The 72,089-nt window shown below is 37.9% G+C and overlaps 1 protein-coding gene across 1 annotated transcript; it reads left to right on the top strand.

Annotated features, from left to right (window-relative positions):
- Positions 1-26,789: 26,789 nt before the first annotated feature.
- LOC114317657 (protein DETOXIFICATION 16) lies at positions 26,790-53,009 on the top strand. Its single transcript, XM_028264426.2, is given in 9 exon segments — positions 26,790-27,184; positions 46,410-46,799; positions 46,801-46,949; positions 47,059-47,145; positions 51,064-51,120; positions 51,213-51,451; positions 51,591-51,709; positions 52,369-52,455; positions 52,547-53,009. Coding segments are annotated over 9 exon segments (1,491 nt in total). The 5' UTR covers positions 26,790-26,854; the 3' UTR covers positions 52,580-53,009.
- The last annotated feature ends 19,080 nt before the right edge of the window (positions 53,010-72,089 follow it).

Here is a 72,089-nt window from a genome sequence, read left to right as displayed (position 1 = left end):
AGTTAGAGTTGAAAACACGTTAAACTTAGTCGAAAAAAGGCGTTCGGTGGGCGAAAATACAAAAAAGCCCTAAATCACTCTAGGGATGTCACAAGAAGCTTTCTCATGAAAAATATGACATATGGGGATACACGGCAGGCAATTAGCACAAGTAGGTTGGGAGTTAGAGTTGAAAATATGTTAAACTTAGTAAAAAATGGGCATTAAGAGGGAAACAATGCAAAACAACTCCCAAACCACTCTATGAATGTCACAGGAAGCTTTCTCGTGACAAATAGGACTTGTGGGGATAGACAGCATGTAGTTAGCGCACTTAGGTTGGGAGTTAGAGTCAAAAACATCTTAAATTTAGTCGAAAAAGGGCATTCGGGAGGGGGGAAAAATGCAAAACAGCCCTCGACCTACTCTATAGATGTCACGGGCAGGTTTCTCGTAACAAATAGGACCTGTGGTGATAGATGGCATGTAGTTAGCACACCTAGGTTGGCAGTTAGAGTCGAAAATCCCTTAAACTTAGTCGACAAAGGGTATTTGGGGGCCGAAAATGCAAAACAGCCCCTGAACCACTTTATGGATGTCACAGGAAGCTTTCTTATGACAAATGGGACCTATGGGCACAGAAACATGTAGTTAGCACACCTAGGTTGGAAGTTAGAGTAAAAAACGTCTTAAAAGTAGTTGAAAAATGATGTTCGAGGGGACAAAAATGCAAAACAACGCCCAAACCACTCTATGGATGTTACAAGCAGCTTCCTCGTGGTAAATCGGACCTATGGTGACAGACGACATGTAACACCTAGGTTGAGAGTTAGAGTCGAAAACACCTTAAACTAGTCGTAAAAGGGCGTTCAGGGGGCAAAAATGCAAAACAACCCCTTAACCACTCTATAGATGTCACAGGCAGCTTTCTCATAACAAATAGGACCTGTGGGAACGGACAACATGTAGTTAGCACATCTAGGTTGTGATTAGAGTCGAAAACGTCTAAAACTAAGTCGAACATATTTAGATAACTAATTATGTCACATGTATTATTAATAATAGATAACTAAGTTCTAAGTCTTCAAACATATTTTATCAGTGGTCTTCATCTTAAATGTTATGAGTGATTACTGTTATTCACATGCATTGTGGTACTTGAGTCTATTTTGAAGGCATACAAAATGTCATCTTTTCAATCAACACTTCAACCATGTCTAATGGAAAAAGCACTGAAGAAGATGAACAATTTAATTCACTCACCATAACCTCTGATCGTTTTGCCTCAGACTATCAAGTCCTGCATGCATTTCTGGTAGTATATGGGTGCAATATTTATTTTATTTTTTAGAGATGGCTTATGGCGTGGACTTGTGGATATTCTATTTTTGTGTATAGAGGACAATTTACACTTTTGTATAATCTCGCTATTTTTTCATCCTCTGCTTTTGGTGGATTAGTATTAATCGTACAACTAACTTGTGGCATCGAACGGATGATTTTTGGCATGGTATATAGATTACCTTTTGTCGATGTAAATCAAAGTATAAAAATTGCAGCGGATAAAATATTTAGATCATACCTTTAGATGATAGAACCTCGTGGGTAAATCACGTGCTTCCAGAATCTGATAAACCAACCCAGCAGTGAAGTGATATTACAGAATAAATATCACTTACACAAATCACAGTGCAAATGACTTGATCGTTGTTTTTGGGAAAGAGTCAGTATATGGGTAAAACTCAGATCATACGTTGTTTCTCTCTATTTGACCCATAACCCATATACCAGATATATAATATGTTATTATTATCTATCCATATCAGTTAATGGAGATAATATCTGTATCTTGAGTGGTTATCCTAAATAGGTTTGAATTCAATTTCAAAACCTATTTGGATAAGATTCAAATTCAAATTCAAATGGTCATGCCACATGGGCGCCCATTACTAACATCTCCCACTCGCACATGAGTTGGCATGACACTGCCACATCTCTATCTCAATCTCCCAAAAAATAAACAATCTCACACTAGCCACTGCACCGTGCGACTGCTGAGAACACCTGCATGTGGGAGCTCTATACTAGAAACTCAAAATGAGCCAACATAGAGACATCAACCCAAAAAGAACAGAAATAGTGTCTCATATACCCCAGACCCATCTAATTACACCGGTCCAAAAACATCTCTAATCCCTCAAAAAGAGCATGTTTGACCCTCTCAATTCTTGCAATATATTCACACTCAATTCGCCTCTCATACAGAGCGATGTGAGTTGCCGGCAGTGAATATACAACAGTGGTATAATACTAGATGATCTTCCCTTTGCACTCATGCCATTTAGTTTAGGATTGACCGCTTTCCCAGTGATATCCCTTAAGGCCGAATCATGCATGACCGCAGGCAACATACCAAAGTAGCAGAACATCAACCCCTTACCTTATGACATAGTCAAAAGTCACAAAAGGGTACATAAATGAAAGTCATATCAATAATGACACGTAAGACTCACACGGTGAGGAAGCAGGGATCCATTCTCTCACCTCATTACTCGGTCGCCAAGCACATATAGTATGAATACATGCTACGGTGGAGTAACTCTTCCATAAAGAGTGACGTCATACTCGATACACCGTACAGATATTAGTCTAGTTACTTTCTAGCGCCTAACTCGAATTCTCTATTTGCTCGCCTTCTAAGCGCCAAATGAGATCTCGCATCTGGCTAATCATAACAGGCACAACATGGAAAGTGGGTACTAACATCCATGTTTGGTCCTTAACACGACCTCATCTTGGTTGTAACCAAGGCGACATGCACAGTGGATTATTTAAGCCTCTCTTGGCTCCAAATAAAAATATCACTAGTCTCATCCTTGCTCGCTCCCAAGCGCCAAGGGGGATTGCTCGTGTGAGTAAGCCAATCTTGCCTGCTGACATCATCATCTGCTAATCATTATGATACAAACCATAATAGTGTCAACATCCCATCATCTCAAAATAAGTGATCGATTTTAAAAAAAATTGACCACAGCTTGCGCAATTATAGATTCCAAACATAAGCCTTATCAGTACCTCTTGCGATAAGTATATACAACGAAATCCACCATGTGCGCCTCACATGAAGTAATTTAAGATCACTACCTCTTGCGCAATAACCTCTCTAAAGATATTTTGGTGACCAATTTGCGTTCATTCTTAGTGCGCCCAACTAGCACAGATGCGCCCAACTAGCGCGTTGAATCTTACAATGAGCAAATTAATATACTACTAGTAAATCATTTTGTCCACAATCTAATGAGCAAGGTCAATGTCTAAACAACTCAGTTGACCATTTACCAAAGATAACACTTATCATGCCGAATATGCCCACATAGCGTACTTTAGGCTCCCACAACAAAAAAAAGATCAAGGAATATCAGTCATTTGTTTCTCCCAAAGACAATCCGAGGATTCACTTAATAGCTAAGGCTCTGGCTTTTACCGATAGGTAAGTCAATGGGTTTGTAATTTTGCATCTAGAATCGTTCTAGGATATTCCTTATGTAAGTCATCGAAGACAAAACATGAATTCTCCCAAAGCAATCCCTAAGGATCGTACATCCGAGCATATAAATTACATCACCCATGTCCATCATATCTAAAATAGAGGACTGCCGACCCTAGGTGGCGACAACCTTATAAATTCCTGGCTCATAATGACTAAGTAAGGAAAAACTTCTTTTGGACCATTGATCATGCCTCAGTGGTCTTCATCGATCATCGTTGGCCTATCATGGCTTGACGAAATCTAAGAACCACTATCTGGATAACTGTTTTAGGCTGTAAAAGATTTATTGGAACTAGCAACCTTTTTGCGCTCCTAACTTTTCACCTAAAAACAGAAGGTAAATCCCTACGGATCTACTTATCCAATTCTCTAACGATAAGTTGGGTCACAATGTCCACAAATCAATGTTCCGAACTTATGTCAATCATAGCCTAAGTCAAAATAACCTCACTCCCCAGGAGGAAGTCAAGGAGGAAGTCAAAATAACCTCACTCCCCAGGAGGGAGTCTTCTCATGGTCTACACTTTCCTCAATGGTGCGACTTTTCGGTATCTAGCGAGCCTTATGCCTCAACAATGACTATCCAAATTACGCATAACTTTTTGTGTCATAATGGAAAGTCAACCAAATTATAAAAAGGTTAATCCTCAAAGACTTTGTCTTAAACTGCGCAACATTGATCCACTTTCTAAAAATAGGGGACTAAAGCCTTAGGCATTATCCTAGGCTCTTTATCATCTTGCGGAGCAATCATGAATATTTCCCTCTTAATCACCTAGTGATGATGTGGAAAATTTTCATATTCGCTACCACACAACTAAGAATGTAGAGTATTCTTCTCTAATGGAGTAATCCATTAGTAGGCACATCGCTCCCACTGTCCCTAGGATATTGGAAATTTCTTTCCATTCTCAACTAGGCTACATAGAGTGCTATGCTTAGAATTCTCTATCTTATAGAGTTCCAAAAACTCTATTCACGTCACTTTTACTAATAAAACTTTATGTGACTTAGTTACACTACCACAAAGCTACTTACCTATATGCACATGACCCGGAGGGTTTGCATGACCGCATACAATAATGCGCCACACGACCCTTTGTGTTTACAAGACAGCATACAATAATGCGCTATAGAACCCTAGGTCTGAACTTCACAATCTTATGAGAAGTAAAATAAAGATAAGCTGCTTAACGGTTACAGATCGCCTATAGATGGCTCTCCGCTAACCCATTATTCAAATGGAGTGTAAAATCTGATATGGAGGGCACTTAGTTAGGGATATAGGCAACAAACTAGTGCAATTCCCAATTGGGAAACATTTTGCGCCATTATCCACCTAACATTAACAATATTTAATTCCTTATCTCTACTACACCATTGTGTTGTTGAGTACTAGGAATAATCAATTTTCTAAGCATCCATCTCTCTTCACAGAGTTTTCTAAAAATAACTCAAATAGATACTCGCCACCTTGGTCAAAACTAAAAGTATGAAAGCTGTTATCTAATTGATCTCAACCTCATATGTGCAATGTTAAAAATCATCTCAAAACTTTTGACTTATGGGAGATCAAATAGTCTTGACTCAGATGCGTATCGTAATCTATAAATGTGTTGAGATTGAGGCTTAGCTATCATACCCTTACACATATCTGGTCACAAATATCATAGTGGACTAAATGCGCCAAAACAAATGACCTTCTACGGCTTTCCTACTTACTTGTGCACACCCATTGCGAACAAAGTTACACATTCACATGAGAGCAGGATATCATAAGCGAGTGGGCCCGAGAAGGCCTACTCAAACCATCGTGTCATCATCTCATTAATGTGATTAAGTATAATAAGCCACTGGTTCATGACCAATGTCATAAACTAATTCCCAACCATCTTAATGTGTGAGTTCTTGAAGACAAGTTTTAATGGTTTAGGCCCAACTAGGTAATGACTCACGACTAAGTCATATTCACTAGATCATAAAAGGGATGTCATGGAGATATCAAGTGTGCCTAAGTCGCAAATTTAACTAGTAAGTGCTAATCCCCTGCACCTTCAAGTCAATTTTACTCTCCATACACTTTACTGCATCTAGTTGAAAGATAACGATACTTCTCTTGCCATCTCTGTTTCTCGCTTCATAGTTACTTGCAATTAATTCTACTATCCACAAGAATGAGAGAATAAGCTATCAACTATGACAGCTCTTGATGTAACTTAAGCGCGAATTAGGCCAAAGAGTCTAATTCAACACAATGCTTTTACAAGCGATGCGTCAAATTCTTAGAGTCATAACAACCTTGTCAGCCTTGATCTTTTCATCACTATGCCGCAACGGTTGCGCTTAGTGCTAAACGTTATTAAAAAAAAAAAATTTAGCCTAGCTAAGGAATCATACAAAGAAGCCCCTCATTATGTCTCACACTCAAGTGTGGAAACAGTAAGTGTTTAGACAAGTTGGCAATGCTAATAGATTTTGCAGCTTCTAAGCGCTAATCTTTTCACTTAGTGTTAATAGATTTTGCAGCTTCTAAGCGCTAATCTTTTAACTTCACATGATATTTCAACGCACACTATTATAGTGCATGAAATTTTGCTCCATCCACTCCCAATAATTGGGTAGAGAGCAAAACACTGCTTAAACTGGCTACTCGTCTTACACTTAATGACTAATTTATTTAAGCTCGTATTTCTTGGATGACGTAACTCATGAATGTTACTTCATCCAATGATGTAACATTATTTACAAGTCAAATTACAAAGTCAATCCGCACAGTTCAATAGTCAAGATCATATACAGATCTATTGAGGGCTTACTAATTTCATAACTCCAAAACTCGCCAACCAAAACTACGTAGCGTGCCGCTAACCATAGCGCACACATTAGTTTTTATTATGCCAAACAAAGCAACAAAACCACAGCGACTTTGAGTCATGTTTCCTTACTTTGGCTCAATTAAGACTTGACCTAAAGTCTTCAAGACTTTTGCTCATCTAAAGAATGGGATTAGATTGTTCACATTTGAACATCTTTACTAAGTCTAGGTCAACCAATTGACTTCCATAAGCTAAGTCAATTTAGAGAGAAATTCGCATTGGGATTAATTTGATTAGCATAATATAATTTTGCCACAAAAATCTAAATTAAATAGTGACAATATTACACAAGTCGCAAGATCAAAAATCCGTTATGCTCGTAATCATCTCTTGCGCCACAGGTGACAATTATCCAAAATTTAATTTAATTTATGCGCAAAATATTGGTTTTCAGGAGTAAATCTACAAAGATTTCTCTCAACCGAACAACCTCCCACTGACTATGGCATGTCAAAGCATGATAAATTCCATACAATAGCATCTTAATATAAATTTACAAATAACTCATGCTATATTCATTTAATAATGGAATTCTAATAAATAAATAAATAAATAATCATGCTCCTCTAATTACAACATATTACAAACTCAAAAAAAAATAATATGCTGTATTAAATATTCAAATTATGCCATAACAAAAAGTACATCATCCTGAACTTTTCTGAAATTTTTCTGGAATTTTTTGGATTTTTAAATAACTAATAAACACACATAAAATTAGAAATAAATATTCTAGAATCTGGTAAAATGCTACAATTAAACCATAACAGTAGTCTACAATAAAAAATTCAGCCCCAGAAACTTAATCATGCAACACCAGATGCATTTTAAACTAGAAATACTGAATTATTATTTTAGGAAAAATATTTTTTATTTTTATAAAATTTTCAAAATTTTACAGAAGATAAAAAATTTAATTCTGAGTCTAACGGTACCAACCATACTTAAAACAAAGATATAACGAATAAATTATGGCCAATTAACGCAATTCAGAATTAAAAACAAACAAACAGAGCCTTAGAGCCAAGCCAGCGCGGAAAAACGGCTCGGCTCGGCTCGCCGCCGCTCAGCGCAACTCGGCGCGAGTCAGCTCAACGCGGCGCATGGCGCACGCGTGGCTGCGCACGTGGCGCGGCTTGAAACGGCACGGCTAACACGCGCGCGTGGAAGGGAGGGGACAGATCGCGCGTGGGAAGCACGCCTAGCGCGTCTCAGCGCGTGAAAGCGCGTGGTGGCGCGTGGCGCTGCTGGGCGGCGTCATACAGCGCGTGAATCACACGCGCCACCTTCCCGGGTGTTTTTTGGTCCGATTTTTTTACTGTCGGACTCCATTTTTCACAATAAAAACATTTATGGCATTAAAAATGACATTTAAACAACATAAAAATGAGGTATATCACTCTCTCAATCTAATGGAGTTAAAATGGAAAAAAACCGTGCACTTCATCTTCCTCTTCCATTAATATTCATGCATATATCATGTATATATATTTATATAAAAAATATACACATATTTTAATGCATAAAAATAAGCACGAAAATACCCATATCTCGGGCTCTGATACCAATTGTAACGCCCCGACCCTTTACACATCATCGATATTGTCCGCTTTGGGTCATGCCCGCACGGATTTGTTCTTCCCAGTGGGTCACCCATCCTAGAACTACTCCAGCCTAAGCACGCTTAACTGGGGAGTTCTAATAGGGATTTCACCACTTGGGAAAAGGTCTCAATGCTATATAAGGGTCCAGGTTTTTACTTTTATAGCCTAGGAACTCCCCCTCCACTCCCGATGTGGGACACCGGGGCCTTACAATCCACCCCCTATAAGGCTGCACGTCCTCGTGCAGTAGCCTGCCAGCTCGCAAGCCCGCCTACATGCACCGAGAGACGCCAGGGGCCCACACTCGGTACCCCGGAGAGTCGGCTCTGATACCAATGTAAATCAAAGTATAAAAATTGCAGCGGATAAAATATTTAGATCATACCTTTAGATGATAGAACCTCGTGGGTAAATCACGTGCTTCCAGAATCTGATAAACCAACCCAGCAGTGAAGTGATATTACAGAATGAATATCACCCACACAAATCACAGTGCAAATGACTTGATCGTTGTTTTTGGGAGAGAGTCAGTATATGGGTAAAACTCAGATCATACGTTGTTTCTCTCTATTTGACCCATAACCCATATACCAGATATATAATATGTTATTATTATCTATCCATATCAGTTAATGGAGATAATATCTGTATCCTGAGTGGTTATCCTAAATAGGTTTGAATTCAATTTCAAAACCTATTTGGATAAGATTCAAATTCAAATTCAAATGGTCATGCCACATGGGCGCCCATTACTAACAGTCGTGGTACAGATTACCATAGTAATTTATACTACACCAACTGGCCATTTAGCATGGTAGTGAATATATTTTTTTGTGTACGGAGGACATGGTTTTCATATGATTATCTGTTTTGTATGGAATTATTATTTTAGGTTAGAATATACTTAGTTTGTATGGAATTTGATATTAAAAATTATTTATTTTTGGATGGTTGGAAGTGAAATGGATGTAAATTGTGGACATAATACATATATGTATTTTTGGATGGTTGGTTAATAATATATGTATTATTTTGTTTATATACGTAGTACAGGTTGCACAGAATACATATAGGTTGTGGAAAAATTAATAAATAAATATATATATATATATAATCATGTTTTTGGCGATTACACAATTGGTAGCTAAAAATGAAGTAAATATTTTTAGTGACTAGATAATTAGTAGCTAAAAAAAAATAAAATGAAAAAAACAATTTGGCTACTAAATATTTAGTAGCCATAAAAAAAATAAATGTAAACTTTAGATGACTAAGACTATAATAGTTGAAAAAATAATAAAACGAAAAAAAAAAAAATTGACAACTAAAATTTTAGTAGTCAAAAAAAATAATCAGACTTTAGGCGACTTAATGTTTAGTAGCTAAAAAAATCAGATTTTAGGCGACAAAAACATTTAGTAGCTAAAAAAAATAAGATGGACAAAAAAAACTTTTTGCCAACTGTCACGACCCAAACCCGGCCCTATGGGTTTAGCACCGTAACCGGCCAGTAATCCGAGATTACCGAAGGCCTGCTGAACAGTAATACAGTGAAACAGAGTACAGGGCCTGGCGGAAGCCAATACAGTAAATAAATAGTGTCCATTGAGCTGTGACAGTCTGCATGCAAAAAGGCTTTTCATACATTATACAAAAACAGTACAGAACAATATACACAATATACAAAATTAACAGTCACACAGTACAGGGACCTAATCCCTGTATAACAGTACAGTAAACAGTCAGTCTATACAAAACAGTGAAACAGTACAAAAAGGGGGAAATTCTAAAACACCCCTAAGCCTTAACAGTAGGCTCGGAACCTCGCAGTGAGGCACAAAGGCTGGCTTGACAAAACTGGAGTAACCCTGACGCCTCTAGCTGCGGTCTGGTGCCTGTACACCTACATATATATATGAGCAGTGAGCTAAAGCCCAGTGAATAACATAAAGCGTAAAGAGGTTTAGAATGAATGTCCTTACAATAATGAAACCAATTCAATTCAATCAGTATTTCAGTCGTTCAGTACAGTAAACAGTCATATGTGGTACATCCATTAGCATAACAGTAACAGTAGGTCTTGAAAGACCGAACAGTAATGATGGCCATCAGTCAGTAAACAGTAGTGGTTCCGCGAGGGAACCGACAGAGATCTCTGTAATAGTAACAGTAACAGTAAACCGTAGATACTAAGGATGCCACAGTATAGTTCAGAAATAAAGGACATACATTCATTCAGTAATACCAGTTCAGTAAACAGTTCAGTTCAGTATTCAAAAGATATCAGTTGAACATATCTTTACACAATTGTTACTCACAGAGTTCTGGGCTACAGTATGCTAGAGCGTGTCTCCCCAGTTGCCAACCCTACACAGTTCACAGGTTGAACACACTAAGCTACACAGTTGGGAAATCTCATAACTTAATCCCTAATTTGCCTTGGTGTGTTCTACAATGATATCCTCATCAAGGTGCCTTAAACTAGGCCTAAGAATGCCTAGGATGGGATGAGGATGCAAAAATACACTTAGAAAACATTTCGCAAAGTTTGCTGAAAATAGGAGCCTCGCTCGAGCGAGACTTTCTACGCTCGAGCGTAAGTCCAAAATCAAAGGCTTCGCTCGAGCGAGGAATCCTTCGCTCGAGCGGTCTGCAAAACAGTAAAAGTACTGGATGCTGAAATTTTACGCGCGATGGTCGCTCGATGGTCGCTCGAGCGGAGCCCTGGACAAAGGTTCTCGCTCGAGCGGGGAATCCTTCGCTCGAGCGAGGAAGCCAAATCTGGAATTTCCAGATTTGCCTCCCAAGCTCAAACCAAGCATTCAACCACTCCAAACTCGACCTCTTGGGCCCAAATTCTGGAAAACATCATTAAATTCAATGTATAACAAGTTTCAAAGCTCAATTTATGAATTCAAGCCCCAAAGGTGAGTCAATTAGAACCATATTCAAACCCATTTTCAAGAACAATCATTCAAACATGCATGAATGAGTTTTAAACCAAATTGAAGCTCCAAAGCTTGCTCAAATGAGCTCATTTCTTTCCAAAACCAGATGAAAACATAGTCTATAACAACAATATGAGCATGCATGCACTAATGTCCATCTAATCAACCTCAAAATGCAACAATACCAACATGCATGCAAGAAATGATCTTCAATCCATCATTAATGAACCAAATCATGGCTTAGCTCCACAAATTAACATGAATCATGCAAGAATGAACTCAAGAACAGCAACAAGAAGATGAATGTCCTACCTTAGTCTTGTATTCAAGGTCTAGGAGCTCAAAGTAGCAATCACACCTCAATTCTCAAACAATGCCAAGCAAGATCAAGCAAATCTCTCAAGAACAACTCAACTCACTCTCACTCTCTAGCTTGGGTCGGTTGAGGCAAGAAGAGGAGAAGAAAATGTTTGGTTTGATCACATACGTGGAGTGTTCAAAGGCTCAAGTGTGTGTATATGAGATAGTGGCAAAATGGTAAATATGGCAAACTCTTTAATTGGCCTATTTTAATCTAATTTAATCATACCTAATCAATTTTCAGATACTTATACCATAAAATCACATTAAATATGAGGGTCACGTAACATCAATCGGTTTCAGATTCGGCCGCCGATAAGGCCTTCAAATAGCAGTTTAAACATATAAACATGAACAGATAATCAGACAATCAAACAGATAGAATGCAATTGACTAACATATACTCAGTTAATTCAGATTCCGATTTCAGTCAGTCAGTTCAGTATTTCTTTCAGTTCGATTATCAGTCAGCTATCAGTCATTATCCGTTTCGTTTAACAGTAATCGGTGATTATCGGTAATCGATCAGTCATTAATCAGTGAACAGTATGAGGGTTGTTACAGTCTCCCCTCCTTATAAAGAGTTTAGTCCTCTAAACTCGAGTTACCTTCATTCTGGAAGAAAACAGGATTCAGTGGAAACAGTTCAGGATATCTTTTAGCCATGTCCTCTTCCCTTTCCCACGTGGCATACATGCCACCGTGGTTCTGCCAGTCAACTTTCACTAGTGGGATCTCTTTGTTCCTCAGTTTCTTGATTCGTCGGTTTACAATCTGTATGGGCCGTTCCTCGTAAGTGTAGTCATCACTCAACACTACGTGGGTAGGCTCTATTACATGGAAGGGATCCCGGAGATAGTCTCTCAACATAGAAATGTGGAAGACGTTATGCATGTGTTCCATTTCAGGAGGGAGCGCAACTTGATACGCCACCGGATTAATTTTCTCAATAATCTCATAAGGTCCGACGTATCTCGGTGCTAACTTGCCTTTGACTCCAAAACGAGTCTGGCCTTTCATTGGTGTCACTTTCACAAAAACGTGATCACCCACTTCATACTCTCTGTCCCGTCTTCTGACATCTGCATAACTTTTCTGTCTACTCTGTGCAGTTTTCAATCTTTGCTGTATCAGTTTCACTTTTTCAGTTGTTTCATATACAATCTCGGGCCCAAGCAAAGGCCCATCTCCAACTTCTGCCCAGCAAATTGGAGATCTACATTTTCTGCCATACAATGCCTCAAAAGGCGCCATACCAATACTCGAATGGTAGCTGTTGTTGTAGGCGAATTCAGCTAAGGGCAAATGGCTTTCCCAGTCTCCCTGAAAATCAAGGACACACATTCTCAGTAGATCCTCCAGAGTTTGGATGGTCCTTTCAGATTGGCCATCTGTCTGAGGATGATAGGCACTACTCAGCCCCAATTCAGTACCCAATGCAGTCTGTAGGCTTTGCCAAAACCTCGATGTAAACTTCGAATCCCTGTCAGAAACAATAGACACAGGCACTCCATGCAGTCTAACGATTTCATCAATATAGATAACAGCCAATTTGTCCGCATTATAAATCGTCTTGACAGGTAAGAAGTGAGCAGATTTGGTTAGTCTATCAACAATAACCCAAATTGAATCCATACCTTTTCTGGAGCGAGGTAACCCAACGATAAAATCCATCGTGATGTGCTCCCATTTCCATTCCGGTATGGGTAAGGGTTGCAGTAATCCGACAGGTCGTTGATGTTCAGCTTTGACCTGTTGGCAATGAAGACATTTGGATACAAAATCAGCAATTTCTTTCTTCATTCCCGGCCACCAGAAATTCTGTTTCAGATCTTGGTACATTTTCGTATTCCCCGGGTGGATAGACAATTTTGAATTGTGGCCCTCTTGCAGAACTCTTCTTTTCAGTTCAGTGTCATTCGGTACACACAGTCTTTCATGAAATTTCAGTACATTATTCTCAAATTTGAATCCCGGTCTCGGTTTAGATTCTCTTTCCTCGATGATCTTCTTCAAGAAATCATCCAGTTGCTGTTTCTCTTTAATCTCTTCAATCAGTGCCGGTTGAGCAGAAATAGCAGCTAAGGTTCCACCTTGTTCTCGTAAAACAATTTCAATTTCAGATTTTTCAAGGTCACAAAGCAACTCTTTCTGTTCGGTGAGCAAACATGCTAGATTTCCAATCGATTTCCGGCTCAATGCATCGGCAACGGTATTGGCTTTTCCCGGATGGTACAATATCTGTAGGTCATAGTCTTTAATCAGTTCCAGCCATCTCCGCTGTCTCATATTCAGTTCTTTCTGTGTGAAGAAATACTTTAAACTCTTGTGGTCGGTGTAAACTTCACATGTCACCCCATACAGATAGTGACGCCAGATTTTTAGTGCAAACACCACTGCAGCAAGTTCCAGGTCATGGGTCGGGTAGTTCTTTTCATGTGGTCTCAGTTGACGGGAAGCATAAGCAATAACTTTCCCATTCTGCATTAAAACACATCCCAAACCCTTATGAGAAGCATCACTAAATACAGTGTAACCATCCGTACCTGAAGGTAAAGTCAAAACTGGTGCAGTCACAAGTCGAGTTTTCAACTCCTGGAAAGCAGATTCTCTTTGGTCGGTCCAGTCAAATGATGTCCCCTTTTGAGTTAACTGAGTCAATGGTAGGGCAATTTTGGAGAAATCTTTGACAAATCTTCTGTAATATCCAGCCAATCCCAAAAAGCTTCGGACTTCAGTCACATTTGTTGGTCTAGGCCAGTTCACCACAGCTTCAATTTTCTGCGGATCAACAGAAATTCCATCTTTGCTAACAACATGCCCCAAAAACATAACATGGTCAAGCCAAAATTCACATTTAGACAGTTTAGCATACAGTTTCTGTTCCCTTAAGGTTTGTAGGGCAAGTCTCAGATGATGTTTATGCTGTTCTATACTTTTGGAGTAAATCAATATGTCATCGATAAATACAACAATAAAGTCATCAAGGTACGGTTTAAAAACTCTGTTCATGAGGTCCATAAAAGCAGCTGGTGCGTTCGTGACTCCAAAAGGCATAACTAGAAATTCATAATGTCCATACCTTGTTCTAAAAGCAGTTTTATCAATGTCTTCCGGTTTAACCTTCAGTTGATGATACCCCGATCTGAGATCAATCTTAGAAAACACTTGTGCACCCTGTAACTGATCAAATAAGTCATCAATACGTGGCAAAGGGTATTTATTTTTCACAGTTACCTTGTTCAGTTCACGGTAGTCTATACACAACCTCAACGAGCCATCTTTCTTCTTGACAAACAAAACTGGTGCACCCCATGGTGAGGTACTGGGTCTGATGAACTTTTTGTCTAACAGTTCTTGCAGTTGCACTTTCAGTTCTTTCAGTTCAGCTGGGGCCATTCGGTAAGGAGCTTTCGAAACTGGCTGTGTTCCGGGAATCACATCAACAGTAAATTCAATCTCCCTATCAGTCAAATCTCCTGGAAGATTATCTGGAAAAACATCTGGAAATTCCCTGACTATAGGAATACAACTCACATCAGTATTATCATCAATAGGCACAGTCAGTACAGAACACAGATACCCTTTACATCCCTTTCTAATCAGTTTAACAGCCTTCACAGATGAAATCAAATACGGAGGAGGTACTACTCCACTCCCATTAAACACAAATGCAGGCAGACCAGGTGGACGGAAAACAACTTGCTTGGTCACACAGTCAATAGTGGCATGATATTTTTGTAACCAATCCATCCCCAATATTACGTCGAAATGATCAATGTTCAATGGCAGTAAATCAATAAACAGATGCATATCCCCAACAATAATTTCACATGCGGGGTACATATAAGCACATGTCATGGATCCCCCTACGGGTGATGATACGGCTAGCAGATAGTTCATGGGTTCTAAGGGTCTATCCAATTTCCGTGAAAAAGCATATGATACATAAGAATGCGTAGACCCCGAATCAATCAGTACATATGCATTTTGAGTACAGATAGAGAGAATACCTGACACAACGGTCTCGGTATTCTGCACATCTCCCGGTACTAGTGCGAACACTCGGCCTTGCCTCATAGGCTCTTTCCCGGTAGCTTTAGGGTTAGGCTTTGGTGGAGCATTTGATACTGCTGCGCTTGGTGCAGCTTTACCACTGGCTTGTGGAGCAGAGGGGCAGTCTTTAACCATGTGGCCCACCTTGCCACACCTGTAACAGGCTCCAGATATTCTGTAGCAAACCCCTTTGTGCTTCTTGCCACATTCAGAACAGGGTGGTATGAATCCACTCTCTTGGCTGGGGCTAATCATCGTCCCCGTATTCTGTTTCTTGTTGGCTGGGTTGTGCTTGCCTTTCTTAAATTTGAAACCCTGCCTTTTTCCATGCCATTCAGTTGTTGGTGTTTCAGATTGTTTCACTGCTGCAATGTTCGACTCGGCCATCAATGCCCGGTCGAGAACACCCACAAAAGTCGGTAATTTCAAAACATTTATCCGGTCAAGTATTGCCACATTAAGGCCGCTTTCAAATTTTCTGGCCTTCTTATATTCAGTATCCACCATGTGCGGTGCATAACGGGCAAGTTCAGTAAATTTCGTTTCATATTCGGCAACCGACGTGGTGCCCTGTTTCAGTTGCTCAAATTCAGTCACTTTCCTATCCCTGACACACTGAGGGAAGTACTTTTCAAAGAAGGACTCCTTGAACTGAGCCCAAGTCATAACAGTATTTGTTTCGCGAATCAACATCCACCACCTTCTAGCTTCTTCTTGAAGGGTGAAGGTAGCTAACAATACCTTGTTCGCTTCCGAGCACGGAAACACTTCAAATAATTTCTCTGTTTCCAGAACCCAAGCTTCAGCTTTTAGCGGTTCAAGGCCTCCCTGAAAGGATGGCGGTTTCATTTTGCTGAACTTCTGGGTCAAAGCAATTATGTCCCCATCATTCGCATTCGCATTAAGTTCCGGCTGTACCGGAGGAGGAGGAGGTTGTTGGTTCTGTTGTTGTTCAAGTCTAGCAGTTATCAGTTCTATCATTCTTTCCATTCTTTCCATTCTTGCCTCAGTAGATGAGGACTCAGGTTCATTTGCATTGTCCATTTCACTATACGCAGTTATAACAGTTTTAAACATAAGCAGTCATTTGTTTAACAGTTTACCACGTCAGTATGTATTCAGTCATAACATAACCACACACTTATCATGCTCATGAGATGCCCTAATAACTTTTCTAGGACACCCTATAGCTCATTTGGACACGTGTGTGCGGTATAACTCGTGGTCAAGTATCGCTCTGATACCACTCTGTCACGACCCAAACCCGGCCCTATGGGTTTAGCACCGTAACCGGCCAGTAATCCGAGATTACCGAAGGCCTGCTGAACAGTAATACAGTGAAACAGAGTACAGGGCCTGGCGGAAGCCAATACAGTAAATAAATAGTGTCCATTGAGCTGTGACAGTCTGCATGCAAAAAGGCTTTTCATACATTATACAAAAACAGTACAGAACAGTATACACAATATACAAAATTAACAGTCACACAGTACAGGGACCTAATCCCTGTATAACAGTACAGTAAACAGTCAGTCTATACAAAACAGTGAAACAGTACAAAAAGGGGGAAATTCTAAAACACCCCTAAGCCTTAACAGTAGGCTCGGAACCTCGCAGTGAGGCACAAAGGCTGGCTTGACAAAACTGGAGTAACCCTGACGCCTCTAGCTGCGGTCTGGTGCCTGTACACCTACATATATATATGAGCAGTGAGCTAAAGCCCAGTGAATAACATAAAGCGTAAAGAGGTTTAGAATGAATGTCCTTACAGTAATGAAACCAATTCAATTCAATCAGTATTTCAGTCGTTCAGTACAGTAAACAGTCATATGTGGTACATCCATTAGCATAACAGTAACAGTAGGTCTTGAAAGACCGAACAGTAATGATGGCCATCAGTCAGTAAACAGTAGTGGTTCCGCGAGGGAACCGACAGAGATCTCTGTAACAGTAACAGTAACAGTAAACCGTAGATACTAAGGATGCCACAGTATAGTTCAGAAATAAAGGACATACATTCATTCAGTAATACCAGTTCAGTAAACAGTTCAGTTCAGTATTCAAAAGATATCAGTTGAACATATCTTTACACAATTGTTACTCACAGAGTTCTGGGCTACAGTATGCTAGAGCGTGTCTCCCCAGTTGCCAACCCTACACAGTTCACAGGTTGAACACACTAAGCTACACAGTTGGGAAATCTCATAACTTAATCCCTAATTTGCCTTGGTGTGTTCTACAATGATATCCTCATCAAGGTGCCTTAAACTAGGCCTAAGAATGCCTAGGATGGGATGAGGATGCAAAAATACACTTAGAAAACATTTCGCAAAGTTTGCTGAAAATAGGAGCCTCGCTCGAGCGAGACTTTCTACGCTCGAGCGTAAGTCCAAAATCAAAGGCTTCGCTCGAGCGAGGAATCCTTCGCTCGAGCGGTCTGCAAAACAGTAAAAGTACTGGATGCTGAAATTTTACGCGCGATGGTCGCTCGATGGTCGCTCGAGCGGAGCCCTGGACAAAGGTTCTCGCTCGAGCGGGGAATCCTTCGCTCGAGCGAGGAAGCCAAATCTGGAATTTCCAGATTTGCCTCCCAAGCTCAAACCAAGCATTCAACCACTCCAAACTCGACCTCTTGGGCCCAAATTCTGGAAAACATCATTAAATTCAATGTATAACAAGTTTCAAAGCTCAATTTATGAATTCAAGCCCCAAAGGTGAGTCAATTAGAACCATATTCAAACCCATTTTCAAGAACAATCATTCAAACATGCATGAATGAGTTTTAAACCAAATTGAAGCTCCAAAGCTTGCTCAAATGAGCTCATTTCTTTCCAAAACCAGATGAAAACATAGTCTATAACAACAATATGAGCATGCATGCACTAATGTCCATCTAATCAACCTCAAAATGCAACAATACCAACATGCATGCAAGAAATGATCTTCAATCCATCATTAATGAACCAAATCATGGCTTAGCTCCACAAATTAACATGAATCATGCAAGAATGAACTCAAGAACAGCAACAAGAAGATGAATGTCCTACCTTAGTCTTGTATTCAAGGTCTAGGAGCTCAAAGTAGCAATCACACCTCAATTCTCAAACAATGCCAAGCAAGATCAAGCAAATCTCTCAAGAACAACTCAACTCACTCTCACTCTCTAGCTTGGGTCGGTTGAGGCAAGAAGAGGAGAAGAAAATGTTTGGTTTGATCACATACGTGGAGTGTTCAAAGGCTCAAGTGTGTGTATATGAGATAGTGGCAAAATGGTAAATATGGCAAACTCTTTAATTGGCCTATTTTAATCTAATTTAATCATACCTAATCAATTTTCAGATACTTATACCATAAAATCACATTAAATATGAGGGTCACGTAACATCAATCGGTTTCAGATTCGGCCGCCGATAAGGCCTTCAAATAGCAGTTTAAACATATAAACATGAACAGATAATCAGACAATCAAACAGATAGAATGCAATTGACTAACATATACTCAGTTAATTCAGATTCCGATTTCAGTCAGTCAGTTCAGTATTTCTTTCAGTTCGATTATCAGTCAGCTATCAGTCATTATCCGTTTCGTTTAACAGTAATCGGTGATTATCGGTAATCGATCAGTCATTAATCAGTGAACAGTATGAGGGTTGTTACACCAACTAAAACTTTAATCGTCCTAAATAATTTCAGTTTTTTGCGGCTAAATTTTTTAGTTGCTGAAAATACAATATTAATTTTTTTGAAAGTTTTTAGGGAATAAAAAATTAGTCGGCAATTGAGATCTTTCGGCAACTAAATGTTTTAGTTGCTGAAAATGCAATATTAAATTTTTTTTTTTAAAGCTTTTGGCACTAAAAAATTAGTCTGCAATTGAGGATTTTCGGCGACTAAACCTTTCAGTCGCCAATTACTTTTCCTGACAATTATTCAACAACTAATCTGGCAATTAAAAATTTTAGTCGCTAAAAAATTTCAACAACTAAAAATTAACTTTTAAGAACTAAAAATTTGGTCATTAAAAATATCATTTGTTATAGTGATTGTTCCAACTGATTCTCTTATGTTCTATTTCTTTCTGTAGATTTTTTTTCCCCTCAGTTTTAACATTTTGTTTTACGACAAACAAAAAATATTTTCTTTTAATCAATGAAAACAAACATACCTAGGTATAAAAGTGGCTTTTATTAAAGATAGGACGACTTTTATTATTTTCGTAAACAACGTTTTTTTGGTTTGTAAAGAACCATTAAAACAAAAGTGGTGTTAAAAGGAAATTAGGATGGCTTGACGGGACTATAAAACATGTGGAACTGCCGTATCATTGTGATTAGTAGTACTATATGTATTAATTAATATATATATATTAGTATATTAATTAGTATTATAATATTATTAATTATCTTATTTATTATATAAATTATAAATATTTAAAATTTTTAAAATTATGTCATATCAATTATTAGTACACTAATGTATATATTAATTAATGCATGTAGCATTATTAAATGAAGATTTTATTGTGTTGTTTGGTAACTTATGAAGTTAGTTCCTCGTTTGAAAATAGATTATCTTAATAATTTTTTAATTAAAATATGAGGTAAAACAATTAATATATTTAGAAATAATTTTTTAATTTTTTACAAAAAAATTATGAAATGAAATAATTTATAAAATAAAAATAGGTAAATTGACAATTTTGCCCTTTGCAACTCTCCGTGAATTTGTACTCACCTACCCTTTTGTTAGGTGAAATGATGCCCCTGATAGTAAATCCCTCCGTTTGCTGTGCGAGTCAGTGGGTTGTCGGGACTAGATACATTGTGAGACTCTTGACTATTTTTTTATGGGTTTGGTTATGGTGTGCAACTTACACCTTACACCTTATACCTTACACTTACACCTTACACTTACACCTTTTGTAAAAAATTAAACCTTACACTTACACCTTTTTTGAGGTTGCACACCATGTGCAACCCACTTACACCTTACACCTTACACTTACACCTTACACTTACACCTTATACTTATACTTACACCTTACACTTACACTTTTTGTGTAAGTGGCACATGGTGTGCACTTGCACACTTAAGGAAACTCCTTTTTTTATTTCAAAAAAACTCTCATCAGTTTTATTAGATTTTAAGGCAAAAATCATGGATGGTAGGCTTTAATCAAACCCGTGATTTGAAATAATAGATAGGTTTGTAAGATAAAATGATGGGTTTTTTAATAATTTTTTGATTTTTAAGTTAAAATCATAATATGTCGAACGATAGTGTTTGATAGTGTCTGTGATTTTCGTTTATGTTTAAAAAAATTATGAAACATATTTTTTTTGTTTATTTTTAGAAAAACAAAAAAATTACAAACTCGTTTGATTAAAACAAAATATTTGAAAATTTTTAAAAACAAAAATCAAAAGGATAAGTTATAGTAAACCCCCTTAAATTATAACTCATTTGCACTGTGTTCCCCTGAATTTCAAAACTCAATAATTAATCCTCTCGACATATTATCTTGTTGTTGTTAACCAGTTTTGTTACGATTTTTTTAGAAATTTATAGAAAATCATATGATGTGTAAAATACATAACACATTTATTAAATTTATAAGACAATAATAATACCAACTATTGATTGTTTAAGGATACTAATACTCTTATCTGGTGATTTCATTTATAATTTATCTCTTTTATCTTAGTGATAAAGTACAAATGAGATCATCAAATAAGGATATTATTGCTCTAAAAAATTAATAAAAGTGTTATGTACATCACACGTGATTTGATTTTCTATAAATTCTTAACAAAATCCTAACAAAAAATGTCAACTGCAATATGATAATAGTTCAAGGGAGTTAATTGTTGGGTTTTGAAATTTAAAAGGGCAAAATGTTAATGGATCGTAGTTTAAGAAGATTTATTGTAATTTATCCTTACAAATATTATAATTGTAAATATGTAATAAAAATTATATTTTATTCTCCTTCCGTCTAATTTTGGTGATCCCTTTTGGGGATTCCAACTTTAAGAGAGCATACAATCATTATATTTAGCATCCGTTTGGGAAGTAGGTTGGTTTTTTGACTTTTTAGTGAGGTATCTTCCTGTTAAATTACCAAACTGCCCCTGATAGGTTTACATGTCAACTCATTGCATCTGGGCATCCTCCACGTCAAATTGTTTGGGCCGAATTTATTTTTTTTATTTTATTTTTTTGTCTTTTTGGGGTTTGGATTTGCCGTATTTTGATGTTTTCTTTTTTTTTTTTAAATTCATGTTTTTGTCATTTTTATTTTTTTATACATTAATTAGTTCTTGTTCTTTAATTTTTATTGGTATACAAATTCTTTTTTAAATTTTTCAAAAAATACATATTGTATGAATATTTTTTGAAAAATTAAAAAATCCACAGTACCTAAGAGCCACCGTGGCCATCATAAACGGCAAAGAAATGGAGGGGCGAGATCTGGCCGGAGCTTCGAGAACCAGAGGCGGTGCACCCTCCCACGTGATCGCACGTGCGAATCATGAACCCAGGCACGATGGCGACGGCGTCCTCTATCTCTCTCCTCCTCCTTATCACCGACGTGAACCCCCACGTCACTCTCTTGTTGTTCCTCCCCTCGTACTTCACTCTCCCCGAAACCGCCACAGATGTCGCCTCCGGCACCAGCGGTTCCACCACTCCGTCTCGGCGGCACGGCCAACAAGGCCGAAGGAATCTCGTCGGAACTGCTGCTCGCGGCGGAGATGTCGCCGGAGCTACTCGAAACATCGTCGCTGCCGAAGATCCACGACACGATCGAACTCGTCGAAGCTAAATCGAGAACCGAATCGACTTGGTGAAGGTCCTCGTCTTCCATATCTCTCCTCCTCTTTCACTTGTTCTGTGTGTGTGTGATTTGCATGTTGGGCCTCAGATATAAAGGGAAGACCCAGGGTATTTTGGTAAATTTATCCCAAAAGGGTTTGAACCCAACACGTTGTTTCTGTTTTGTCTTCATTTGGCTAAATTAGTCTTTTTTGTCCAGACGTGGTTAATTTAGCCCCAACTTCCCTTCCTAAACACCACCTTAAATTTAAATTTCAAAATATTTTTTCACTAATGTCCTATCTTTTTAATACATTTATAATTACTCAAAAGGAATAATTTTGAAAAATCAAATGTTTTTTGAAAAATAGTTGAGAGCACTGAAAATAGTGTTCTAATAGCACTACTAATGATATGACAGTGAGCCCTGTCCACTGTCTATACCTTTTTTTTTTTTTGTGATATTTTTAATGCTTTAAAACTATCAGTAATCTTTTTTTTTTAATAGTATAAATCATTGTTGATATTTTCTACTTTAATTTTTCAAATTGGAGCATCATTTTAAAACATCCCAAAACAAAATATTGAATCAACAAAATAGGACGAAGAAAATATTATTTTATGCCACATCAGTACCAAGTCACATACCACATCAGTCTGCCTAATCACCCGAAGACACATTCGGGCCAAAAATTCCGGAATCAACAATGATTCATCTCACTAAAAACATCACCACTAATAACACTAATGCATTAAAAAAGTAAAAAAAAAAAAAATACAACTCCAAAACCAAAACATCACATTATTAATAGCGGGATCCACTGCCACCTAATTAGTGGGAGCACTAATTAGTGCTCCCAAACATTTTTCTTCCGGAATATAGGATCACCCACGTAGGCCGTGGAAAATGTCATTCGATTCTCACCGATCTGATGGCTAATAACGGATTTTTATAATTCGCCTTCAAATTAATATGTATGTGTTTTTTCAAAAATTTTAATAAAATATTACAGTAAAAATTAATGTAAAAGAGATTTAAGATATTAAATTTATTATAAATTAATGTTATATTTAAAATATTATATATTATACAAATACTTGATATTATTTAATGTTATCCATCAATGGATTAGCAAATGAAAACCATCTGAATCGTTTAAATCACAATTTAATTATTTACAATCTATTATTTATAATTTTAAATTCAAATCGCACTGCACCGCGCAGACTTTTGATGTCACATATTATTTGGTATTTTAAATTAAGATATAAATTTTTAATTATCCTTATTTGGAATCTACAAAAATTAAAAAGTTAAAAAATTATTAAAAAAATCAAAAATCCATATTATAAACATGTGGGGAAAGCTTTTTTTTTTTTTTTAATATCCAACAATGTACTTTGCACATACATTTAGCAAAGTGAGAAGACGTGGCACATCTCAAGCCATGAATTCTCATTAAAAAAAAAAAATTATGCACACCCCAAAAGTCAACAATTTGGTCAGTATACTGTGCATCTATAATATTTTATTACACAATTTTTATAAATAGTCAAAAAATTATTCTAAATATACAATTTTTTTTTTACTATTTTAGTCAAAAAAATACACTTATATAGCACATTCTAAACAACTTCTAAACACCAATATGAACTCAAACTAACTTAACAAAAGAATATCCCCCAAAAAAACTAATAATAATAACAGCAATGGTTGGTGGCCCGAAATTCAGTGATTCGAATGACTCGAAACTGTTAAAATGACATCGTTTTGAGCATAAAACAAGCCAAAACAACGTTATTTTGACAGTTTCAACCCATTTGAATCACTGATTTTATAGCTCTTAAACATTTTTCTAATAATAAATAGGTTAAATATGTGTTGAGAAAATTCTCACCCTAATCTATAACAACTGGACACGACGACACTTGGAACGTAATGGTTTCCCACTCCATAACGCAACATCTTGTTGACATCGGATAGCGTGGACATTAATAACTATATCATGTCATCTTCCACGTCGGGTAATTGATGTAGTGCTAAACAACATGGCAAAGCATTTTGCATATATATAATGCTTACATTCCTTATTGGGAATAATTTTTCATCATATAATTAAAAAAAAAAAAAAACATAATTTTAATTTTTTTAATCATAATTTAAAAAAAATCATAACTAAACATAATATAATATATAAATAAAAAATTCATGAGTTATAACTTAAAAAAAATAATTATAACTAAAGAAAAATAATATAATTAAGAGTGCATATAATGTATTATTTTCGACTAAAATAATATATTTTCAAACGAAATGTATACCGTTAGTGCATTAAGAAATGGAATCCCATTGATAAAAAATTTCGATTCGTGTCTTTTTTTGCTGGATGGCAAAAGTGTTTTTAAGTGAAAATTTGAGTTCTGTTTTAGATTTTTTTTTAATTTTTTTTTTTGGGTGGAGTTGAATTATAGGTGGAGGAAGAGACCCATGTGGTGGTTGTGTTACATTGATCGTGGGTTGTAATAATGGAGCAATGTCATGGACCGCATGATATGTGTTTGATGAAAGGGTAAACTACTAATAGCTCTAGCAGTTGGTTTTAATTTTTATCAAATTTTATTAAAATTGTTAAAAGTAATTTTTTATAATGATTTTTTGTATATGTCGTTAAAAATTAATAATTAGTGACTTTTTTGTTACGATTTTTATAAATTATCGCTACAACTTATAATTACTGACTTTTTTGTAACGAATTTTTCAAATCGTCGTTGAAAGTTAAAAATTAGTGAATTTTTTGTGACGATTTCTTTAAACTATCCCTAAAATTGTTTGTGACAATTTTCAAATTTTTAACAATTAGTCATATTTTTTAATAATGTTTGATAAAAATTCTATTAATTATTATAGGACCTAATAAATAATAAATTTACCTATTAAAACCAACACATAAATCCATTGACAAATACCTTCTGGAGTTGTTTCTAGGCCACATGAACGCATCAAGCAATTACCATTTGGGTTTGTCTACACCGACCTAAGTCCGGCACTCACAAATTGAATTTTTTTAATTTTCTATATATGAATGTGTGTGTATATTATGTATGCATAATCTTGGATTTCACTCTTAGGAGTGGAATGGGAGAATAAGATTTTCTTACAAGATTTATAAGTATATATGAGTTTCAACTCCTTTGATGTGTTAATCTAATAACTAACTACTGACTTTCGCTGATCAAAAAATAATAATAAAATAAAATAAGAGTGTCAGTTTGATGACAATTTTTGGAGAGTCGTCAGAGGGTAAATTTGACATTTCAGAAGAAAAAAATAATTGGTGATGTCAACAGAGAATGTTAGTTAACAGAATGGCTAGGTAATGGAGGGAGTAAATTGTAACAAGATAATAAATCCCATGGAGAAAAATGTAATTTTTAGAACCTCAAGAGGTGTAGGTGTAATTTATGTATAAAAAAATTATATTTTATTTTATAAAATAAACAATATAAGTTTAAATTAACACTTGTAATCTATTTAAAAAAATAAAATATAATTTGTTTATTGATATTTAATAAATTTGATCAACTCATTTTTGTTACTGAACTAATGAGATGAATACTTTGAATTATTATTGTGTTTAAAATGAAACTTACCCAATATGGTAGACAAACATAGAATGATAATGGTATGGAGTGTCATTAGCTACCTAATACCTACCATATATGAGTGCGTTTGTTTTGAGGAATTATTCTCGGATTAATAGTTTATTGTTTGATTTAATTTTTTTTATTCCAGATTAATAGTCCCTCCGGACTATTAGTCCCTCATATGAGGGATTATTGTATCTTAGGAGAGGAGGTGGGATTATTTTCATGAGATTAGTATCACATGGGACTAATGTGTGAAATGTCCGTTTTACTCTCATATTATTACTTAAGAAAAATTGAAAAAAGGGTAAAATAGTGTTTTGAACATTAAATTATTTTTTTAGTGTTGTTAATTCAAAATTATATATTAAAGAAAAAATATAAATTATAAATTATAAATTAAATTTAATTAAAAATAATAAATTAAAAATTATGACCTTATAAATAAAATTTTGTTAGTGTTGTTAAAAAATTAAATTTATATATTAAATAAAATTATTTTTTTAGTGTTATTAATTTAAAATTATATATTAAATAAAAAAATATAAATTATAAATTTAATTTAATTGAAAATAAGAAATTAAAAATTATGCCTTATAAATTAAAAAATTTTAGTGTTGTTAAATTAAAAATTTAAAATTATAGATTACAAATTTAAAATTACATATTAAATAAAAATTATAAATCACAAGGGTAAAATAGTCTTTTGAACATTTATACTTATCCAGTCCGTCCAACCAGACATTGGATTCACTAAAAATAATTCAATCCAGACATCTAATCTCATGACTAAACAAACATAGGATACAAATCTAGTCTAACAAAATAGTCAGAGACAATGTATCCCAGAACTAATAATCCGATGAATTACAATCCCCTTTATCCAGTCCGTCCAAACAATTACCTTCAAAGATTTCTTTAAAATAAAAACAATCCTCCTCGCATTAGATGTGATATAGTGGAGAGTCAATTTGTTCTGTTGCCACTCTTTTACAGAGAGAGTCCCTTTGATCATTCCCTATGTCTTCAATAGTGAGAGTTATGGAGGACTCCTCTGACGAAGCTGTGCCTGAATTTCCTCTGATTCCAAGTTCTGAAAGCATCAATGGGTTTAAAGGAACAGAAAACAAGGAAGCACTTGAGCTTGAGACGTCATCAAACACCATTATTATTAATGCAGAAGAACTGAAGAAACAATTGCAGTTGGCAGGACCTTTAGTCATAGTTGGTTTTTTGCAGTACAGCATACAGATGATATCGGCTGTGTTCTTAGGACACCTCGGAGAGCTCCCTCTCTCCAGTGCAACTATGGCTACTTCATTTGCTGGAGTCACTGGTTACTATTTCATTGTAAGCTTCATTCTTAATCTTTCATTCATTCCCATTTTTCTCATCTCATTTTGTGTTGAATTAAAATTTGCAATATTTTCACTTCTCACCACTGCCACCACCATCACCACTGGTGACAGGTTACCATATTGCTGGACGCCACTTTTGACAACTCACTAAGGGATTGTTTGAGAAGTATTAAATTAGTATACTTTTTTACTTTTTACGAAAAAAACGTAAAATATGGATTAGATTTAAAATGATGTGATAGAAAGGTCATATGACTTAAATAAGATGATTGTGACCTAAATAGGATAATGTACTAAAAAGAGCATGTGTTATTTTAGCACATGCCAAACAACTACTAAATATATATTGGACTCGGCTTTCCACTAGTCCATTGGAAGGTATTGTTCGGCGTTGTGCGGTCCAATGCAGGTCATGTTTAAATTATTCGAATTGTTCATTTTGTCAGCACCTTCGTATATATCATCTAAAAAATTAGATCAATTCAACAATCGTAACTTATTCAATTTATTATTTTTTTCTCCAAGAAATTAATAGCAAGTGTGTTTTTAAAAATGAGATAGTACAATGCAACGGGAGAGAAAAAAAATTACAAAAATATATGGTATGCAAGTGAAAAACTATGGGGCAAGTGTCATTTGCACCCCCTCCATATTTTTATTAAAAAAATTTATTATACCACTAGGGTGTAGTTTCCCCTTTTAAAAATAGGCTATTATTATTTATTTATTTTTTTTATAACAAATGGGATAAATTAAATAATTTACAATTATTATATCAACTTAATATTTTTGTGTATAATATACACGAAGAGCCTGATAAAATAAACCGTTCGAATTATCACAATGGAGCCTATATGGGCATGAACATCACTATCCAATCTAGATTATGATGGAGGGAAGCCAAGTCCGTATTTATATATATATATATATATACTGGAAGGTGTTGAATCGGTAGTTACATATCTATAATATAATTGAATTTAAAAATTATAATTTCCTTTACAGTTACAGAATTGCATTTTCAAAAAATGAAAACTATGATATTTTGTATGAATATCAATTCATGTTTTTTCTTTATATAATAAAATAGATATTTATATGTAATATTTAAAAATATTATGTGTATATAGAATATATCTATTTTTTTCTTCTTTTAGTCTTTCAAGTTTAAATTTTGTCAATTTTCTCTCGATTGTCTCATTTAATTAGAAACAAAATTGACAAAATGAAAATTCACTGACATTGAGCACCTACTGTAGTGATCATATATATATATATATATTAGTGGTTGGCACACGCAATATATGTGTAATTTAAATAAGTAAAAGGGAAATAAATTATTTAATATATGTCGTGTGTTGGTCAATTAATAAGAGTCTTATTCATCAAAGATTCTAAAATTCAAGTCTGACTCTTTCTTTTTATCTAATTTTTTGTTTTAAATAGAAAAATATACAGGTGACAAAAAGAGAGAAGAAGTTTTAAGATACCAAGTGATTATATATAGATAGATAGGTTTTTCCTACTATGACAGTTATGTAGGCACACTATTTGAAATTGGATCATTTAAATTCATTTACATTTAGAGAACCACAATTTTGAGACCAAATGGACTTGAAATACATATTTTAGAGAAATTAGGATCTTTTAGAGTAATTTTTTAAAATATTATTTTAAAATAAATTTTTGAATAACTGAAATTTAATTCTATAAATATTCATGATACAATAATCATTTTATATTTTAATTCCCAAACTCTAACTGTAACCCTAACCCTATCACTCTAAATGAACACTCTATAGGATACTGGCTCACACTACAACAAAAACATATTTTAGTGGCACTACACTAGTGGCATATTTTTAGAAAATGTCACAAAAAATGATATTTAGTGGCACGTTTTTGAAAAATGCCACAAAATAACAAACATAAAAGGCTCTAGTGACATTTCAATGAACAAGTGTCACAAAACTACAACAAAAACATACTTTAGTGGCACTACATTAGTGTCATATTTTTAGAAAATGCCACAAAAATGATATTTAGTGGCACGTTTTTGAAAAATGCCACAAAACGACAAACATAAAAGGCTCTAGTGACATTTTAATGAACAAGTGTCACAACATTATAACAAAAACATATTTTAGTGACACCATACTAGTGGCATGTTCTTAAAAAATGTTACAAAAAGAATATTTAGTGGCATTTTTTAGAAAAATATCATAGAGCCGCAAACATACAAGGCTCTAGTGGCATTTCAATTAAAAAAAGTGTCACTTCACTACAACAAAAATGTCACTACAACAAATTTACGCTTTAGTGACACTACACTAGTACGTAGCATGTTTTTAGAAAATGCTACAAAAATAAAAATTGGCATTAAATATTTTAGAAAAATGCCATAGAACCACAAAACATATAAGGCTCTAGTGGCATTTCAATAAAGAAATGTCACATCAATTTTATGATATTTTATAAAATAATGACACAAAAAATTATGTTCGTGACATTTACCAACAGATGCCACTAAACTTTAGTTGCAATGGCATTTTTTAAAAAATGTCAGGACACTAGGTAGGTGCAAATTACTTTTTATGGCACTTAGGTGAAAAGTGTCATAAACAAATATTTTATAACATTTTGAGAAATGCCACTAAGCTAAAAAGCATATTCGGTGACTAAATTTCCTGACCAAAAAAATTTGGTCGCTGAAAGTATAGCTTTCAGCGACCAAAACAGCATTAGTTGCCAAAAGTAAAGATTTTAGGCGACTAAACAATTTTAGTAGCCAAAAGTCTATAATTGGCGACTAAAACTAAGTTTGGTCGCTGATTATATGGGTTTTAGTGATTAAAAAAATTTTAGTAGCCCAAAGTAAAGCTTTTTGGCGATTAAAAAAATTTAGTAGCCAAAAGTCTACAATTGGCGACTAAAAATAAGTTTGGTCGTTGATTATATAGGTTTTACCGACTAAAAAAATTTTAGTAGCAAAAAGTAAAGCTTTTTGGTGCCAAAAAAAATTTTAGTATCCAAAAGTCTACAATTGGCGACTTAAAAATAAGTTTAGTCGCCAAAAGTGGTCATTTTTAGCGCGGGAGAACTAAAATCCTAAGGCGGGAATAAAATTTTTTGGTGACCACAATTTTGGTAGCTGAAAGTGCATCTTCGGCGACCAAATCCAATTTTGGTCAACAAAAGTTAAGTTTTTTAGCAACTAAAAAATAATTAGTAGCCAAAAGTATAGAACCAAAAGTGGTCTTTTTTTTTATTTTGGTAGTAAATAGTTTATTTTACATAAATTATGTTCAATAAAATAATTATGTTTATACATATACTTTTATATTAATATGGATGTATGTACTATATAAATAATATATGTTGCATATACAATCATGTGGTGGTATAGAGGTGTAGTGGGAAGAGTGTGGTGTATAAGGTTCATGGTGCGGAAGGTTGGCGGTTCGAGTCTCCGCAAGAACAGATCAAATTGTTCTACAACGAATTATCGTCATGAATGACACTTGATAGCGTCACGAATAGTGCTTACTATGAAATTAAAGTGTCACTGAAAGGTTTTAGTCTTGATGGTGTAATGACACTTACAAGTGTCACTAACTCTTTTTTTAATGGCGCTTGATAGTGCCACAAATAATATCTATCATAACATTAAAATGTCATTGAAAGTTTTCAGCCATGATGGTGCAGTGGCACTTGCAAGTATCTACCGTGGCACTAATAGAAGTGGCACTTGTTCAAAATGCCACAAGACCAAAAAATGTCATTGGAAGAATAGTTTTGTGGCACTTTCAAATGTCACTAAACTAAGAAAATGTTGTAGTGTCATTTAAGCTCTAAAATTATAGTTCTAATTGAGCTCTAGTGAGGTAGAAAATCAAAAAAAAAAAAAAAAAAAAAAACTCAAAACATCACATTAAAGTGAGAACCACCTTCCATTAGAGCTATTAGAACTCCTATATTAGAGCTCTAAAGCATTTTTGCTCATTTAAATTGCTTCCGGGACATTACTGTATAAGAGTCAAAAAGAGATTATGTGCATTGGTATAAATGAATCTTTGATTCAATCACTAGAATACTCAGATCCGGCCATTTGCATTTGTGCATTTGTAAAATGGAAAAAATATTTGGTGCCCCATTGTACGAGTAGAATTTTAATTTTTATTATTTTAAACTTTTAGATAATTCAAACAGTTTTACTGTCTTTATAATTGATGCCTTAAGATAAAAAGTTTTTTTTAATGGACCTTTGGACAAAAAAAAATAAAAATAAAAAGTTTGTAGTATTTATGATAGGGGATATTTAGGGATATTTGATAATGAGTTTTTTTTTTTTTTTTTGAATTATGATGGACACTATTTTTTGTGAGCCTTGAACAAAAATAGATTGTTTGGTGCAATTTTTTTATAAGCTGAAAAATAAAAATCAAAAGTACCTCTCCCTCAACATCTTGATAATTAACTTTATTTAATTTATTTAAATTATTTCATTTTAATAAACTATAGACTAAAACTACACCGAACACTTTAATGTAGAATCCCAAAATAAACAATTCCACTACATCCATACAAATATTAGTCCCCCGACTAGCCCGAATGATGTGGCTAGTCTTGGGGAAAGCAAAATCCCACTTTTCCCAAAATGCATTTGTTAGACCATTTCTAATGGTTCATTAAATCTATCATCAAATTTAAATTTGGTGAAAAAACTTATGTTTTACTCCTCCAACTGTTCATCAAATTCATGATTTCTCAAATCTTTTATCAAATTGAGGACGGTTATGCCTTTCATCAAGTCATTGTTCATTGTCGTTAAATTTTCACCACTGGATGTCCTCCGAATTACCATCTTAAAGCAAAAATTTATAAAAAAAAAATTATACTGAATGGTCGACCGACCGATCATCCGTCCAATTGATCGATGGTTTGATAAAGCCTTAACCTTTTGTTTAAACATTTGATGTCAAAAGAAATTTTTACTTAAATTTGATATAAAAAAAAATAAAAAAAATACACCATTAAAGATGTCCTTACATGCACCAAACCAAAATAGTCTTTGTCTCTCTCAACTATCTCAAACTCTCTCTCTCTCTCTCTCTCTCTCTCTCTCTCTCTCACACACACACACACACACACACACACTCACACAGACACACACACACACACACACACACATTAGCTCCTCTCTCAACCTACCCAAAAAAAGAAGAAGCTCCTCTCTCTCTCTCTCTCTCAAACGACGATCACTTCACCACCACTGCCACCGCCACCGCCGATGATCTAACCACCACCATCGATAATCGATTCTTTCTCCCCAACATTAACCCTTCTCTTCTCTTAGGCATCGCAAACGTGAACCCTCTAGAGATTCACTAATCAGCAACGCAAAATTCATTACTATGCACCTTAACCAATCTATAAAAACCCATCTCCTAATCAAACAACAATCACACATGATGATGCAGTTTGGTCAGATGAGAAATGGGTCAGACAAGATCCGGATGATCCACGAGTTGGCCGAACTTCGTCTTCCCAGCGGTACCTGCACCAAGTCTAGTAGAAAGGACCCAGGGGGTGGGGTTCCTTCCTAAAGACCTTCCGATGATTAATGTAGATTAGAAAAAAGAGGCAAAAGTCCCCAAGTAGTCAAAGAGAGTATGTATGTTTTGATATATTTCATACCTTTTTTGGCCTCTTGGCTTATCGTGCCCTAGTCATGATTGCTCCCCTGTCTCTGTCTTTTCACGCTGTCCTACCAGCTGTAAGTCTATGGCTATATGTAGTCGGCCATGGTAGTGTCGTCATGTCACAAAAATCATAAAAGAAAAAAGAGCGGCTTGTCTCTTCTTTTTGTCTAGCCACTAGGCCTAAGTTGGGCTAGGAATCATTTGGACGGCCCATTGCGCCACCTATTTGGGCTATGCCCATCAGTAGTCTCCCATTCTCGAGTGTAGCTTTAGTCCAACGAAGGGAATTAAAGTGTCTTGTTTGTTGCTTGATCGTGTTCTAACGCACCGTCGGGCCATTGCTTGATCTAATGTAATGGTGCTCGGTGATTCTGTGTGAACGGTGAGCTATCTTGTTCTAGGCCATGTCGGTGGACCTTCTTCAAAGTTCAATATTCTGGTCGATCTTATAAGATGTGGCTGGGCCGTTGCTCACGTACACTTATACATCAGCTGGAGTGCAATTGAAGTGGGCCACGAACAAAGGTGGATTGACTTTCTTGGCTTGAAAATAATGCACGTTGCATGTGTGCTTGATTCCATTAGTTTGTTGAATTTGTCATGGGACCCACAAACTTTATTAAATTATTAAATTGGTGAGTGCCCTGAAAATGTTGTTGGAAAGTTCTGGTTGAGTGTGGATTTATTTGGCTTCAAAATTCCAACAACTTGGTCCCACTTGAGGTAGTAATTGAATTTTGGGTGGAGCCCATGCAAGACTGTTGTTTGTTATGAACACCATGGGACCCGCTAGCTTTCTGACTGTTGACTGCTGTGCTTGGTTGGTTTTCATGTCTTTTTCCAAATTCAATACTTATCTCCATGTTTGGAATTATTGAATTGGCGTGGCCCCACCAATTGATTTGTTAAACAGTATACATGATTGATGTTTTGTCAAATAGTCCATAAAAACTCTTCTGTTTCTCAAATTTCAAGAGACCCACTACGACAACCCTTTGAATCACAGCGACTTATTTAGAAAGAGAGAAGCAAAATTGTTTCTCTCTCTATCTCTCTCTCTCTATATATATATGTATATATATCTACATACCCATGTACTTGAAAGGCATGGAAGCTTGCGATTTTTCTGGGTTTGGTTTTGAGTGTAGAGAGAGGGAGGAATCCGTTAGAGTGTGATGTTATTAGTTGTAGGCACGCCAACACGCTTCATGGCTTTGTTCATTGCTCTCTGGGCTACGGTGGACCAATGCACACCAAGGGTTAAATGCATATTGCCAGAGAAGGTACTTCGTCGGTCAAGTATGATAATATCATCAGCAATAATAGGTCTCAATATCTGGACAATGATGATGAAAAGCCCCGAAACAGAGTAGAGATGGAAGCTTTTGCCAGTATTTTAGCCATGAAAGTAGCATATGCCCAGTTACAGTTTGTTTAGTCTCTATTTGATGTTGATGGGATTTAAGCTATTGATCAACTAGTGGTCTCCCACATGGAGGTCTTCCGTATGGTGGTCTATTTTCCATATTGGAGTCGATCTCCCGTAGGGGTTGGTTTTCCGCAACGGTCTTCCGTGGGGGTTAGTCTACCGCACGGTGGTCTTCTGCTCAACGGTCTTCCTCGTGGAGGTCTCTCGCATGGTCTTTCACATGGAGGTCTTCTCCATGGTGGTCTTCCGCGGCGATTTTCCGCACAGCGATCTTCAGCTCCGCGGTCTTCCTCATGGAGGTTTTACACATGGTGGTCTTCCGCTCAGCAGTTTTCACACGGTGGTCTTCCACATGGAGGTCTTGCAAATGGTGATCTTCCGCATGGTCTTTCACAAGAAGGTCTTCCACATGGGGTCTCTCGCATAGGGGTCTCCCACATGGTCTTCCACATGGTGGTCTTTCGCGACGGGCTTCCGCTCAGCGGTCTTCCTCATGGAGGTCTTCCATATAGTGGTTTTCCGCGGTGGTCTTCCGCGTTGCGGTCTTCCACAGGGAGATTTTCCAGATGCAGGTGTTCCACATGGTGATCTTCCTCATGGTCTTCCACAAAGAGGTTTCCACATGGGATCTCCCGTATGGGGGTCTCCCGCATGGTCTTCCACATGGAGGTCTTCCATATGGTGGTCTTCCTCGACGGGCTTTCGCTCAGCAGTCTTCCTCATGGAGTTCTTCCACATGGTGATCTTCCGCATGGTCTTTCACAATGAGGTCTTCCACATGGGTCTCCCGCATAGTCTTTTACATGGAGGTCTTCCACATGGTGGTCTTCTGCTCAGCAACCATCCTCATGGAGGTCTTCCACATGGTGGTCTTCTGCACAGCGATCTTCCATAGGGAGGTCTTCCACATGGTGGTCTTCTGCGGCAGTCTTCCATATAAAGGCCTTCTCCATGGGGTCTCCTACACAGTCATCTTCCACATAGAGGTCTTCTACATGGTGATCGTCTACATGGTCTTCCCCAAGAAGGTCTTTCACATGGGGTCTCCCGCATGGTCTTCTACGTGGCGGTGTTTCGCTAAGCGGTCTACCTCATGAAGGTCTTCCACATGGTTGTCTTCCGCAATGGTCTTCCACATGGCGGTCTTCCACAGGGAGGTCTTCCACATGGTGGTCTTCCGCGACGATCTTCCACAGGGAGGTGTTCTACATAGGGTCTCCCACATAGGGTCTTCCACACGGAGGTCTTTCATACGGAGGTCTTCCACATGGTGATCTTCCACATGGTCTTCCCTACGGAGGTCTTCTACATAGGGGTCTCCCACATGGGGGTCTCCCGCATGGTCTTCCAAATTGAGGTCTTCCACATGGTGGTCTTCTATGGCAGTCTTCTGCTTAACAGTCTTCCTCATGGAGGTCTTCCACATGGGGGTCTTCCGCAATAGTCTTCCGCACGGCGGTCTTCCACAAGGAGGTCTTCTACATACGGCGATCTTCCACAGGGACATCTTCCATATGGGCATCTCCCGTATGGAGGTCTCCCGCATGGTCTTCCACATGGAGATCTTCCATATGGCGGTCTTCCGTAGCGGTCTTTCGTACTGCGGTCTTCCACAGAGAGGTCTTCCACATGTAGTCTTCTGCATAGGGGTGTTCTAGTCTGGTTAAGGTTGAAGTCTTCATACTCAGTCTAGCTGAGGCTTTTTAAACTCAGTCTGGCTAAGGTCTTCATACTTAGTTTGGTTAAGGCTTTTTTTTTTTTTTTTTAAACTTAATCTCGCAGAGGTTTTCATGCTCAGTCTGGCTAAGGTCTTTATGCTCAGTCTGGTTGAGGCTTTTTTTTTTAAAAAAAAAAAAGAAACTCAGTCCAGTTGGCTGAGGTTGAGGTCTTCATACTCAGTCTAGTTGAGGCTTTTTAAATTTAGTCTAGTTGGCTGAGGTTGAGGTTTTCATACTCAATCTGGTTGAGGCTTTTTAAACTCAGTCTAGTTGGCTGAGATTGAGGGCTTCATGCTCAGTTTAGCTGAGGTCTTCATGCTCAGTCTGACTAAGGCTTTTGATTTTAAACTTACAAAATGTGCAACACAAATAAAAGAAGTTGAATATCTTACTCATGAAATCCTGACAAGGTCAGCTTATACATTGCATTGTAAAGAAAAAATACAACGAGTGATCAGAATTAAATAAGATAAATAGGACATGGGAAAAAGGCTTCATTTTATTGAAAATACCGCTTCAAGTGCTCAATATTCCACAAGTGAGGGAGATCTCTGCCCTTCATATCTTGTAGATGGTAAGTGTCTAGATGTGGTCTGGACATGATAATATGGCCCTTCCCATTTGGCTGCTAACTTGCCCTTAGCTGGGTCTTTGGTTGAGTTGAGAACCTTGAAGAGAGATAGATAAGTCATTCTAATTTGACGAAGGTGCTCAGGGACAAGTGGTGGAAGAAGTGATCCTTATTGTGTTGCTAAGGACGATTGTCTTGGACTTGATCTTGATTTTGATGGATGTTTTGTAGAGGCGGAGGGATAGAAATTGGTAGTTCTCGTTGAAATAGGGCTTGGTTTTGCTCAATTAAGTGGTTAATGTTGTTGGTGTTCTCTATGAAGTATGGAGATGGATTATTTGGGTTGGAGGGCTCAGCTTGGGGGTTTCCGGTTGTATGCTATGAATCCATGGATTGCCATAACCATTCACTCTGACATTGAAGATGGGTGAACAGAAAACTATTTCCGGTAACAATGAGTACAACTGCCAACCGGAAGAGTTTTTCACAAACGGCGCCAACTGATGATGTAGTTTGGTTGGACAAGAATTGGGTCGGACAGGATCCGAATGCTCCATGAGTTGGCCGAACTTCATCTTCCCAGCGATACCTACACCAAGTCCGGTAGGAAGGACCCAGGAGGTGGGGTTCCTTCTTGAGGACCCTCCGATGATTAAGGTAGATTGGAAAGAAGAGGCAAAAGTCCCCAAGTAGTTAGAGAGAGTATGTATGTATTGATATATTTCATACCTTTTGTTGGCCTCTTGGCTTACCGCACCCTAGTTATGATTGCTCCCATGTCTCTGTCTTTCCACGCTATTCTACCAGCTGTAAGTCTATGGCTATCTGTAGCCGACCATGGCAATTTCGTCATGTCACAAAAATCATGGAAGAAAAGGGAACTTGTGCCTCTTCTTTCCAATCTACCTTAATCATCGGAGGGTCCTCAAGAAGGAACCCCACCTCCTGGGTCCTTCTTACCGAACTTGGTGCAGGTACCACTAGGAAAACGAAGTTCAGCCAACTCGTAGAACATCTAGATCCTGTCCGACCCACTTCTCATCCGACCAAACTGCATCATCAACACACATTAGATAAAGGAGACAAGTATTTATACCATGATCATGATGAAATATTCAACAATCCTATCAAAGTTGAGTTTCCATTCCAAAGCAAATCCCCAGAAACACTCAAACTGGTTGGTTCCTGCAATGCGTTGCTTTGTTTTTTTGAATTCCGAAAACGTATATCTCTGGTCAGATCATCGATGGGTGTTTCTCGATTGAGAGCCATTTGAGAGAGAGAGAGAGACAGAGTGTGTGTGTGTTTTTTTTTTTTGTAAAGAATGGAGAAACCCTCCTCTTCGAGAAGCACTGATTTGTCTAGCCGTTGTTGTTGTTGTGGTTAAAATTCCGACGAGTTTTGTGACTGGGATTTGAATTCAACGGCCTTTGCAAGCACAATGTTAGGGGCTTTCTGGCCCGGTCGAAAAAACACCGTATGATGTTATATAATATATAAATTATATCTATACATATAAAAGAAAATTCAAATATCATAGAAGTAATTTCTAGTACGATAAAAAAGTTTTTTTTCATACAAAATAAAAAGAGAATGTAAGATAGAATAAGAATGAGATATGTATTTTTTATACTAGAGGCTATTTTATGTATAAAATAATATATATATATATATATATACACATTTAAAATAGCATGAAAAATCATATTTTTCACAAAAATAGGGAGTTCATGGCCCCTTATAATCTTTTTCTAGTTCCGTCCCTAGTGACAGTGGCGGAGCCAGGACATTAAATCAGAGGAGGTACTTATTAATTACCTGCTAGCTGTATATATCTATATTATCATATTGCGTATTACCATAAATAGAGTTTCTATACTTAGCTTCTATTTCTCCTATATAAAGGAGCCTTGTATTCACTCATATTATTCATTGAACTATACAGAGTTATATTCTCTCTCTCTCTCTCTCTTCCTCTTCTCATAACATGGTATCAAAGCGTAGGTTCTAAACCTTGCTTCTTGGCTCTCCTACCGGTACTCTCAGCCACCGGTAACTTTAATCTAATTGGTTGTTTCTCTACTCTCTCACCAGTGGTCATAATCACAAAAATACAACCACTAATCTATTCATCTCTTCCAAACGATTCTGTAGCCACCCACCACGCTTCAAAATAAGGTCAAATACGCTCACACGTGCTACTTCTTTCCAAGCACGTCGTTCACGGCACCACAAGTCTCGACATAAGCTGCCACACGCCAGTTCCCAAACAATCACACATCACGAGTCTATCACGCATGCATACCTCCGCCACAATCTTTGTTGACGTCAGCCCTAAGCACGTCAATCCCTACACGCATCTGAAATCAACCCTAGTACCTCTCATTGCATCATTTCTGACGTCAATGTCATCACTACAGTGCACTGCGCGCCTTTTCCACTATTGTGCATTGTGAATCTTCTTGTTAATGTGCGTCACACACCTACTGACGTTTGTCTTACCCTACGCTGATGTCATTCCTAGTTGCTACATTGGTTCAAGCTCTTTTCAGGCCAGTTCAATCATTTTTTGACTTATTTTAGGCCGATTGAACCCAATTCTTTACTATTTTTGACTTTTCAAATTCACTAGTGTACTCAGTTTTAACCAGTTCTACTCCGACACCACCAAACCATCTTTGTGAGTCATATTTTGCTCACTCCATGGATTGTTCAAATGCTCTTCTGAGCACAGTGGTTCTTCTAGACCACCAACGATTCATAGTTGATATCACTCTTTGGCTCACTTTGCCTTAACTACTGCTCATCGCTAGCCATATGCTCTACATTCTCTAGGTGGCTCTCCTGCACCTTCACCAATCTACACTCTTCATGATATTGTAGCCATTGTAAAAATAGGTTCTTTCTACTTCTACCTCTACCTCTGGGACACTCTCTACTGCTCTTTCAATCAATCCAAGTACCTTTTCTTGGTATTTTGAGTCAGCTTGTTATAATCATATGACCTCTGACCCTACACTTTTTTTCTTCCATTATATTTTCTTCTAATTTACCTGTCATTCACACTACTAATGGCTTTCAAATGCATGTTAGTCATATAGCTCATATCTCCACTTCTAATGTCTCTCTCCTGTACACTTATATGATTTCCAACCTTATCTAGTCATTCCTCTATCCAAATTGCTGCTCCTACTACTACTGGTTCCCTTCTTGCTTTATGACATTCTCGGTTAGTTCATGTATCTTTTGGTCGTTTAAGATCTATAGTTTCAAGTGACCAGTTAGTTCTTATTACAAAGGATAAAGTAGACTGTTTATCTTGTCAACTTGCAAAACAACCTACTTTATCATTTAATACTAGTACCTCTATGTCTCATGCATCTTTTGTGTAACACCCCAAAAATTGGGAACATCAGATAATATATTAACCATTAAATACAGGGTTTATCTAAGGCTACAAGAGTAGGATACGTCACTAATGAGTCCTTTGACTAATAACCAAACAAGATCCCAAGAAGGTCAGAGGAGTCAAAATAGCCTCCCTTCTATGTCCAACCACCTTAGATAGCAAAGCTACCTTTTTGACAAATCTTGACAAGGTATTAACACAAGGCTTACATGAGTTGACGGAGTATAAGGATAGGTTACAAATGTTATATATACAAATCACAAAATCATGTCTTAAATACAACACATGATCTATCACTTACAAACTCAAAGCACGTTTAACATAACTAGCTCCTAACTCTCATAGGATAGACATACGTCTTCAAATACTTCAGGTTTGCCTTCGACCAGTCTAATAGTCTTCAATACCTGGCATGAAACGCCGTGAGCTTTGAATGCCCAGTAAACGCACACACACCCCGTCCCTTTTTCCCAATCCAATACACCATGACATTTATAACAAGTAAGTAATGAAGCATGATATTTAAGTCAATAACAAGGATTACAAGGTTAGATATTAGTATTCTAGAAATCCCCCGAAGAGATTTCATTCTCCCAACTGCAAGAATTGGACACCAGACTATTCGGAACTCCAGCTTTTGCTGCTTTGATGCAGAACTTACCTCAGATGTCTACCAACGGTTATATACCGCGTAATGCCAACCGCAAGGCCTCAAAAGGGAAGGCAAAAATAAAAAGGTTTTCTCACCCTGAATCCAACCTTATCCTCCAAAAAAAAGTTTTATCCTCCTGAATGTCCCATCTAGACCCAACCTTATCTCACCAATCAAACTATCTCAAAGAGTCTGAATCCGTCCGTTCCATTCTAGGGTTTACGCAACAATCGCTTGCACAAGACTTAACCTTCAATTAGGGAGCATATCCCATCAATCCATACACAACACATTATCATCCTTCATTACTCAAGTGATCGAAACCCCATTAGCCGCCTAATTAAGTTTTCCGTTTGGATTAATGTTTTAAGTCAAGTTAGAACAAACTTAGCAAGATAGTAATATCCACATAAGCATGAGCATCATTAGAATGAAGAAGATAAGGAAATAACTATAACACATGCAATATCATACCAAGACATGATCATAAACTAATAAGCATATTCATGAACACAAGAGCATAAAACACTCATGCAAAACTAAATTTCCAGATTCAATACCATTTAAAGATTAAAATCAAAAGGGCTATTTCAGATCTTTCTCGAAACTAGCCTTCATATGGCTGATAGAGAATTTAATCTAGTTTTCAGAACAAGTTTCGGAAATGTGATAGATTTTCTAGATTTTTTAGTTATTTAAGAAATGTTTCAGGGCTTTCCAGATTCATTGACCATTACGAAAATCAGAGTTTCTCACAAATCGCTCACATCTGAAAATACCATTTAAAACTTTTAATAACATGTATTTGAAAAAGGAAAATGACAGAGAGTTGTGTTGTGCCTTACTTAAATGCTTATAGAACTAATTTTGCAAGACTTGCTCTCTCTCTTCTTCTCCCTCCCACAAGCTCACTCTCCACTCCTCGCCCTCTCTCTATGCCGTGTGGGTGTGTGGGTGTGGTGTTTGATGTTCATATAGATGGAGGATGGTGGTGTATTTATAGGAAAAATGGTGTGAATTGTCTAAAATGTCCTTTGGTTAATGGAATTGAATTGTATTTAGTTCAAATGAAATGGAATAGTGGATAATTAGGACCTTAATTATGTATTTAATTATGATCTAGTTAGGCTTAAGTCTAATTTAATCCATTCTAGTTACAAGTACATTAAATATACACATGTATATATATAGAATTGGTACCAAAGACATAATTATTTCCATGATTCAATGGATTTGTCTCTAAAGTACAATGATTATAGCCTAGGAGGTATAATGGCTGGCCATGTGCTCAAGATTTGGGGGATTTTCTTATTTATTTTGTGTACAAATTTCATAGATATTGTGTACAAAAAGAATTGATGAATAAGAGGTACGAATATATATATATATACAATGGTACTAACTTGGGGTCAATTTGTGATTTAAGTAAAATATGAGGGCTAAGGCCTTAATTTATGAATTGGAACATTTTTTTTAGGGTAGAATTTAACTAAGTTAGGGTTAGAGAATCTAATTCGGTTTGAATTTCTTGTTTCAAATAAAAAGGCTATCAACCGACGAGCGTGATAAAAACCGAAAAATCCTAGGGTTTTCAAGTGGTAATTCTACGTTATGGAGTCAATTAATCAGTATTAGGGTATTAGAAATGATTTCTAAGTTATCAAAATCGTTTAGGGTTTACGAGTTTTCAGTTGGTGCATGTATTTTGATCCCAGGGTTAAATTGCAATTAATTAAGAAATTGAACGATTTCAAAGAAATAATTTAAAAGTAAGGGACTTAATAGGGTTTACAAAAGTTAGGGGTCTCACATTTTGATCTCATACACTCTGATGTTTGGGGGCTTTCACCTAATACCACTATGGATGGATCTAAATACTGTCGTATTTGTCGATGATTTCACTCGTTTTACCTAGTTATTTCTTATGAACTCGCTCTGAGTTACACCAAATATACTATGATTTTTCACAAATGGTCAAAACTCAATTTTCTTCCACCATCAAAGTTTATTGTGCTGATAATGCTCATGAATACAAAGAAACTTATTTTTTGAGATTCCTTCGTCAAAATGGTACACTTTTTCACTATTCTTGTCCTAGTACCTCCAAATAAAATAGTTATGGTGAGTCCAAACATCGCCATATCTTAGGCATTGTCCGTGCTCTTTTAATCTCTTTTTCTTGTCATGAATGTGTTTAGGGAAAAGCTACTCTCACAGCCATCTATACTATCAACTATGTCCTTTCCTTTACCATCAACAATCAAACCCCATATGAACGTCTGTATGGCACACCTCCTATCTATACTGGTCTTCGTATGTTTCAATATGCTTGTTTTGTTCTTCTTCAACCACATGAGCATACCAAATTAGAACCCCGCACCTATTTGTGTTGTTTATTGGGGTATGGGATTGAACATAAAGGTTATCGTTGTTGGAATCCTCTTTTCGTTGTCTTCATGTCTCTTGCCATGTGGTATTTTGGGAACACAAGATGTTCTCCTCTATATCTAAAAGTCCAGTTCTCCCACTATACTATTTTTTATAGATCCTTCTCTTTTGTTTGATAAGCTTGTTACAGACACTACTTCTGACATGATGACTCTGGCCCATCTTGAGGATTCTACTCCACCTCCTAGTCCTGCTGCTCCACTCTCTAATCCTAAGCATGCTCTTGTTTCTGTTCTTGTTCCTTCACTCCCTGATCCTGAGCCTGTTCTTACTTATGTTCATGTTCTTGTTCCTGTTCTTGCTCCAGCTCCTACACCACCTCATAGTCCTATCTTCATTCCTTCTCACAGTAAGCCTCATGCATCCCATAATTCCACTACATCATTTTCTACACCAGAAGTACCCCTTTGTTATTCTACTCGGGTAACAAAACCTTGCACCCTTCTTCATGATTTCATTATTGGTTTCGCTGCTTTTTCTTCTCGTGAACCTATTTCCTATTGAGAGGTTTTCTCTAACCCTCTTTGGCATCAAGCTATGACTGATGAACTACAGGCTTTAGATGAAACTTATACCTGGGATAAAGTTGACCTTCCACCTGGAAAGAGTGCTATTAGTTGCAAATGGGTTTACAACATCAAAACCCATTCTGATAGTTCCATTAAGCGTTACAAAGTTCATCTTGTTACCTAGGGGCTTATTCAAGAATACGAGATTCATTATGAGGAAACATTTGCTCATGTTGCCCATCTTACTTCAGTTCGCAACCTACTTTCCATTGTTAGTACTTGTTATTGGAGACTTTGTCAGATAGATGTCAAGAACGGTTTTCTCAATGGTGATCTCACTGAGGAAGTTTATATATATCTTCCTCCTAGTTCCTCAGTTCCATCCACCAAAATCTGCAAACTTTGATATGCTTTGTATGGTTTGAAACAAGCTTCTCATACCTAGTTTGCCAAGTTCAGTTCTACTATTCGTAACTTTGGATTCTCCTCCAGTGCCTATGATTCTGCTCTGTTTATGCGTAAGACAGAGTATGGTATTATTCTTCTTCTTCTCTATGTAGATGATATGATCATCACTAGGGATAACACAGTAGGTATCTCTAGTCTTAATCAGTTCCTCAGTCACCAGTTTGAGATGAAAGATTTGGGTTTACTTAGCTACTTCCTCGGCTAGGAAACTTCTCAAGATCCTTCTAGTTACTTTCTCACCTAGGCCAAGTATACCTCTGATATCTTGGCTTGTGCTGGTCTTACCGATTGCAAGATTGCTCCTATCCCAGTTGATCATCAAACTTGTCTCATACCTCTTGACGATCACCTGTTGTCTAATGCTACTTTATATTGTTAGCTAATTGGTAGTCTTATCTATCTCACGGTTACTCATCTAGACATTACCTGTGTTGTTTACATTGTCAGTCAGTTCATAGCTCCTTATCACTCTCCGCACTATGATGCTCTAGTTCACATTTTGCACTATTTTAAAGGAACTATGTTTTACGGTCTTCACTACTCAGCATACTTTTCTCTATAGTTACAAGCCTTTTCCGATACAGATTAGGCAGGGGATACTACTGAATGTCATTCTACTACAGGGTTCTACTTCCTCTTGGGTGACTCTCTCATTGTCTGGCATAGTAAGAAGCAAACTCTTATTACTCGTTCTAGTACTGAAGCTGAGTATCATGCTCTTGCTGACACTACTCAAGAGCTTGTGTGGCTTCATTGGTTTCTTTCTAATACGGGGGTTTCTCATCCTACAGCCACTAACCTCTATTATGACAATTAGAGTGCTATTCAGATTGCATATAATGATATTTTCCATGATCGCACCAAGCATAGTGAGATTAATTGTCACTTCATAAGGCAACATGTTATTAGTGGCATTGTTCGTCTTATCGTTGTTACCTCTGCCAATCAGACAACCGACATCTTCACTAAGGCTCATCCTCTAGGATGTTTTCTGACTTACTTTACAAGCTTAAGTTAATATCTACATTACCACCTTGAGCTTGAGAGAGTGGTGTTAGCTGTATATATGTATATTACCATATTGTGCATTACCATATTGTGTATTACCATAGATAAAGTTTCTATACTTAGCTTCTCCGTCTCCTATTAAATGAGCCTTGTATGCACTCATATTACTCATTCTCCTATATAAAGGATCCTTGTATTCACTCTTATAATTCATTGAAATATACAAAATTATATTTTCTCTCTCTTTCACTCTCTCTCCATTCTCATAACAATTACAATATCAAAAAATTTTACAAAAATATTTCACATAAATTTTTATGATTGACTTCGAAAAAGATCAAAAAAATAATATTATTTGTAACTAGTGTGTCATGACCAATACAAACAAAGTCATGAATATAAGTCTTAAAATAAATTATATAATGATAAAGTAAATTTTTTTTATACAAAATTTGAGTAAAAATTTAATATAATGGTAATACCACCTTATCATTGACATGTAATATCACCAATCAATATTAAAGAAACGCATGGATGGTAAACCCCATATGTCAAATGTAACTAACAATCCAATAAATTTTATATCTTCATAGTGAGATTAAGTATACTTACATGTCAATAATGATAGATATCAATGTTATATTGAAATTTTTTCATGAAAATTTCATAGATAATATAGTTTATCGTTATCTCTTCATTTTCAACCAAAAAAACCTTTATTGTTCTCATAATTTTAAAAATGTCCTTGACATTTCACTCTAAATAATATTTTTGTAATTTTTTTATTTAAAATATTTTCTTTGTGTTTGCAAATAAAATAAAATCCAAAACCCAGGGGGACACGTGCTCTCCCGGCCCCTCTATACCTCCGTTCTTGGAAGGTGAGATTCGGGTGTGTTGAGAGAGAAGTTCGGAGGAGTTATGTTGTCATTTTTAGAGAGACAAGTGAAAAGGACAGAGAGGGAAAAGAGAATATCATGGGTGTGATTTCGGTTCAATGTATGCCATGTGATTCGGGCAGAGTCGGACAATACATTTTATGTGGATCAAACATTATTGCCAAAATAAAATACAAAAAAATTATAAACAACTCAAATAAGTTGCACCAAATAATTTAAAAAACTAAAACATAGAGCCTTCCAAAATTAGCAAGGAGCCTAAAATGACCACTTTGTTGGCGCACCTTGGCTCGAGACTACATATGCATGTGTGGTATTATTAACTTCATAGAAGATCTTAATGCCTCCTTTTTGAGTAATTAAGCAGATTTTAACACATATCATTAATCTTTTGTTTTGATTAGCTAGGAATGGCAAGTGCACTAGAAACGTTTTTTGGACAAGCCTATGGAGCAAAACAATATCACATGCTTGGTATGCACTTGCAGAGAGCTATGCCTGTGCTTATGCTAACAGGCATTCCCATAGCATTCATTTGGAACTTTACTGGGTATATTTTCACACTTTGTGGACAAGACTCTGAAATTTCTACACAAGCCGGGATATACGCACGTTGGTTGATCCCTAGTATTTTTCCTTACGCTCTCCTTCAGTGTCAACTTCGATTCTTACAGACTCAAAATAATGTAAAGCCGTTGATCATAAGCACAATCATGACAACTTTGCTTCATGTCCTTATCTCATGGAGTTTGATATTCAGAATTGGCCTTGGCAACAAAGGTTCTGCCCATTGCCATCTCTTATTGGATCAATGTGTTGTTTTTGGCAATTTATATCCACTTTTCGTGTACTTGTCAAAACACTTGGACTGGATTTTGCAAAGAGGGTATGAAAGATCTCGCCAGCTATGTTTCACTGGCTATTCCCTCAGCTTTTATGGTTTGGTGAGTGTGACTCTTCCTCCAAACAAGTAGTGTGGAGTGTCACAATTTCTAATTTATAAGTTTACCAATTACTTAATTTTTTTCCTTGTAATATCTTGTGACTGATCAGCTTGGAATGTTGGTCGTATGAGTTTCTGATTCTTATGTCTGGTCTTCTACCTAATCCCAAGCTTGAAACATCAATGATGGCAATCAGGTTAGTCTTGATACATTTTAAATATAATATCTCAGTGCATTTCAATCCAAGATTCAAATGGAACATAGACAAAATTCTCATCCTATACACAGAATCGAGAACACTTGTTAGGATCAAACACACCCAGAAATATATCTCACACACACAGGGAACACAATATTTACGTGGTTCGGCCCAATGCCTACATCCACGGACAGAAATGAGAAGTTTTCACTAAAATGGAGCAAAATACAAAATACAGAGGAGGAGATGAAACTCACTCAACTCACAGCTCTCACTCTCTAATTTCTGATCTGTATCTCATCATTGGTATAGTGATAACCGGTTACTCTCCCGTGGACGTAGGCATTGGGCCGAACCACGTAAAATATTGTGTCTCCTTGTGTGTGGGTGTGTTTTTCTGCTTGCAATGATTTCTATAAGGTCTTGGGCGGGATCCCAGATCCCAACAAGTGGTATCAGAGCCTCGTCGGTGGCGTTTCGGAACAAAAACAGCGTGTTGTCCGAAACTGCCCAGAAATCAAGTTGCTCGAAATCAGGTTTTGAGCATACCAGGAGCAAGGGCTCGAGAAGAGGAGTCCAACCATATAAAGCAGACACCCAGAGGAGTTGGCACGCGCCCCCACGCGCCGCCTTAAGAAGGCGAGTGAGTCCCAGTCTCGGCACGCGCCTCCACGCGCCGTGAAGGCAGACGGCGCGTCGGCCCAGTCGCATGCACGCGCCCCACGCGCGGATGAAGGAAGAAGACGAGTGGGAGAGGCGCGTGTATGGCACGCGCGTGCCACGTCAGCAGCCACGTCATCTGCCACGTCATCCGCAGGAGGAAGAATCCTGTGTTTCGCGGCTACGGTGCAGCCGCAGATCTGAGGCGTACAAAATGTTTTGGCTAGATCGAAGCCATTTGGAGTCCGGTTTTGGTGATCCAATAGTGGTTTCCGACTATTTGGAGTATTCCGGACACATCCGTACGGTCAGATTTTGGAGACGGAGTTTCTGTAAAAAGAAGGCAGATTAGAGTGGCAGACGGCGTTAGAGACAGTGGATGGAATATTTCGTTGGTACACGAAATATTCCTTGAACTTCTGAAAATTACAATTTGGCCCAGAATTTTCAAAAAATTGTGGTGTGGCCCAGTTTTCGGGGAAAGTTTTCAGTGAGGTCCCTGGAAGTGCAGCGAAGGTTGGTCCTAGCTAAACGGACCGCTCCGGACGCAACCGCGAGGTCAGAATAGTGAAATTCTGAACGGTTTGGAAAGATTGTCAAAACATGGGAGTTTGTCATCTTCAATACTCGAAGGAAGGTTGCCGGATATTGTGGAACGCTGCGGATTCACTGAAGAGGTTAGAATGGGCAGATTCTGACCCGATTGGACAACCAGATACAGATTGAGATAGATCATTGAAGACCAGAGGAGATCAGGCTTGATCAAATGGCAGATCGAGGGAGATCAGGATTGGTCAGGGGCGATCAGAGGATTGCAGACATGATTATCTCAAAGGTCTAGGAAAGTTCTGTCAAAAAGACACTGTCTAAGGAGACTGGTTCTTAAGTGGGACCGGTTGTGACCCCACCAGTCTTTCCTGGGAACTTTCCTGGTTTGTTGAGGTATTCAGAGGATCTGGTTCAATCAAAAGAGAAGACCATTCATCGACGGATAGATGATTTGGTAACCAGTACAGGCTCAGGGAAATACTGTGGCTGTTGGAGCTACTGTGTACGAGAAGGTATTAATGGTATGTGGACATGTAGAACAATAGTTGCAGAGGAGCATACTAAGCGCAGAAGTACAATTGCAGACGTGCAACAGTGCAAGGGTACGCTAGAGTGTCGTACAGAGGCGCGAGAAGAGTGTGCAGCAGCGGGTTGTTGACAGTTCACAGGAACTTCCAGACAGAGAAATTGAGACAGGTAAAACGCAAGAGTGCGTGCCAAGGAGTGGCAAGTCTTATTTCTCTATGGTGGTTTCTTTAGTTCCATGGCAGCAGATGATAGAGTTGATGCAGATCTCTCAAGCAAGCTTGACGCAGGGAGACCAGAAGCCATGGGTGCGAGCACTATGCACGGAGTTGCATAGTGGTAACTTGTACAGACCGGTGGAAGTTGTCTTGACAGAAGGGCTAACTGTCAAACATCAGTACGGACAAGTGAGACAGAACTGAACATCAGGGATTGCAGCACAGACAACAAGCGTATGTGGAAACGCCAGGAGGTTGTTCAGAAGTGCAGAAGGGCAAAGGCTGGTTGTTCAGAAATAAGCTCCGAGCAAGGAAACTTGAGGATGTTGATGTGTCAAACTCTGAAGTTTTCTAGTTGCTCCAGTGTTCATCATGCAAGGAGTTGCATGATAGTCAAGGGCATCCAAGCAGGGGGTGCAGGACATCCAATCAGGGGGTGTCGGATATCTTGGTTGCGCAAGTTCAAGCATAGCAGGTATAGACATCCGAGACAGGAAGCATGGAAGAGATCTGTGGGAGATAGGAGCAGTGGCTCTCTCCAAATCAGAGAGTGGTGTGAGTTGAGTTGAGGATGTAGGATTCCCTCCTCCTCTTGTATCTCTGGTGTTTTATCTCTAGCTTCAGGGGATGCAGCGTCCCAGTGAAGAGATGCAGACTATGTTGAATTTGGGCGTGACAAGATTAGCAGCAGTGTGTGCAGTGGATCACCTCACATGGGTTGAGGGGGTGATTTGTTGAATTCACCCATGTGTGAAAGAGGTGATCATCCAAGTTGGTTGGTCAACAATGGAAGGCAACCAACCAAGTCAAGCTTGGTGGCCACCAACCATGTCAAGGGTCAAGCATGGAGGCTACCCAAAGGCTCTCCCACCTACTCCCTCACCTATAAATGGAGGTTGAGAGGAGAGGCCAAAGTGTGAGCAAACCGTGAGTAAGGGTGTAAGTGAGGAAGAAAACCGTGAACCAAAGAGTGCGAGAGATGTGAGGCGGAGAGACCGTCTCCCTCGGTGTGAGCGAGAGAGACGGGTGAGTGGCTGAGTGGGGAGAGTATGAGCTCCTCCTCTATTGTAATCTTTCTGTAATCTCCTCATTGGTATAGTGATAACCGGTTACTCTCCCGTGGACGTAGGCATTGGGCCGAACCACGTAAAATATTGTGTCTCCTTGTGTGTGGGTGTGTTTTTCTGCTTGCAATGATTTCTATAAGGTCTTGGGCGGGATCCCAGATCCCAACAATAAGTAGTACTTAAACAAAGCTAAACTGGATAAATCCATATTTTAGAACTTGCCTGTAACTTTTGTTTCATGGATACTCAATTTTCAACAAAGTTTATTTCTAATTTTTCAATAGGCTATCATATTTTCAAAATGCATTTTTCATTACTTCCATATGAACTTTTTCTTTTTCTTTTTTTCTCTACAATAACATTCAACACTCCTTTGTAACTATTCATCTCATGCATTACAAGAAGCATGTATTTTTGCTTTCTCTTTTGTCTTTCCTGTTTTGTAGGGGTAAGAAATGTAGATATGTGTCCCATTACTTCTCTTTTTATGTATAGTATATATGTATACTTTTGCCATTACTTCCATATGAACTTTTTCTTTTTCTTTTTTTCTCTACAATAACATTCAACACTCCTTTGTAACTATTCATCTCATGCATTACAAGAAGCATGTATTTTTGCTTTCTCTTTTGTCTTTCCTGTTTTGTAGGGGTAAGAAATGTAGATATGTGTCCCATTACTTCTCTTTTTATATATAGTATATAGTAAATAGTAGAAATGTAGATATGTATTGACGGCATAATTTCCTATCAAAAAACAAATTACAATTGAAAGAAACAAATGACATGAAATTTTAGTTTGTTCTTCCCATATGAATGCCTACTCATGCATATATTTGATTTTAATGCCATTTGTTGTAACCCCTCCATCTCTAAACTTCAATCATTTTTCCCTAGCTTTGACACAAGTTCATTGGTATTTAGAATCCCTTATGGAATTGGCAGCGCAGTAAGGTATGTTTGATGAAAGACACATGTATTTGCAATCATATTAACTTCTTAATGTACATAGCTTGATTGAATCCCTCATGTGTCTTGGTTCAAAGCACGAGAGTTTCAAATGAATTAGGTGCAGGGCAACCACGTCTTGCTCAACTTGCGGTACAGGTTGCCATATTCTTGGCTACTGCACAAGGCCTGTTCACAAGCTTAATTTTGGTTTCAGTACGCAACATATGGGGCTATTTATATACCAATGAAGATGAAGTTGTGAAATACATGGCTTCAGTAATACCAGTGCTTGTGATTTCCAACTTCATGGATGGAATTCAGGCTGCACTCTCAGGTTAGAGATCTCTCTAAAAAATTAGACCTCAATGATCACTATGGATGTTGGTTATATAATAGGCTTCTTGATTTTTGTCTTCAATTCTTGTTCCTCTTTGAGTCATATGACCATCATGGAAGCCCTTTTGTTACAAAAGGTACTGCAAGAGGATGTGGTTGGCAGAAGATTGGGGCATTTGTGAATCTAGGAGCTTATTACTTAGTTGGCCTTCCTTCCGCCATCATCTTAACTTTTGTCCTACACTTTGGAGGGAAGGTAAGAAATCCACCTTTGGGAAAGCATTTATTGTTGTCCTTGGCACATGATTCTTTATCTTGAAATCCATTCCATCTTAATGCACTCTTAGTCACACAACCGTGCCTCCAAATTTTTGTATTTTGGGATTTTCATCACACATCATGTGGTTGATTGAGTTGGGAACAAGATGGCAATGATTGCTATTGTCATTCTATTCAGGAACAAATGTAAAATCCTAGCTCAAGCAAACAAAGACACTAAGGCCTACAATGCCACTAATAATTTTAAAAAATAATAAATAAATCTAAGGGTATTAAATTCCCTCCCTCCCCTCCAAAAAACAGAAAGACTATAATTTTGAAAAATATTTTTAACTAATACTACCATAATAAGGGGTTTTTTGAATTAGAAAAGTTAGGGATCATGAAATTTTATTTCATGAAAATGATCATGAAAGATTTATGATTCTTGGATTATCTTGATTAATGTGTGGTGCTTTATTCTAAGTGTAATCCAAGAGTCACAAAGTTTTCATGATTATTTTCATGAAAGATTTTTCATGATACCTAGCATTGCTATTTTTGAATCTTTGGGGGTGGTAATCCGCTACCCCCAACTAACCCCTTAGATTCATCGTTGGTTCTATTATGATTGATGCCAACTCTTTAATTTTGCAGGGCTTATGGATGGGAATCATAAGTGGGAGTGGATTGCAAGCATTACTGCTTTTAGTTATAACCATTCACATAGATTGGCAACATCAAGTAAGTTAAAACATTCCCAACATCTTTGTCATTACGAATAGTTACAACTTACATGGACATCACTGTGAATCATTGCCTTTATTATTCTTAGGCAAGCAAGGCTAGGGATAGAGTATCTATCTAGCTTCCTGGTAGATATGGTGTCACAAAGAAGTTTATCAAGTGCCTACCTTTTCATGTGAAAAACCATATGAAGCAGCTCTATAATACATATGTTATGTGCAAAGGAAAACACCAAATTCAGTTTTCATTGATTTCCCAACAAGGGTAAACACCTTCATAGTACAACATAAAGCAAAAGCTTCAAGCACAAGAACTGGTGATAAGCAAGGTCAAGACTCAAAACATCCACCACCTCATTTGGCGTTGTTTTAGTTAAACTATTATTTTTTCTTTTTTGGACTCCAAAGTCAAAAGTTAATGTAAATTGAAACTTTTATTAGGATTTGATTAGATTTCATATTCTAAAAACTCAACTCATATTTTACTAGTGTGGACATTATTTTCTAAATGTCTATTTACAAATATCTACCTTTGTAATCATTTTATTCTAACTTTGGCTTCTTTTTTCATTTCACTCTCATAAATACAATCTTATTGCTTATGTGTGTGGACGCCGTGCCTTTTTGGGTTTAAGGCGCGTTTCCACACTGCACCAACTTGCATTCGAGAGTTGCTACGTAGTTTTTAAGGAAAACTAAGAAACCTTTAATAATGAAAACTAAATACAGAGACTAATCCATCACAACTAAATATTTTCAATTCGAAAACTTAGGTACAAGAGGGGAACGTCATTAATTGATGCACCCCCTCTCGCCCAATTAAGCGATTGGCCTCTACTAACCTTTTATTTTATGAGATTAAATAAATAATTATTCCACAAGATTCATTATTAACCCTAATTCCTTTACTAAATATCACTTAATTTGGATTAAACGAATAAAACCATATCTTTTCCATAAAGTCGTGATTTTTCAACAAAAAGAAAACTTTTAAATCATATGGCTATAAACACAACCCAAATAAAGCAATATTCATGAAAAAGTACCCAAAACAACCAATTGAGCACAAAAAAACTTAACTTGCATTATTTAAAGCAACAATGCAAATACACAAGCAATATGCTATGAAGATCAAGAAACTTACCCGGATTCTACCACAAAGTGTCCAACCATGCAAAATATGATTAAATAAAATATAAAAATCCTAGATATGCTACCAAACATACACAATATGCAAACCTAAACCCGGTTTAGTGGTTACTGTGGACGTCATGCCCTTTTTGGGTATTAGGCATGTTTCCACCCAAATGTTGTACCAACTTGCTTTAACCAACATAGAGTAGCCACTTAATTTTTATGGCGAATTAAAATACCTTTAATAATGAAAATTAAGCTAACGGCTTGATCCGTCATAACCAAAGAATTTCAGATTTGGGAGCTAAAGTACAAAAGGGAAAAGACATTGAACGAAAGCACCCTCTTTCGCCCAATCCAAAAATTAACCTTTACTAATTCTCTATTTTATGATTTTAGTACTTAATTATTCATACAAATCATTTTAAGTCTAAACCATTACTACCCTAAAACTAGATAATTGAATAAAATAAATGTCATTCATTTTGGATTTAAAGAATATAACCATATCTTTCTAAAAAAATATGATTTTCCACATAAAGAGGATTTTTGATGATTCATGGCCATAGACTCAACCCAAGATAAATAATTCATGAAAATCATTCAAAACAATCAATTTTGCAAGGAACGCATTTAACTTGGATTATTTGAAAAACAGTGCACAAAACAAGCATAATGCTATGAAAATGAGAGAAACTTACCTAGATGCCCACCCAAGCACCTTTCATGCAAGAATTAAATTAAATATGGACTAATATGCAACTAATCATACAAATAATGATCCTAAGTCCAGTTTGAGAGTACTAAAATGATGCTTATGCATAAAAAAGCAAAAAATATCCTAAAACTACATGATGATCAAGCCAGGTTTATGCATACTTATTATATTATTAAATAAATCCTAAAAAATGTTTAATAAGAAATAAAGAAAACAAGCAACCATAAGAGAAAAAACGAATAAAACTAAGAAACTACATGATGCTGTGAGTGGGTAAATTTCGGAGCTAAGGCAAGAGAAGGGAAGAGGGTGGGTGTTTTTGCTCTCAAACTCACCAAAAGTTCTCAAGTTGCTAACCCTTTCAACGGAAGGCTGAGGGGTCCTTTTTATAGGCAGAGAGGAAGCTTCTGGAGCACTCTAGGGCTTCTCATCGCTTCCCCTCACTTCCTCCCTCAAAAAATATGCCAAGATTGAGTTTCCAAAATCGGCACTACCACGCTTGGATTTGAGCACGCACAACTTATGCGAACACACACAATTCACATACGTGCGCATCACTTTCCTCAGTATGCATGCCATTGTGGACTCGCCTTTTTCCTCACCCCGCCTTTTGGAAAGGGGTTGAAAAGGATGTCTCACAGTTCGGACTTCCGCAGTTCTGAATCTAGTCTCACAAGTGCAATGTGAAATTGATAATCACCAAAGAGTTCGAATCCAGCAAACCTTTTAGAAAATCTATTTTAAATCAAATAATGCCAAAATTGGACTACTTTGCCAGATTACAGAGTCGCCACCTAAATATTTTATTTTTGGAGAAATTTCAGAAATCCTAACTCGTGCCAAAGGCCACGTGTCTGTCATCACCAAACTTATCTCGACTCGGGAACTTAGGTATAAGAGGGAAAGATCCTGAAATGAGCACCCCCGCTCGCCCGATCAAAGATCGGCCTCTACTAATCATGATATGATGTTTTATAAACATTATGTGTTGTTATTTCGATTATTAATCTAACCTTACTATGTGATCCGCACGCATACAAATATAGATTAAAATCGCAAGAATTGGAACAACTCAACTCATGTTTGTTTTCGAAAATGGTTTGAATTTGCCACCCTCAAGTGGGCTTAAAAATGCGGATTTTTCACCAAACAAAGTGGGCTTAAAACAAGATTTGCCACAACAAAGTGGGCTAAAAACGTACATTCGTTGAATCGTTTCAATTCAAGCAACCAAGCCTTCATCCACAGGCATCTATGCAGTTTAGCATTTAAGCACATAGCCTCATGGCAAGCATACGAAACATGGCAACATGAAAATCACACTCATGCAAGTATGCTAAAGCGTAAAAACTTACCGAGTACTCCAAGCCAAAACAAAAACTAGTTAGAAAAATATATGATCCTAACTATACAGTATGCCTAATGCAACACATGCAATAATACAATTAATAGGCTCGGCTATTAATATGACATACGAATCAATTTGAACAACATACAATAGAACACGTATTCAAAGAAGATATTGAAATGACAATGCAGTTTGAATGATGCGTCAAGCCTTGGTGCATACAAGACAAATGAATGGATGCAAGCATGAGATATGCTTATTGAAATATGTTCCTAATCTAACCATCAAAAGTGATTAAATAAAAGGGAGAAAGACGCGGGGTTGGAAGACATGCACACAGACACGCACACTTATTACAACACTATGCCCTCGCAAAGGAGGGTCCGAATGAAGCTAATCTAAGCTAATCTAACTAAACTAATCTAATTAATCTAATTAAACTAATTATTACAAATCAATCGAATAACTAGCAAACTAATTACTAATTATTACATCACTTTAATCGACTAGTGAACTAATTAACTAAACTACAAAGAAAATGTACACTAACTAAGCATGCAAGACATTAAACTATGCTGCCACTACTCCGCCTTGGGAAGTGGAAAATGCACAGGCTCGGTTCTCACGCGAAAAGACCACAGTTTTGCTCTCGGAAGCTTCTGTTTGCAAGGTTGAGCATGCTCCAGGAACCTTTTGCTCCAACTTACCAAATCTCTGCTGAGGATCACACCAGTGGCTTGCCGGCCATGGGACGTTGCTGCCAGCCCCCTGCCGACCAGAAATAAGGCACTGCCGGCCACTGATGCTCTAAGTCACCATACTGCAACAAAGCACAAACAGAGCAAAATGAAGGTTTTTCCAAGGGTTTGTTTGTACTGTACCCCTTTTTATCATCTCAAAACCTCAAAGAAGTAGCACATTTGGCTCCAAAACCACCAATCAAGCAAGTTCATTGCATGATGGCCAAAGATCCAAGTTATACAATTTCGATAAATGCACAAATAAGACTCAAAATGTCCAACACCCTATCATGCATGATCAAGGGCAATGGAGACCTAGGAAAATGGCACGTTCCATCACTATTGAGTATGAAATGTCCCATTTTCCTTGTGTTCAAATTAACGTCCGATTTGAACACATGTAATGCAACATAAAGAATACTTATCTTGCCTCTTTTACTTGTCCATTTTGTTTACTTATTTTAATTACCAATCCATTCTTTAATTGATTAAGTCCAAAAGTGAATGTCCTCTAATGGAAAGACGACTCAAACCACAAGGTGCTTTGGGCATGAAAGAGGCATTACACTATTGGTAATGAACCCCCTAAGGGATTAAACCATTAGGTGCATCATCTCAATTCCACACTTAGGCAAACAAGTGGTTTAGGACCACTTTCAAAGCAAACAAAAGTGTAAAGAATGAAGGGAGGTTGCAGAGGTTAAAATGCTGAAATGGAGTGCAAAACAACACTAAAACATACGATTAACTCAAAACAATGATGATCAAAGCATTAAAACATCAAGCTAGCGAAGGAATTAACCCTACAACTATGCAATATAAGCCTCAACTGAATTAACCAGCCCAAAATAGAGCCAAAATAGGTCATTTCAGAGGCAAAAAACATGCTAGAATAAAGCTAAGTTAGGCTAGAAAAACATGCTAACACATGAAGCTAACTAGGTATGCAAACAAGACACAAGGAGGGGAGGCTAATCCCTCCAATTTTGGACTTCAAAACAAGGTTTTTACCACTGAAAAACCTCTGAGATTTAGTGGTTAAGAGGCCCAAAAAAGTTATTTTGAAAGTGGTGAATAATAGCACAAAAGCTTAACAAGCTAAGAAGCAAAAAGGGTGGACAAGCCCTCAACTCAAAATAGCCTCAAACCATCATGTTTAGGTCATAAAAATAGAGGTTTTTACATTCGAAAACTAGGCCAAAACAGTAGAAGAAGATAGGAAAATAAGTATGCAAAACAAGTTTAAAGAAAGTAAGTGTTATACCTTTGAAGCAAAGCACAACTTAGGCACAAATCCAAGCTCAAACCTCCTTCTAGAGCTCAAACAAGACTCCAAGAGACCTCAGCCCAAAGGTGGCCAAGTTTGATTAAGGGTTGATAGGCAAACTAGAAGTGTATCTCTACTTGTATGCACAAAGGTTCAATAGAGAAAGAAATCTAGAGAGAGAGAATTGTAGAGAGAGAGGCTCTCAAAATCTTTCCAACATTGAAAACAATAGAGAAGGGCCTCTATATATAGAAATATATGACTTCAGGTCCAAAATACGAATTCAGAAATAGCTGGAGCAATGTGGAACAGCTGGAGGGAAAATATCTGCATAAAAACTAATTTTTGACACCAATGGTCGGCAAGGCATCATTGGTGGCCGGCAAGTTCATTTGTAGAAAGAAAAAAACCATCAATGACTGGCACATGGCTGGAAAAGGCCATTCATGGCCGGCACATGGCCAACAGGCCTCATTCAGGGGCTGTACAGAAAATCTACTTTTTTTGCTCAACTTCAAATAGGCATATCTCCTTCATCCAGACTCTTTTGCAGGTCATTCTTGAGTCTAAACTGAAGCCCCAAAAGTCTTCTTTCCAATGGTGGCATCCACACATCAAAATTACAAGTGTTCAAAAAGATATGCTCATTTTAGTGATGACTACTTAATTTTGGCTTAAACGGATGGATGCCTAACTTCAACCAACCAAATCTCCCTCATCCGGACTCGGCTTTAAGAGATTCTTGAGTGTAAAATAAAGCCCTGGAAGTCCACTTTCCAATGGTGATGGCCTCATAACTTAAGTCCAAGTATACAAAAGGATAGATCTGATTTAGTGAAGCTGCCCAGTTCCCTCTCAACAGTTTCATGCCCAACTTCTTCCCCAACTTGGTTTCTTCCCTCTCCTGTTATTTTCTTCAAATCTGAACCTCTAAATAAGGTGTTTTGAAATATTTTTAAATAGTTCACCTCTTTTTCATTTACTTCCACTTTGTCCTTGCTCAGTTTACCAAAAAGCGCAACATTTAACGAAATGTGAGGCTCGAAACATCATAGGAACTTTTGTCAAAAATATTTTCAAAGAGAGGGTTTTTTAGGTCTAAAATATTTTTGGTCAAAATATTTTTGGTCCAAAAATGGGGTGTAAAGTTGGGATTTGACGCTCACCTTGCCAAAGAAATCAAACATTTACACTGCACAACTTTCATCACCAAGTAAGCAATCAGTGGCGCCCAAGTCTTAAGGGCGGTCAAAAATGGAGTGTCTATAGTTGCCCCTCTTTGACAGAACTCGGAAGTCATGAAATGACGTGAGTGATTGTCAAAGCCCAGAGACAACCCATTTTTGACAAGGTCGAAGCCTTGGACAAACAAACAAAATGCAAATGTAGTCGGTTGAACCCGAGGGTTGCCTACGTATCCCTTTGCAAGGAATCAAACCAGCTTAGTTCAAGGGCAGAATGCAAAACGATACATAACAAAAAAAAAATAGTGCAAAAGATATGCAGTTCAATACAATAATATAATCAAACCACAAGCAGTTCTTACCACATAAATATCATAAAGGGATAGAGATGCAAATCAAACTACGTTTACCATAGAAAAGGTGTCGGAGCATTTTAACCACAATTCTTGCGGAATAGGTGCATGCACATATAGAACTATGTGTTTCGTAAAAAGAAAAAGAGTACAAGTAATTAGATGGGATGATATAAGTGAGGAATGATCTGCTAGGGAAAGATCGTAATCCTAAATGCTAAATATAACAAAACAAAATACGATGCAATGAATGCAATGGATGAAGTCAATAAGGCGTAGGCCGAACCACATCTTGCCTAGAAAAGGCATGGACACAAAACAAAGCACGTCTAACACAAAAAAGGTGCCAAAACCCTCAGACCACAATTCTCTTAATGGAATAGGCGCATACACATTGAAAGCTATGCTTTAACAAAGGAAATGTATGAACATGTGCCAAACTAAGCTTAACATGGAATGGATACATGATGCAATGGATGCGATGAAAAATGTAATAGATGAATATGGTGACATACTCCAACCACGCTGGAATTATGAAAGGAGGATGAACAAATCCCAAACACGCTGAAATCGCGTGAGGAAGAAAACACTCTAACCACGTTGAAATTGTGAGGAGAGGTCCTAAGAAAACCACCCAGGGGCGCATTCCACACATCCTGAGATAAATTCCAAACACACGGAAATTGTGTGAGGAAAGGAACACTCTAACCACGCTGGAATCGTGAGAAGAGGTCCGAAGAAAAGTTGTCAAGAGCACGTTCCACGCATCTTGAGAATAATTCTAAACACGTTGAAATCGTGTGAGGAAAGGGACACTCTAACCACGTTGAAATCGTGAGAAGAGGTCCGAAAAAAACTACTCAAGGGCGCGTTCTACGCAACCTGAGAAAAATTCCAAACACGCTGAAATTGTGTGAGGAAAGGAACACTCTAACCACGCTGAAATCGTGAGAAGAGGTCCTAAGAAAAGCCAATCAAGAGCGCGTTCCACGCATCCTGAGATAAATTCCAAACACGCTGAAATCGTGTGAGGAAATGGACACTCTAACTACGCTGAAATCATGAGAAGAGGTCCAAAGAAAACCATTTAGGAGTGCATTCTACGCATCCTGAGATAAATTCAAAACACGTTAAAATAGTGTGAGGAAAATGACACTCTAACCACGCTGAAATCATGAGAAGAGGTCCAAAGAAAACCATTCAAGAGCGCGTTCCATGCATCCTGAGATAAATTCCAAACACGATGAAATCGTGCGAGGAAAGGGATACTCTAACCACGCTGAAATCGTGAGAAGATGTCCAAACAAAAGTCCTGGGGGATAACGATCCTAAACGCTGCTCAGCATAAAAGGATAAATGATACAAGATAACGCAAGATGCAAATAAATGCAATAAGTGTGATGATATGATACATTTTACAAGCAATGTAGTGCATGATGTTTAGGAAATACAATAAACAAACAAAGCGGCGCTTTAAAAAGTACCTCATAGGGTAAGTGGTAATGAACCGCTCTACTCTGACAGGGATCTCCCCTTTGTGTTCTTCAAACTCTTACCTTCAACTCACAGTTCAAAGGTCCTGAAATGTGGACACCGGGTAACCTCTGCGTGTAGAAGCCACAGATGCCGCTTGTCTTCTTGATATTCACAACGTTCCCTATTCTTCAACGGGGTGACAGACTAGGTTGGTTCAGTATCTAGAATTGAGGCGCATACATGCTATCTTAATCTATGGGGCTGCCATACAGATTTCAAGCCGAGGATACACCCCTGGGTATTTAAACCAGACTTTAGTCTCGAAAATTCCAAACCTTTGTGTTCTAGGCATCGTCATTTGAACTCTAGTTTCCACCGTCGCAGTTGGTCTCCTAGGAACTCATTGCAAACATAGCCAAGATGCCTCTAGCAGAGAATGGTACTTAGGGAGAGCACTTCTAATCGCCATTCTAGCTTGAAGCAGGCTTGAGCTTGAGCTTGAGCTTGAGGTAGAGGTACACTCATACTTCGGAGCAAAGACAAGGCCTGAGAAAGTGCATCTAGAATGCAATCTCGAAATTTTCTGGAGTTGAAACACACTAAGATGCTCCAAATTTTTCCTCTTTTCTTTTTCTTTGTAGTCTGGAACCCATGTAGCTTCAGATAGGTTCTTATTCTATTGCTCTCATATGACCTGGGTAGAACCCTACAGTTTATGAAAGAAAGAATCCTGTTTTGTACAAATGTGAAGAATGGCACAGCACTCTAGGTACAAAATGATTTATTTTTAAAATTGAGAAATGAGTTCTTAACCGGGTATTGAGCCTACGACTGACCAGAGTCTACCACAACACAACAAAGGGAAGACAAGGTAAAAACAACACAACTATTGACACTCAAAACGACTCAAACAAGAATCGAGACAAACAAAAACAACAAACACAACACTTAAATGTGTTCCAATGGCAAGAGACCTCTCAGTTCACAGGAGCCTGTTTCTTCGGGTATTGTTTCCCACCCTTTCTTATTTGTGATTCTCACATCACTCTGGCATTTAATCTCTTTTTCTCTGAAAAGTCATTTTCCTTACTTTTTCTCTCAGCGCACATCTCTCTATTCTTTACTCTCTCTTATTTTTTTATCCCTTCCATGGGTGGTTGATGGATAAGCAGGAAGTTGTTGGCTCTTGCCCCTAGTATTCTGCCAGATTCTCCATCTTTCGCTCATAATAGTGAGCTTTCCCACAGAGGGGTTGTGATGCGGCTGGATGTGCAGTAAACATGCAACTGATATCGGTTGACGATGCCCTTGGCCAGTTTGGATGTGATCAGACCTGTCCAGATGAGGGAGTGGAATATCCTACCCTATTCCAGTTCGTGCTTTGCACTTGGCTTGGTACATTGCTGCCTGGAGGATGAAAGAGTCTTTTGGTCTCAGTTGTTAGCTTCAGTTGCGCCCTTTCTGGCGAGTGCATTGATAAGGGGGAAAAGACAGAAAACCTGACTCGACTGTGCCCGTGGTCCATCATTTTGACCATTTCTTTTTTTTTTTTGGCTTTCTGTTAAAACAATTTTGACCAACATGAGAGTTAGATTAACATACTTGTTCGATTTTTTGATTTGAAATCATGCAAGTCAGGTTGTACGCATTGAAAATTTTCCTTTCTTTGGGTCTAAGAAATGGTCCAATTTTGGAAAAATAGAATAATTTTTGAGAGAATTAGTCAACCTCATTAAAAATCCTCAAAACTGTTTTTACAAATGGCCATTGCTTAACCAACGCCGAATCTACTTTCGAGATGCACAATCTCATATCGAAATTTGATTTGTCTTGTAGTTAGATCTTCTAACGGAATAGGACACCCGAATTTGAACGAGGACAAGCCAATTAGCACATGGATAAGATAGCCAAGTTTGAATAAGGATAAACCAATCAACATGGATGGGCCAAGCTGGCTGAAGATCGTTGGGGCCGAACTTCAGGATGAAGTTGCCTACGTATCCTAAAGATGGGAATCAAGCCGTACGTAGTTCCGGGTTAAGGTACACTCGGGTGTTGACACTCTCATTTTACACTCTAACTTTTGCCAAAGCCGCTCTTTCAGGTTTTCAACCTTGCGAGCTCTTTTTCTTTTCCTTTCATTTCTTTTCTTCTTTTGTTTTCTTCTTTTCTTTTCATTTTTTGTTCTTTTTCTTTTTGTTCTTTTTCTTTTTCTGTGCTCTAACTTTTGCTTGGGTCGCCCTTCTGGGTTTTCGGCCTAACGAGCCTCTCAAGGATAGAAAAGTTTAACTTGTCCATGTTGATTGATTTTGAGATCTTAAAGCTATCTGAATCCAGGAAAATGGCTGATGTTCGCTGATAATGTAGGAGTCCATCCAATTGGGTCTGAATTTACCCCTAGTGTTATGGATAGAAACTCGATTGTCCTTCAGCAAAAGCTTTCTTCTTTCAGATTCTGGGATTTGGTTTTCTTGCCAGTCTTCATTGGTTTGCGGAATGACCCATCTTTGACCCTTCGAGCACATCTGACATTTTTGCCCCTAGTTCAAGGGCTACTTTTGATCTAGCTTTGCAAGGTTCCTTTGATGACATCTGACCTTCTTAATCTGACCTTCTTGCCCCTAGTTCAAGGGTTGCTTCTGATTCGGCCATACAAACCTTAAGTTTTGGTTGATCGTTGAACATTCTGAATCAAAGTTCAAGGTTTGAAAGCAAAAAGGGTCAAGTCTCAAGACCGGGGGTGATCCTATGTTACACAATCTCAAGATCAATTCTAGGCATGTCTTCGCAGAACCACGCAAAACATTTTTTGAAATGTTTTAATAAAAAGACTAGTCGCTCAAGCTCTCCTAGGATCCTTCTCAGTACTCACATTAAGATGCATGATCTCATTCATTAAGGGCTTAGCATGCCTCTCTTCCTCTCAGTTGATTAAATTTTTTCAAATCTCTAGGAATTCCTTCCTCTTTGTTTTCATTACAGTGTTAGAAAAGTTTTGAAAAACTTAGGTCAATGCAATGATTTAAAGGCACAAAAAAAGTAGGTGACAATCTCTGTCATTTCACTTAGAACTTCTGGCTCAACTAGCTCAATAGCAGAAACATACGCAAAAGAAAGAGTGTAAAAGACAAACGCAAACCAAGATAGTGATGTCCAAGGTAACACCCCCAAAATCACCTGACTCTAACACAACAAGACCGACTCAATACCCAAGTCAGAAAGTACAATAAACAACATTCGTAAATTGCTCAAAATAGTGCATGCCATCCACCATAGCTGGAGTAAAATGAGTGCCATCAGCAGGTAGTTCATCCCCCAATCACATAATCATATTATCCCCCAAGTTCATCGATCTAGTGCCGATAGACTTTGCAAGACCTGGTGCGACGATGACCTCGTTGTCAATCAGATCTTGTATTTCATGGCGAAGACAAAAACAAATGTTAGTGTCATGATCGATTTGTTGATGGAAGGCACAGTACTTGGCAGCATTGTGCTTGGCCGAAAGGGGATCCGGGAGAGGTCGAGGCTCAAGGGGTTTGAGATGGCCTTGTCCAACGAGGATTTGGAGAGCTTTGGATAAGGCCATGTAGAGTGGGGTAAAGACCCTCTGGCCTCGGGGTTGCTGCTTCGAGGTTTGTGAGGTTGTGTTGGATATACCGACAAAGGGATTGGCAGGTGCTGACTGGGTTTGATGATCCCTTTCGAGTGTAGGATTGAAGCTGTAAGCGGCATTTTTGGTACGACAACCCTTTTCTCGGCTTGCCCCTTGATTCAGAATGCTCCGAACCTGAGTGGCAAAAGTGTCATCTACAGTCTTTGTAATAACTACAAGTACATGTTGTTTGTTTAGTCCTTCAAAGCCTCAACAGCCCACTGAAGATGTTCATAGGGACCAATGCCTGCCCCTACCTTGTTCTTTCCATTTGCCTCCACTTTACCAAGGGATTGGCCTTCTTCAAATGCAACCTGTCCCAAGATTGGGAAGCCTTTTGGCACGAAATTTCTAGCTCGTGATGTGGTTGATGATGGAGCCAAAATTCCAAAGGCTAAATCTGTCATAGTTCTTTGCAAATCTTCAATCATGCTCACTAGCTCAGAAGTAGTGGGTTCATGGGTTTGAGATGACTGGGGTTCAAATGCATCAATCATACATAAGTCCGTATTTTATGGATTGAAAATCTCAGGCTTGGGTAAATGGGCTGGGGTGATGTATATGTTGGAGTTGTAGGTGGATGGCAGTGCATGGATGAGGTTAAGATGTCAATGAGATACTTGGTCATTAGGGTCTTGAGTTAGAGCTATTGTTTGGTTGTCGATGAGATTCTGAACCTCATGACGAAGGCGGTAGCAACGATCGGTGCCATGACCGCGCTGCTGATGATGCACGCAGTATTTGGTGGGGTTATGTCTAGTAGGGAGTGGGTCAGGAAGTGGTTGAGGATCAAGGGCTTTGAGATACCCTCTTTCCATAAGGACTTTTAGTGCACCGGTTAGGCTCATATAGAGGGAGGTGAAAGTTCTGCCTTCAGCTTGGGTTGGGCTGGTTGTTTGTAGGTTTGATTTCGAAAAAGGGTCGGCTGTGGCAACTGTATTGATTTCAGTGGGTTTGGGAATAGTGCTACCGCCAGCATTGGTACTCCCAGAAATCACCCTCATTATTGGTTCACTTGTTCTGGGAATAATCCCTCTGTTAAACGCACTCTTAAACTGAACCCCTAATTTATGCAAACTTTTGAAAGTGAATAATGGAGCAACTATTAACTTTTGCAGCATATTAGGCTCAAGGTTCTGCACCACTATCCACACTTGATCCCTCTCAAAAGGGCGATCTGTCATCTGTGATGCCTTCTTTCTCCACCTTGCAAGAAATTCCACAAAAGATTTTATAGGATTCTGGTGGGTTACTTTGAGGTCTTTAGTGGTTATTTCAACTTGGGTATTGTAAGAGCACTGATTAACAAAGGCCTCAGCCAACTCTTCCCAGTTCTGCTTCACTGTATCCTCTAACTTGGCGTACCAAGTGGCTACTATACCCGATAGGGTTCTTCCACACAGAGAGAGTTTTTGAGGCTTAGTCAGACCCATCGGTTTTAGGACATCCAAGAAAAGCTGGATATGTACCATAGGATCTCCAGACCTGTCGAAACGGTCAACGTGTGGCATTTTGAATCTGTCTGATAGCCTCACGGCAGCCTCAATGTAGCCATCCTCAATGTCAGGAATGAAGCTAAGGCCCTGGGCCTTTTTGAATTGCTTCTCAAGGTTCACAATTTTCACGGAGGTCGGTTCGAGATCATTAGTACCAAAGGGATAAAGCCTCTCATTAGGTTGCGCCAGGGGTCTAAAAACCTGAGCTTGAGCTAACGCTTCTCAAGGATCTGGACCTTGCAAATCTTCAGCTGGCGGAAGTGGGTCAAAGTTTGGCTAGGGTCCCAAGGCTGAATGTGTGGTAAGTGCCCCAGATGGGCGTTGCATTCCAGTATTGGTCTCATCCTGCATGGCGATTCCCTGGTTTAATACCGCTATCATGGCCACAACTTCTTATGAACTCTGTGCCATCACGGGTCTGCTGAGTTTAACAAAGGCGATCTAACTAGTGAATCTAACTAGTGACTGTCGGATTAGTTGAACCAGTGAGCTCTGTCTGGCCCTTCTTTGTCCTGCCACCGGTGAAGGAAACTCTGGTTGTCTCTGAACTAAATCCCCAACCTGACAAATTCTATTAACACAAGTCCAGTGTACCAGGGGGATATTGGCGCCTTCTGAAGCTATGGTTCCAGAACTACCTTGCAAAATAGAAAATAGACAACATCTCAGCCCAATTTCACTAAAACGAATATGATCACAATTTAATGACTATGTTCTTTACTGAATTTTGTCCGAAATAGAGACCAACTTGCAATTGATACATACATTTCTGCAGAGTTTCACTCCAAAAGCACATATCAAGCAAGTGAGAGCCAAAACAGCCCTATGATGGGGTAGGATTACCCTGTCCTAATTTCGTCAGGAACTAGGGATTCACTACGCAAGCAAGCAATTTCAAATAATCCTGCATTCGGATGAGCAATCTGTCCTAGTTTGGAACAGTCTCTATGGCTTCCGATATGCAACTAGGTCGCTTATTCAAAAAGGGTACCTCGGCAAGACCACCTAATATACCTCTCACACCTAACACCGAGAAGTGAAAGGAAGATGAAACGGTACAACGGTAGTCCAGATCCAAGGGTTGTGTTCCCTATCGTGGTAGAGCCCGCAACCGGTCAGCCTTTTGGCAAGCTTTTCCAAGCAAGCCTCTGGCAAACCACTCAGGAATAGCAGATGGAAAACACTACAACTTAGGCGCACCAATGCAAATGAAAATGCAAAAAAACACATAAGTGTAGATAAAACAACATATCATAAGTTCAAGACAAGTTCTCAAAATCCCCAGCAGAGTCGCCAGAAACTGTGGACTCGCCTTTTTCCGCACCCTGCCTTTCAGAAAGGGGTTGAAAAGAAGGTCTCACAATTCGGACTCCTGCGGTTCTGAATCTAGCCTCACAAGTGCACTGTGAAACTAATAACCACCAAAGAGTCCAAATCTGGCAACCCTTTTGGAAAATCGATTTTAAATCAAATAATGCCAAAATTAGACTGCTTTGCCAGATTACAGAGTCGCCACCTAAATATTTTATTTTTGAAAAAATTTAGGAAACCCTGACTCGTGCCAAAGGCCACGTGTCCGTCATCACCAAAGTTGGCTAGGGAACTTAGGCACGAGAGGGGAAGGTCCTGAAATGAGCACCTGGCTCTACTAATCATGATATGATGTTTTATAAACATTATGTGTTGTTATTCTGATTATTAATCTAACATTACTATGTGATGCGCACGCATACAAGTATAGACTAAAATCACAAGAATTGGAACAACTCAACTCATGTTTGTTTTCGAAAATGGTTTGAATTTGCCACCGACCAAACAAAGTAGGCTTAAAACAGGATTTCCCACAACAAAGTAGGCTAAAACCGCACATTCGTTGAATCATTCCAATTCAAACAACCAAGCCTTCATCCACAAGCATCCATACAGTTTAGCATTTAAGCACATAACCTCATGGCAAGCATACGAAACATGGCAACATGGCAATCACACTCATGCAAGTATGCTAAAGCGTAAAAACTTACCAAGTACTCCAAGCCAAAACAAAAATTAGTTAGAAAAATATATGATCCTAACTATACAATATGCCTAATGCAACACATGCAATAATACAATTAATAGGCTTGGCTACTAATATGACATACGAATCAATTTGAACATGCAATAGAACACGTATTCAAAGAAGATGTTGAAATGACAATGCAGTTTGAATGATGTGCCGAGCCTTGGTGTATGCAAGAAAAATGAATGGATGCAAGCATGCGATATGCTCATTAAAATAGGTCCCTAATCTAACCATCAAAAGCGATTAAATAAAAGGAAGAAAGACGCGGGGTTGGAAGACACGCACACGCACACTTATTACAACACTATGCCCTCACAAAGAAGGGTCCGAATGAAGCTAATCTAAGCTAAGCTAACTAAACTAATCTAATTAATCAAATTAAACTAATTATTACAAATCAATCGAATAACTAGCAAACTAATTACTAATTATTATATCATTTTAATTGACTGGTGAACTAATTAATTAAACTACAAAGCAAATGTACACTAACTAAGCATGCAAGACATTAAACTATGTTGCCAATGCTCCGCCTCGGGAAGTGGAAAATGCACATGCTCGGGTCTCGCTCGGAAAGACCACCGTTTTGCTCTCGAAAGCCTCTGTTTGTAGGGTTGAGCATGCTCCAGGAACTTTCTGCTCTAACTTACCAAATCTCGGCGGAGGATCACACCAGCAGCCTGCTGACCATGGAAGGTTGCTGTCAGCCCCCTGCCAGCCAAAAGGATGCCTTGTCGGCCAGAAATGAGGTACTGCCGGCCACTGATGCTCTGAGTCACCATACTGCAACAGAGCACAAACAGAGCAAAAGAAAGGTTTTTCCAAGGGTTTGTTTGTACTGTACCCCTCCTTAATATCTCAAAACCCCAAAGGAGTGGCACATTTGGATCCAAAACCACCAATCAAGCAAGTTCATTGCATGATGGCCAAAGATCCAAGTTGTACAATTTCGATAAATGCACAAATAAGACTCAAAATATCCAACACCCTATCATGCATGATCAAAGGAAATGGAGACCTAGGAAAATGGTACGTTTCATCACTATTGAGTATGAAATATCCCATTTGCCTTATGTTCAAATTAACGTTCGATTTGAACACATGCAATGCAACACAAAGAATACTTATCTTGCCTCTTTTACTTGTCCATTTTGTTTACTCATTTTAATTACCAATCCATTCTTTAATTGATTAAGTCCAAAAGTAAATGTCCTCTAATAGAAAAATGACTCAAACCACAAGGTGCTTTGGACATGAAAGAGGCATTACACTATTGGTAATGAACCCCCTAAGAGATTAAACCATTAGGTGCAACATCTCAATTCCACATTTAGGCAAACAAGTGGTTTAAGACCACTTTCAAAGCAAACAAAAGAGTGAAGAATGAAGGGAGGTTGCAGAGGTTAAAATGCTGAAATGGGGTGCAAAACAATACTAAAACATGCTATTAACTTAAAACAATGATGATCAAACCATTAAAACATCAAGCTAGTGAAGGAATTAACCCTACAATTATGCAATACAAGCCTCAACTAAATTAACGAGGCCCAAGTAGAGCCAAAACAGGTCATTTCAAAGGCAAAAAACATGCTGGACTAAAGCTAAGTTAGGCTAGAAAAACATGCTAACACATGAAACTAACTAGGCATGCAAACAAGACACAAGGAGGGGAGGCTAACCCCTCGAATTTTGGAATTCAAAACAAGGTTTTTACCACTAAAAAACCTCTAAGATTTAGTGGTTAAGAGGCCCAAAAAATTTGTTTTGAAAGTGGAGAATAATAGCATAAAAGCTTAACAAGCTAAGAAGCAAAAAGGGTGGACAAGCTCTCAACTCAAAATAGCCTCAAACCATCGTGTTTAGGTCATAAAAACATAGGTTTTTACAGTTGAAAACTAGGCCAAAAACAGTAGAAGAAGATGGGAAAATAAGTGTGCAAAACAAGCTTAAAGAAGGTAAGTGCTATACCTTTGAAGCAAAGCACAACTTAGGCACAAATCCAAGCTCAACCTCCTTCTATAGCTCAAACAAGACTCCAAGAGACCTCAGCCCAAAGGTGGTCAAGTTTGATTAAGGGTTGATAGGCAAACTAGAAGTGTTTCTCTACTTGTATGCACAAAGGTTCAAGAAAGAAAGAAATCTAGAGAGAGAGAATTGTAGAGAGAGAGGTTTATAGAGAGGGAGGCTCCCAAAATCTTTCTAACCTTGAAAACAATAGAGAAGGGCCTCTATATATAGAAATATATGAATTCAGGTCAAAAATGTCAATTCAGAAACAGCTAAAGCAGTGTGGAACAACTTGAGGGAAAATATCTGCACAAAAACTGATTTTTGACACCAATGGCCGGCAAGACATCATTGGTGGCTGGAAAGGTTCATTTTTAGTAGGCAAAAAACCATCAATGGCAGGCACATGGCCAACAAGCCTCATTCAAGGGCTGGACATAAAATCTGCTTTTTGGGCCCAACTTCAAATGGGCATATCTCCTTCATCCGGACCCCTTTGCAGGTCATTCTTGAGTCTAAACTGAAGCCCCAGAAGCCTTCTTTCCAATGGTGGAAGCCTCACATCAAAATTAAAAGTGTTCAAAAATATATGCTCATTTTAGTGAAGACTACTCAATTTTGGCTTAAACGGATGGATGCCTAACTTCAACCAACCATATCTCCCTCATCTGGACTCGGCTTTAAGAGATTCTTGAGTGTAAAATGAAGCCCCGGAAGTCCAATTTCCAATGGTGATGGCCTAACTTAAGTCCAAGTATACAAAAGGATACACCTGATTTAGTGAAGCTGCCCAGTTCCCTCTCAACAATTTCATGCCCAACTTCTTTCCCAACTTGGTTTCTTCCCTCTCCTATTATTTTCTTCAACTCCGCACCTCTAAATAAGGTGTTTTGAAAATTTTTTAAAGAGTTCACCTCTCTTTTATTTATTTCCACTTTGTCCTTGCTCGGTTTACCGAAAAGCGTATCATTTAACGAAATGCGAGGCTCGCAACATCGTAAGAACTTTTGTCAAAAATATTTTCAAAGAGAGGGTTTTAAGGTCTAATATCTTTTTGGTCAAAATATTTTTGGTCCAAAAATGGGGTGTAAGGTTGGGATTTGACGCTTTCCTTGCCAAAGAAATCAAACATTTGCACTGCACAACTTTCATCACCAAGTGAGCAATTAGTGGCGCCTAAATCTTAAGGGTGGTCAAAAATGGGGTTTCTACAGCCATCAATACATGCACAAGTGCAGAATCCCATGCCCTTAGCTTGCTTGTGGCCTAAGTAAGTCCAAATTACCTTTCGATCGATGTTTTTAATAAAACTAGGCACTAATTTTGGAAAATATCTTTGATCAAAGCACAATCGGGCGTCCTTCTCTTTCTCAAGATTAAAAAGTTGGTTTTTGGCACAACACGGGTACAGGGGTAAAATGGTCATTTTGTAAAAAGTTAATTTAAACAACAACTCCAAATAATCTCAAAAATTCTAAAGATTAAGTGATTATCCTTTCATCATCAGAAGGCTTGTAAACACCTGAAGTCTTAAGGTCAGTCAAAATTGGGTGTCTACAATTGCCCCATTTAGCAAAGCTTAAACAATCGTGAATTGACGTGAAGAGAATGTCCAAGATCCAAGATGATCTCAATTGACATGACCCTAAGGCTTAAGGCAATGCTAAACAAGCATACAAGAGATCGAACTTGCATGTGGCCTACATATCCTTAGTGCAAGGAGTCAGATCAGTGTAGTTCAAGGGTAGTTGTGTAATAGTTGATTCGTGAGTGAGTGTGTGCAACATGCACTCAAGTATTCATCCAATCATGTTGTTCCTAAAAGAGAAGAGGTGAAAATACCTGCCATACTCACCTTGTCATATCGAACTTATGCCAAGGTCCATTCCAGATTCTTATTCCATTACATTTCTTTCCAAGCATTGCCAAGTGTGCCAATCCTACAAATTTTCCAAAGAAAACCATTCTGAAGCAGTAATATACACCACAGTGTGGTTAGAGTAATGTCATTATGATGCCAATGTGTGTCATTCCTTTATTTTCATGATGTTTACGACATTCTTTTTCATTCTGTTCTGTTCCACTCTTGTTCCTTATATGGGTTTAAATTCAATCAACACTCGCACCTTACGAGGTGGAGGTTTAAGTTCAATCCACTCTTGCTCCTTACAAGATGGGGGTTTAAGTTCAAT

This window comes from Camellia sinensis, chromosome 15, assembly GCF_055761805.1.
Source record: "Camellia sinensis isolate YWXY chromosome 15, ASM5576180v1, whole genome shotgun sequence".
In the NCBI taxonomy this organism is placed as follows: Eukaryota; Viridiplantae; Streptophyta; class Magnoliopsida; order Ericales; family Theaceae; genus Camellia; species Camellia sinensis.
This window is presented reverse-complemented; position numbering and strand designations above follow the sequence as displayed.